The sequence below is a fragment of the Spinacia oleracea genome, chromosome 1 (assembly GCF_020520425.1).
Source record: "Spinacia oleracea cultivar Varoflay chromosome 1, BTI_SOV_V1, whole genome shotgun sequence".
Taxonomy (NCBI): domain Eukaryota; kingdom Viridiplantae; phylum Streptophyta; class Magnoliopsida; order Caryophyllales; family Amaranthaceae; genus Spinacia; species Spinacia oleracea.
This window is the reverse complement of record NC_079487.1, coordinates 27,957,922-28,025,247: the sequence shown is the minus strand read 5'-3', so window position 1 is coordinate 28,025,247 and position 67,326 is coordinate 27,957,922. Positions and strand designations below refer to the sequence as shown.

General features: G+C 40.4%; 1 protein-coding gene across 6 annotated transcripts; it reads right to left on the bottom strand.

Moving 5' to 3' along the window:
• Window positions 1–19,731: 19,731 nt before the first annotated feature.
• On the bottom strand, window positions 19,732–57,647 carry LOC130466322 (uncharacterized). Of its 6 annotated transcripts, XR_008926435.1 has the most exons (5): window positions 57,248–57,647; window positions 53,100–55,513; window positions 52,160–52,471; window positions 51,876–52,063; window positions 45,215–51,785 (listed from the first exon to the last, which is right to left on the bottom strand). XR_008926435.1 is itself a non-coding variant. In XM_056835200.1 (2 exons), exon 2 carries the CDS (start codon window positions 54,335–54,337, stop codon window positions 53,783–53,785), a length of 555 nt encoding a protein of 184 aa, XP_056691178.1. In that variant the 5' UTR covers window positions 54,338–55,513; window positions 57,248–57,647; the 3' UTR covers window positions 52,502–53,782. The 6 variants fall into 6 exon arrangements, 1 of the variants encoding a protein (XP_056691178.1); XR_008926433.1 differs by having other exon boundaries at window positions 51,876–52,471; XR_008926436.1 differs by lacking the exons at window positions 45,215–51,785; window positions 51,876–52,063; window positions 52,160–52,471; window positions 53,100–55,513 and adding an exon at window positions 19,732–19,940.
• Window positions 57,648–67,326: the final 9,679 nt, after the last annotated feature.

The following is a 67,326-nucleotide window of genomic DNA, read 5'->3' as shown; positions in this document are numbered from 1 at the left end:
GAGCATTGGTGAGACCAAAGGGCATCACAAGGAATTCATAGTGCCCTTCGTGAGTCCGGAACGCTATTTTCGGAGTGTCTTCTGTTCGCACCAAGATTTGATGGTACCCTGCCTTCAAGTCTAATTTGGAGAAAACTTGTGCACCATGTAACTCATCTAATAATTCATCGATCACCGGGATGGGGTATTTATCCGGCACCGTTTCCTTGTTTAAGGCCCGATAATCCACACAGAAACGCCACGACCCGTCCTTCTTCTTTACTAGGAGGACCGGGCTATAATACGGGCTGGTTGAGGGTCGCGCGTATGATACCGGCATCCAAAATCTCACAAATTAGTTTTTTGATTTAGTCTTTCTCAATTTGGGGGTAACGGTAAGGTCTTACCCCTACTGGGTTACTTCCTTCCTTCATTACCATAGCGTGTTCATGTCCCCTTTGTGGTGGCAGTCCCTTTGTTGGTTTAAAAATTACCTTGAATTCTTCCAGTAACTCTTGCAAGAACACTGGTTGTTCGGGCTCTGTCTGCTCCTCTCCTTCAATTCGGTTAAACTCTACTAAAAACCCTCCTCCTTCCTCCCTCAACAACTTTATCATGGCCTTTAAAGAAATTTTCGACCGGGCTAATGACGGATCCCCATGAAGAGTTATCAGCTTCCCCCCCTCCTTATAATTCATAACTTGAGTTTTCCAGTTGGTTGTCATTGAGCCTAATTTTTCCAGCCACTGTATGCCGAGTATGACGTCTGAATTTCCCAACTCTAGGTGCAGAAAATCCTCTACCACTATCACAGTTTCCCCCTCTAACTGCAACCTCACTGCCTTATAAATCCCAATACCCCTTACTACTTCTCCGTTTCCCAGAGAAACCCCAAATCCGCCGGACTTAGTTACCGGAATCTCCAATTGTTCCACGGCCTTGAGCGATATGAAATTATGGGTTGCTCCGGGATCCACCATGACTACTACCTCCCTTTTCCCGATCTTCCCAATTAATTTCATTGTTTTAGGATTAGTGAGACCAACAATCGAATTAATACTTACAGTTGCTGGAATTTCTTCCTCTTCTAGAAACTCGAGGGCCTGCAATTCCCTTTCGTCTTCATCATTCTCGAAATCATCTTCATCCACCAGAAGAACGCTCACCTCCTTCCGCCTACACTGGTGACCGGCGCCCCATCTCCCATCACACCTAAAACAGAGACCTTTAACCTTCTTCTCCTGTAATTCCCGCTCAGTCAAACTTTTTGTTTCCCCCCCAAATCTCGAGGACATCTCTGCCGTTGGCCGTGAAGGAGCAACCGAGTTCGACCCATAAGAGGTTGTGGATGAGCCATATGGTTTAAAAGAACCGTTTCTGTTTACTGGGTTAGGTTGTTTGAAGTAAATGACTGGGATTGGGTTGTTGATACATTGTGGTTATTTGCAGCTGCTATTGGACTCTTACTAAAATAAGATAAATCCCCATTCCTCACTGGGCCTGGCCCACTTCTTCTCAGCCCTTGCACCCTATTTCTTTCCTTAACCCTAACTTCTAGATCCATTGCATCGTCAAGGGTAAACGGGTTTAAGAGTCGGATCTCAGACTTAATATCCTCCTTTAACCCGTTTATAAATTGGCCCATCATAATGCTCTCTGGTACATCATTCAATGGTGACGCTAGCTCAATGAACATCCTCTGGTACTCTGCCACTGTGGTTGTTTGGGTGGTTGCCAGCCACTGCTCATGGAGGGTCCCTGCGCTGGTCGGCCGGAATTTTGCCAGCACGTTTGCTTTCAGCTCAAGCCAGGTACGTGTCGGGTGGCGGCGGGATTCGAAGGTGTACCACCTCAGTGCGTCACCTTCCATGGAGACCACTGCTACATCAAGTTTCTCGCCCTCTGTCAGTTTATAAATATCAAAGTGCTTCTCCCCTCTGAGAATCCACCCATCCGGATCCTTGCCTTCAAACAATGACATATCCAACTTCCTATATTTCCAGTGGCCTCCCCTCTCAAAATTTCTTCTATGGTTGGAGTCCCCTTCCACATCTTCAAACTGAGTTTCGGGCTTTTTGAGGGCAGCCATGAGAGTTTTCATTTCTTCTTGGAATCGTTCTTGGTCACGTTTCATGAGTAACATCTGTGCACTTTGTTCTTCTCTGTACCGATCAATCCTTTCTTCCAAGCGCGTGGTGGCTGCTTCCACCGCTTCTTGGTTCTTTTGAGTGTCCTCAGTGCTTTTGGCCCCAAAATTCATGGCCACGGTTTTCTGGAATGCTGCCATTCCATCAGCAAAAATCTGCTGCACCGTGCCTTCTAAACCCCCCATTCTCTTCCTGACTTCTGAAAGCTCCTCTTCTAGGGCTTTAAATCTCTGAGAATTCTAGTTAACCATGGTTGTTCTTTCCTTGAGATCGTGGCTGCTCTGATACCAAGTGCAAAGAACCTGTTATCTCAACCTGAATATGCAAGAAGATACACACCACAAGTAGACCAAAAGAGAAAACTTTGATTTTTGGGTTTAACCACAATACGGAGAAATTACAAAACAATAGCTTGAGGCTACTAATCTCAAGGGAGTGACTTTGGGTCACAATTCTCTCTTTTGTTAATACAAAACACACAATGCTTTGTTTCTCTCTCTTTTTCTCTACTACTTAAGCACTAGAATCTGCTAACTAGTACACTTCATTTAATGAGGATGGTGCTGCCTTTTATCTATTAGTAGTAGTGGCAACAACCTTCTTTTCCTTCCATCTTTTAATTATTTTCTTGGTCTTCTCTTCTCAGTTCCTGATTGGTGCTGTTGTTGTTTGTCCTTGCAGCTTTTTCCTACTGCTATACTCCAAGGGCACACGTGGCAAGTCAGGATTATAGTTCATTACATACCTGCACAAGACAAGCGTTAGGAAAAAGGATAGAGTCTACCTCCGTGCGGTTGTGACGACTCTGATTTGTACTTGTACTGCTTTTTCGCCTTTGGTTTAGGACGGAGCTTGGCATCGAAAATTTTGAACCTTGAATTTTTGAATTTTGAATTTTGAATTTTTAATACCCGGAGTTTATCCGCTGGGGATATGCTCACTGGGGAGAAGAGCTTTTTATTGACTCTTAAAATCTTGAAATTACGGCTGACTTTCCTTGAGCTTGGGTCCGTTTGGAGTCGAACGCCTGAATTCTTGTATTTTTCAGACTTTGCATTATTGAAATATTTATCTGTTGATGTTTGGAGAAACAGATATACATACTAGTAATTTCGGAAGGTAGCATGATTTGATGTTTGATGCCTGGTGCAGAAAACCGTAGCAACAAAGAACGTGCAATCAGCACGGAGGACCGCGCGGAGAAGATTCCGCGCATGCAACAGCGCGGCGCCCGGTGCAGGGTTCGGCGTTTGGCGCAGGGGTTGGCTATAAGTGCCCCCCTTGCCGTGCCATTTAAAGAGCAACCTCACTCATATTTCTTGGTTTTCTCTCTCAAAGGTCGACTACTCTCCCCTTGATCTTGTTCTTCTTGCCTTGTCCATGCAAGTATTTCATGTTTTGTTTATGAAATAACCTCTACGATTGCATGTACTTTCGATTTTTATACTTTTAAATGCTTGTTGATATGATTCTTGTATGATACTAGGCTTATTGAATCTTGTAGAAAATTGTTTGGTAGCCACTTGAACTTGAACTGTTGGAACTTGTAGAATTTGGTACTGTTGAAACTTGTAGAATTTCAAACTGTTGGAACTTGTAGAATTTGAAATTTTCCTTGAATCTTGTACTTGGTATTTGATCCCACTGGTGACCTTGTTGGGTCTTGTAGGAGAGTAGGCTAGGATGGCCTAGACGTTGTTTGTAGAAATTTGAATATTGGCTTCGGCACGGATAGCCTAGGCGTTGATGTAGAACTTGTATACCTGCTTCGGCATGGATAGCCTAGGCGTTGGTGTAGAACTTGTATTTGTGCTTCGACATGGATAGCCTAGGCGTTGGGGGTAGAATTCTCTGTTGAAGTAGAGGTCCCTGGCTAAACTTGATTGTCACTGGGGATTTTTGAACCTTGATTTTTGTACGGGCTAGTATAAGATAGACCCCAATCTTGAATGTTGATTCTTTTTGTATTTCAAATGCTTTTGTATACCTCGTCATACCAGGACGAAGCTCGCCGAACGTTCGGCAGTTCGAGCTGCTATGGAGGATGCTTCGGATCACGAAGCAACGACAACGAATGTGCTGGGGCCAGGCATAGTACCGCGGAGAGTCCCTACCTTCGTCGACACTGGCTGGCGGCTTTCAGATCTTGCATTTCGACCAGAGTTTCATCTGTCCCAGCGTCCACGCGCTAGCTTGGTGAGTCTTGAACTCTGCTTTGAATTTGTCTCTTGAATTTGTATAGATCTTGAACTGATCCACCCATTTGTAGCCTGACGGGGAGCCGATGCGCACATTTTGGTCTTTGAAGGATTTTTATAATGTTTTCCCGACTGTGTATGCCGGTGTGGAGGCTTGAGCGATCTGGATGCAGACGGGTCTGGTTGATTTCTGCCATGCTTTGGGAGACGCTCAAGGGAGGACGGGCATGAAAGCCCGACTTCAGGCCCTGCTGGAGCGGTGGTGGGATACCACCAACACTTTTCATATGGTCTGGGGGTAGATCACCATTACCCCTTTCGAGTTTGCTTTGATTACAGGCCTCCCCTTTTCTGAGAGGGAGGTGACTTTCAACTCCAAGTTGACATGGCATTCGAACGTCGTCAGGGAATTGATTGGCCCTGTTGTTAGTTTGATGACGGATGACACCCGTGCTCCTGTAACGTTGATCATGGCTGGGATTCGCAGTACGGACATATCTGCGGAGCAGAGGGTTCGGCTCTTCCTCCTGGCCCTTGTGAGTAGAGTGATCGCCCCGAGCAGGAGTAGCCGGCTGCTGGTTGGCTTCCTGGGGGCTTTCAGTGACTTGAGGGCTATTTCAGGCCTCAACTAGGGTGGTCTGGAATACAACCACCTTTTGTATGAAATGAAGAACGCCTCCAAGACTTCACTGGAGAGCAAGGCGAGTGTAGCTGCTTTGTGTAGCGTGCTGGAGGTATTTTTTATTTGTATGTTTGTATCTTGAATCTTGTACGCATAGGATTTAACCGATGCTTTTGCTTATTTTTTTGAAGATCTGGGCGTACGAGCATTTTACAGACCTTGGCGCCAGCTCGTACAGGGGTTGCGGCTTACCCGTATGCTGCCTCTTGGGTAGGAGCGGTGCGCAGCAATGTGTCTTTGGCGACCTTGCGCAGATCTTTGCGGGTTTTGCCTGTTGAACAGGTATGCCTTTGTACTGTTCTGGACTTTTGTATCTGTTGCACTTGTATACTTGTCTGAGCTGTCTGTTTTGTAGGTGGTTTGACGTCCTTTTGCTGGTGCGCCTACACCTGCTTCGGCCATGTAGGCCCACTTCTTGTCTGGACGGCGAGTCTTGCTCCCGAGGGTGTATCGCCATATGTGTTATCTGGGGGAGCGAGTGTCTCTTCAACATAGTACGAGAGGCAGGCTCGTCCCTAAGGACCCACCGGAGACCATGTTGGCAACGATTGAAGATGTTGCCCAGTTCTATTTGGATGCCATGGAGGCTGGGGACGAGTCCATTTTTCTCCCTTGGGAGAATTTTGTAGATAGGAGAGGCTGTCATTATGGCCTTTTGGCCAGGCTTGCTCCACCCGTACGCTTCGTACTGCCGGCGAGCCTTTGAATTTGTATCTTGTACTCTTGTATTCTTGTATTCTTGTATTCTTTTATTCTTGTATTCTTGTATTCTTGAATTCTCTGATCATTGTATGAATGTTTGTAGGAAGAGGAGATCGACCACGAGGATATTCCCTATGCTGACAGGGTTATCCGTTATGTTGACTCGAACGGAGAGCAGGTGGAGGTGACTGTTCCGGTGGCTTCTCCTCCACATCGGAATTCGTACGATGCTGTACCGGAGCATTATGCAGCTGTAAGTATCGTTGTATTTTCTTGAAATTCATTGTAATCTTGTATCTGGAAGTTAATTTTGAATGTTGTATGCAGGCGCCTCGGGTGAGAGTGCGTCGCTGGATGCTTGCGATTGATTCCCTGAAGAGGCATTGCGTCAAGCTAACCAAGAAGCTTACTGGGCGGGACAGAAAGGTGCATTCATTGACTATGGAATTTTGTATTCTTGAAACTTGTATATGGATGTCTGATTCTTGAATTTTGAATATTGTATAGGAGCGCCGTAGAGGTCGCAGAGATTCTTTGGATAGGGAGCCCCCGGTGGATACTTCGAGAGAGCAGGACGGACCTAGCTTAGGCCTGGGCCTAGGTTCTGGTACTAGTACTTGTCAGAAGCATTCTGATGTTGATAGGAGAGCTGTTCCCTTTACATATGCTGAGCCTACCAGGCATTCTTATGGAGGTACGGGCAGCCAAATGCCTTTTACGTCTCCCCCTGGTACTTATTTCGGAGTGAGTAGCTCCCAACCTTAGGGTGCAGGATCTTGGGCTTACTGGTATGAGGTGGAACGGATGCGCCAGGCCTGTGCTTTTGAGATGCAGCGCTAGTTTATGGCGATCTCGCAGCTTTATCAGTATCCTTCCCATCAGTAGGGAACTCATCGTCCTCCTGGTACCCTTCGTATTTTGGAGCAGGAGCCTGTTACCCCTGGGACGGAGCTAGAACAGGATCTGGAGCGCTATATGAGCTGAAACATGAACAAGGAGCCTGTTACCCATGCGATTGACATTGCGGGTGATGATGACTCAGATTTATCCTACATGGTAGCAAGTTCTAGCTTGCCTCGATTGGATTTTGTATGGATTTTTTTGTATGGATTTTTTGTAGCTTGTATTTTGATTTGTACGGTTTTGTACTTGAATTTTGTAATGTTTGGAATTTTTGGATTTGGTTTGGTCGGAAATTTGGATTTTGTATGGTTTGAATTTTTTAGGGTTTGAATTTCATATGCGTTGTGTGTGCTTTTGAAATTTATAGCTATATGTATGCATGCAAAATTGAAAAAAAATTCCCATTTTTTCAGGTGTACATGCCCACTATAAGCCCCCACTTTGATTGAGGTTTTTTGGTTAGAAAAAGCGCAAGTCAAAGTATATTCAACTTTTGCTCATGCACATGCAGACTCTTGAAAAAAATTTACCCATTTTTTCGGGTGTACATACCCACTATAAGCCCCCACTTTGACTGCGGTTTTTTGGTTCGAAAAAGCGCAAGTCAAAGTATATTCAACTTTTGCTTATGCATATGCAGACTCGACTTAGGACGCCGATCTAGGACTAGAATGTTTGAATTTTGAACAGATTGACCCGTAATCGGCCCGAAGCGCTAACTCGAGCTGCTTGAAATTGCGCGGCTTGCGGCTTTTGGAATCTTGAATAATTGAGGTTGCACTAGCTTTCCAAAGCTATAAAGAGTGCGTACTCGGAATCATAAAGGGGATGTTGGGCTCGTCCTTGTTGCAGGCCCCTGCGCCTAGCGCAGGCCTCGGCGCCCGGCGCCGGCGTACTACCATAAATGCCGGTTTTTGTATAAATAGGGAGCTTTCCGGATCATATTTTTACACCAACCCTTCCCTGCTCTTCTTTGCATACTGTTTATTCACGAAAAAGAAAGAAAATAGCCATGTATTTTGAAAACGCCTTTAACTCTTGGCTTGGTTCGTTAGGAAAAAGGGAGAAAATGGAGCTTGACGGCATGCATCTTTGGGTACTCGCCTCTTTTCGGTTTGTAAAATTTGATGTGCACTTCATTCTTGCTGCTTTGGAGGCTTGGGATCCAAATCACCATGTTTTCCGCTTTGAGAACAACGAGGTATGTGTCCCCTCCCTGAAGAGTTCAGTGCTATATTGGGGTGGCCCTTTATGATGGAGCCATGCATGCCTAGTGTTGAAGAACACTTTTTCTTGGCCTTTGAAAGGTATTTGGGCTTGAAGCCCCCACTTTTGAGTGCTGTTGTATATGGCCGAGGGGTGGATTTGTCCCTCCTTGTTACTTACTTCGCTGGGCTTGATGTCCCCAAGGTTTTCCGCTTGAGGGCCTTGAGTTTTTGTATCTTTTCTCCTTCCTCTTTCCTAAACAGGGGTTTGGCAATGGCAATGCCTCCCTAATAGAGATTGTGGAGCAGTTTTCTAGTGGCAGGGACCCAATGCCGCTCGTGATTGGCGAAACATTGATGGGCCTTGATATGCTGAAGTCGGACCCCTCTTCTTTGCCGTTGGGAAGTCCGATATTACTCCAAGTAAGGATCTGGAGCTTTCTGGTATATTGAAAATGTACTTGTATTCTGAATGTTGAATGTTGAATTGCTTTTCTTGTATTGTTCTCAAGGTATGGCTTATGGAGAGGCTCATGCTGGTGGCACCACCGGAGAACATGGAAAGCTATAATAGGAAAGGGTTCACTGTGTGGCCTATGGTCTATGGCCGGCTTTCATTGGATGAGTGGCGATGCGCACTCTCGGGGGTTGAATCTTGTATTAGGTGGGTAGTTCCTTGGTGGGGAATTGCTGCTATAAGACATGCACCTGACTCTACTGCTTTGAGGGTGCCTAGCCTCACAATGTTAGTCTTCTACTCTCCTGCTCGAGTGATGAGACAATATGGCTTAAGGCAAGAAATCCCGAATTGTGTTGAGGAGCATCTGAAACCTATTGTACTGAATGTTGATCAACTTGAAGTTTGGAGGCGGTATTGGGTTACCAAACCATTCTTGAATATTCAGTTCCCTCCTGAGCCTACCACTTTGTCTGCGGGGTATATTGTATGGATGAAAGGGCCAAGCCAAAGGGACATTTCTCTCTCCGGACCAGCGACAGTCCGAGGTTCTAAAGTTATACGCCCTGCATCAACTGATTATGAGGAAGGTGACGGGAGTGTGGCCCGTCCGGTGCTTGATCGTTCTGGGTCCAAAGGAGGTTCGTCATCCTCCCGTCTTGGAAGACTAGCAAGTTCCTTCTCCCGCCGCTTGGGCAAGGGGAAGATTGATGAATGATTGCGGGAAGAGCCAGAGGATAGTACTCAAGGTGCTAAGACTCAAGAGCATAGTCGCCCGACTCCAGGTCTTTGTTGGCTCAATGTGTTTGAAGTTGTATTAGCAAGAAGTGTGTTTAAGAGTGTGTTTAGAAGATGTGTTTAGTGGAAGTGAAAAGGCTTTGAACTTTCCTTCACTTGATTCCAACCTTGTACTTTAATTAGCTTTGATGGCTTTAGAGCCAAATAAAAGTCATGGTGTTAAATTCCGCTTGAACATGCTTTGCTTTTAAATTTGCACATCTAGAACTTAGACATAGAACTTCTTGAGCTGATCGAGGTTTGTCAAGGAACGGAACTCTGTCCCATCGACATCTGTTAATTCGACTGCTCCCCTGGAGAGGATTTCCTTGACAATGTATGGTCCTTCCCAGTTGGGTTTGAATTTTCCCCTTGGGTCCATGACGCTTTTGCGAAAGGCTTTCAGGACAAGCTTGCCTTCCTTGATGTTTCGGTTCTGACTCTCTTGTTCAAATGTCTAGCCACTCGGCGCTGATAGACTTTTACATGGTGAACGGCTTGAAGCCGACGCTCATCGAGCATGATTAGCTCGTCATATCTTGCTTGTACCCATGCAGCTTCTGGGATTTTGCTTTCGAGGATTATCCTTATAGAAGGTATCTCTAGCTCAATAGGTTGTACTGCTTCCATTCTATAAATCAATGAAAATGGGATTGCACCCGTTGAGGTGCGGACTGAAGTTCGATACCCCCACAATGCAAAGTGCATCTTCTGGGGCCACTCTTTGTAATTGGTTGTCATTTTCATGATGATGGTTTTAACATTCTTGTTGGTTGCGTCGACTCCCCCATTAGTTTGCGGGCGATAAGGCGAAGAACGATGATGCTGAATTTTGTACTTGTTTAATAAGTCTTCACACTCTCCTTGGAAATGGGTTCCCTGGTCACTAATGAACTCGTGAGAAACTCCGCATCTGCATATGTGTTAGGTTATGACAAATATAAAACATATATTTCATGCGAAAAAACCATAAAGCCAGGAATCCAAATTTATTGCCACATAACAATTAGCATAATTTAGGATGCATACATTTGTAGCGTGCCCTCCCTAGCTGCTACCGAACCAAACAAGAACAAGTTTAGGACTCCAAGTGTAGTCCCTCCGTCGATAGTCCACAGCACGTTCGGATCCGCCTTAGATTCAATTAACTAGAATTTAGCCTAAGGTATTATTTTATTCGGTTATAATTATGTGGCAAATTATTAACTTTACTTTTTAACTTAAAACTATATGAATACTTGAATTGATGTATTATAAATTGTGAATGCCATCACCTATTTATAGGGTAGGATTATCGGAACTAGAAACCTACTAGGATTCAATTTATCTAATTATATTAGAATTAGATACTAATTAAATCTATTAATTTAGTGTTTAATTCAACAACTAATTCTAGTAGTTTTATGAAAATAATCTTTAATAGAACTAATCCTAAATGCTTAAGGATTCGAGGCATGCATGAACTCAACGCACACACACGCACAACCCACGAAGGGCGCTGGGCGCGCGTGTGGAGCTCGGCCCAACAGCGCTGGCTTGCAGACCATGCTTGGGCGCGCCAGCCTGCTGGCCTTGCCTTGTTAGCTGTGCCTGGCCTTGCGTGCTGCTTGGCTGGGCCTTGCTTGCCTTGGCGGGCTGCAGGCTGGCCTTGCTGTGCGCGGGCTTCGCTAGGCGCAGGCCTGGCTTCTTGCCGGGCCTTGCGTCTAGCAAGCTCGTCCGTTGTTTATTTCGTCCGACGCGCTTCTGATTAATTTTTCGATTCCGGAATTCATTTTCGATACCGGAATTAATTACCTTTTCGAACAAATATTTAATATTTCCGATTCCGAATTTTTTTTTCCGATTCCGACAATATTTCCGTTTCCGGCAATATTTCTATTTCCAATAATATTTCCCGATACGTACCATGTTTCCGTTTCCGGCAACATCTACGACTTGGATAATATTTATATTCCAGATACGACCATATTTCCGTTTCCAGCAATATCATCGTTTCCGGAGTATTCATAATTTGCCTTTTGACGATTTCAGCTCCTACTGGAACCGAGATCAGTCGATTCCGAATATTCATAAATGGAGTATTTAATTCACTTAAATACTTGATCCGTTCACGTACTATTTGTGTGACCCTACGGTTTCAGTCAAGAGTAAGCTGTGGGATAATATTATTAATTCCACTTGAACTGGAGCGGCCTCTAGCTAGACATACAGTTCACTTGATCTCACTGAATTATTAACTTGTATAATTAATTAATACTGAACCGCATTTATTAGACTTATCATTGAATGCATACTTGGACCAAGGGCATTATTTCCTTCAATATGATGTTTTCTTGTATGAACCGGGCCACTTGCTTGGAACCCAACACTTTGAATGACCTGGCTTCGACCCACTTAGTGAGATAGTAGATTGCGACCAGTATGAATTGATGACCCCCGGTGCCTGTTGGAGTGACTTTAGCGATGACGTCGATACCCCAAGCTGAGAATGACCATGGTGATGATTGAGAATATAGCAAGGATGGGGGGAATGTGCTTCAGATTCTCACACTTTTCGCAGGTAGGACATTTCTTGACAAAGAAGTAACAATCCCGTTCGAGGGTGGTCCAGTAATATCGAGCCCTGATGACTTTCAGGGCCAACATCTTCCCATTCATGTGGGTACCACAAACTCCGGCATGTACGGTGTCCATGATTCTTTGTGCTTCGTTTTTTTCGACACATCGAAGATTGGGGCCGCTAGGGGACCTCTTGTATTGAACGCCGTCTTCTATGACAAAATTGGATAATTGTAGGCGTAAAGCTCTTTGACTCTTGCTTGAAAAGTGCGGGGGATACTCAGAGTTTTGCAGATACCTTTTAATGTCTGTAAACCAAGGCTCGTCTGTGTCAGGCTCAACTTCGTCAATAGCATAGACATATGATGCTTCTTGACGCGTTTCAATTGTAAGTGGCATTTCAGCCATGCCATTTGGAATGTTGATCATTGATGCCAGTTTTGCCAGTGCTTCGGCGAATTGATTCTCCTCTCTTGGGAGGTATGTGTAGCGAAACCCTTCTACTTGGTCACACAACTTCTCAAGATAGGATTGGTATGGGGCCAACCTTCGCTCCTTACTTTCCACTTGCCAGAAATTTGATTGATGATTAGGGAAGAATCCCCGTACACTCGAAGTTTCTGGACACCCAATGCTAAGGCGGCTTCCAGGCCCATAATGCATGCTTCATATTCTGCCGCATTGTTTGTGACGTTGAATTGCAATTTTGCTGACATTGGAATGTGAGTGTCGTCCGGGGCTACTAGAATTACTCCAACACCACATTCGTTCGGATTTGAGGCACCGTCAAAGTGCAGCGACCAACTGTCATCGCTTGTCATTAGAATTTGCTCATCGGGTAGGTCATAATCCTCCTCTTCTGCCTCAATGGGACAGTCGGCTAGGAAGTCTGAGACTGCCGAACCCTTGATAGATTTTTGAGGAATGTACTTAAGATTGAAATCCGCTAACATGACCAACCATCTGGACAACCGTCCGTTGAGAGCTGGTTTTTCAAATAGGTACTTGAGAGGATCAGCTTTGCTAGTTACAGACATTGTAAGGGAGAGCATGTAGTGTCGTAGTTTCTTTGTGGCCCAAACCAAGGCGATACTAAGACTCTCGAGTTGCGTATATCTGGTTTCGTACTTGATCAGCTTTTTTCTTATGTAGTATACAACATTCTCTTTGCCTTCAATCGCCTGGGCAAGCATGGCCCCTACTGCTGAATCTTCTGTTGTAAGGTAAAGCCTGAGGGGAATCCCCGGTATTGCCGGCTTTAACACTGGCTGGTTCGAAAGGTAGCATTTGATGGTGTCAAACGCATGTTGACAGTCTTCGTCCCATACCTTGGGCTCACTTTTGCGGAGCTTTTGAAATACTTGTTCACATATCATAGTGAGCTTTGAGATGAACCTACTGATGTATTGTAATTTGCCGAGGAACCCCCGAATTTCTTTCTCATTCAATTCGCTGGCGGTTTCATATCTAGAATGGCCTTGATTTTTAAAGGATCGGCCTCGAAGCCCCGAGAACTGATGACATATCCGAGCAACTTGCCTGACGTTACCCCGAATGCACATTTTTGAGGATTGAGTCTCATATTGTATTGCCTGAGCCTATTGAAGAATTTTCGATGTACTGTGTTATGCTCATGTCACTCTTTGGATTTGACGATTGTGTTGTCGACATATACCTAAATTTCCCTGTGAATCATGTTGCTCATAATGGTTGTGGCTGTTCTTTTAAACGTAGCCCCTGCGTTCTTCAGTATGAACGACATTACTGTGTAGCAATATGTACCCCACTGAGTGATGAAGGTTTTCTTCTCCATATCTTCCTCTGCCATGGGAATCTGATTGTAGCCCGCATACCCGTCCATAAAAGAGAGTAAGGCATGATTTGCGGTGTTGTCGACCAAGATGTGGATGTGAGGCAATAAAAAATCGTCTTTAGGGCTAGCCTTGTTAAGATATCTGTAATCAACACACATTCATACTTTGCCGTCTTTCTTTGGAACCGGGACGACATTTGCAATCCATGCTGGAAACTTGGCTTCTCGAATAAACCCAGCCTCTAGCTGCTTAGAGACGTCTTCTTGAATTTGAGGGAAACATCCGGTTCCATGCGACGGAGTTTCTGCTTGATGGGCTTTGAACCTGGGATGAGATGAATTGTATGTTGACCGATGCTTGGATTAACCCCTGGCATATCATGATAGGACCACGCAAAGACGTCTATATACTCTGAAAGTAGCTTGATAAGATCATCCCGCTTTGCTTGAGATAGAGTCAAACCAATCTGAACTAGTTTTGGATCACTGCTGTTAGAAAGGTTAACTTTTTCTGTTTCCTCAATTATGGGAGTCCTGTTTTCATGATTTTCAATAGCTTTTAATATTTCCAGGTCAGTTTCTTGTGAAGCAAAGGTGTTTGGATTAGGAGTGTGTTTTGAACTTGGACTTGAAGAGTAGGAGGAAATTGAAGTATTATTGAAATTAGCAATCATTACATCGAGCTTTATCTTGAAGTTCGGCCTTTAGAGGCTCTTGATTGATTCAAGACTCTAGCCCTAGGCTCTTAGACTCATCACTAGACTCAAAAATTGAAAGACAAACTCTGGACTTGAACATAAGACACTAATCATATAGATAATTCTCGGGGTACTCCCAAAGGTCTTCATCATCATCATCATCGTCGAGAAGGCTACATCCACAGATCTGTAAGCCTTGGTGCCAGACTTGATTCTAGGTGCTGTAGGGAAATGCAGCGAAGCGGCTCTTGCACGAAGTATTGAGGCCTAGGAGAAACGTTTTCACCATCTTCCCTTCTGGTAGCTTAGGTTGGACCACGCGAGCAGAGGCATTCCATTTGTGGTAGTATTCTTGGACACATTCATTCCTCTCTTGGCGCAAGGCCGGTGTATGCTTGATAAAAGTATCATGGAAGCTACAACCCTTGGGTGTGAGACAGGCAGGGCCATCCTATATCTCCTCGAACCAAGGTTCTCCAAATAGTAGATCGAAGTCGGCAGGCATATCGATGACCAGGAATTCAATATTGTTATAGTAAGTCTCAAAAGAAAAAACCAGTTCGAGGACCCCCAGGATTTTGTATGCAATGCCCTGGAACTTGATGGTCTGCTTGGTGGTTAGCATTAGATCGTACTCGTAGAAGCCCAAAGCCTTCGGGGTTGCAAGGGGACAAATGTTTTCTTGAATGTCAGTGGTTACCATGGGTTCGGGGATCACCTAGTTTTGAGTATGTGGAATGAGATGGTAAAAGCTTGGAACCATCATCTCGAACCCGGCTTGTACATTGTAGAGATTAAGTTGCATGGAAAATCCTCCTCTTCACCTTCACAGTCATAGGAGATAGCTTGCACCAAAGGAGACTGCTTGGCTCTTGGAGGTAGGGGCAAGGTCTTGTTGTCGACCATATTCTGGATTAGATGCTTGAGCTTGAAGCAGTTTTCAATGTCATGGCCGTTCCCCTGGTGGAACTTGCAATATCCCTTGGGGTCCCAGGTTTTGGATCTTTTGTCGGTTGGAGGATCTGGTGTGGGACCAATGGGAGTGATGACTTGCTTCTCGGCCAATCGCTCAAAGGCGTCAGTATATGACATTCCGAGGTTGGTAAAGACCCTTTGAGGCCTATTTTGGAAATTACGCTGATTGGTGTTACTCTTGAAGTTGCTTGTCTTTGGACATTGAGGAGCTTCTAGGGCGTTGACCTCGTGGACCTTGTGTGTTGTTTCAGTTTTCTTGCCCTTCCACTTTTCAACTTGCGGAGCTGGTGCTACTGGTGCTTTCATCAGATCATCTTCTATATCGACCCCGATGTCATATGTTCTCTTGAAACTTTCCAGCCCTAGGTACTTCATATGAGTATTGTACTTTGGAAGGAGCCCATCAATAAAAATCTTGACCAATTCTCTCTCGGAGGGTCGAGTCACCATTTGGGATGCCAATTTCTCTCCACCGGTGGAGGTAGTTAGTAAAACCTTCTTTGGGCTCTTGCCTGAGAACCTCCAATTCTCGAAGAGTGGTTTGAAGTTGAATGTTGGGTTGATACTGATCCATAAATGCTTGAGCGACCGCTTTCCAAGTACTGGTTTGATGCTCTTTGAGGGAGTATTACCACTTATGGCAGACTGGTTATAGGGACATAGGGAATACCACGGGGTACAACTCAAGTTCAACCCCCTTAATGGCCATTGTGGCTCTGAAGTTCATGAGATGATATTTGGGATTATCAATTGACTTGAATTTCGGAATATTATTGGCAGAGAATTTGTCTGGCAAGTTTTCCTTCCCCTTGAGATTGTCCTCCATTGAAGTGTCGAAATAGTTCTCTTGATTGGTAACCTTGTTAACCAGGCTTTTGATATTTTTGGTAAGGTCCTCTGTTGGTGCGGCCTGCTCCACCACACCCAAACGGTTGCTTACGTTCTCCAGGTTGATGTTGAGGTTGGCTACGGCGGCCATGAGCTGAGTGATTTCATCGACAGTGGCCATTTGAACTGATTCTTGAAAGGGACTAGAAGCTTGATTTGTAGAAGGTGAACTGGTTGCTCGTTCGATGTGGTCTAATGGAGCTGTCTTCAACCTTTCTCCTCTTCGGCGAACCCACATGATCTTTGGACTCCTAGTTAGGAACATGACATGATTTTTAGAACTTGGACTTCCCAACACATGATATGATATGCATGCAATGAATGAGACCTAGACTTGACTCTAAGTTTCACTCAGAAGATTCGGGATTTTTGATTTTGTATTTGTATTCGGGATTTGAAACCCGTTGGAAATATTTGAAAGGAGATTCATTCTTTTGTGGAGGCTTCCTCCTTGTACTAGAACTTGGAATATTGAAAGGGGATTTCGACCCATTGGATTTTGTACATCATGAGGGAGTTTTGACCCAACATAGAGCATGGAATATTTTAGGGGAATTTCAACCCGATAGAATTTGGATGAGGTTGGATTATTTCAAGAGATTTTCAACCCGTCAATGGAACTTGGAATATTTTAGGGGACTTTCAACCCATTGGAATTTGGACTATTTTAGGGGAATTTCAACCCATTGGATTTTGAAGTATTTTAGGGGAATTTCAACCCATCGGAGAATTTGGAAATTGGACTTGTATTATTTAAAAGGGACTTTCAACCCATTGGAAATATTTTAGGAGGTCGGATTTTTATTATTTCAGGGGAGTTTCAACCCGTCGGTAGGAGAATTGGATTTTGTATTTTTTCAAGGGGATCTCAACCCGTCAATGGAATTTGGACCATTTTAGGGGAATTTCAACCCATTGGAATTTGGAGTATTTCAAGGGAATTTCAACCCATTGGAATTGTTTTGCCAAATCGAATTTGTATTTTTTTAGTGGAGTTTCAACCCGTTGATAGGACTTGGAATATTTTAAGGGGATTTCAACCAATTGGATCTCGAAGTATTTTATGGGAATTTCAACCCATTGGACTTTTTACTATTTCTAAGGATTTTAAACCCATTGGATTTTTTTTGGGGGATCGAATTTGTAATATTTTAGGGGAGTTTCAACCCGTTGGATTTTTTTTTGGGGGATCGAATTTGTATTATTTTAGGGGAGTTTCAACCCGTTAGAAGTGTTTTTGAATTTTGAATTCGGGGGAAATGGAATGTAAGAGTTTTTGTAATTTAAAGATAAATTTGAAATTCGAATTTGATTCGGAATTTGAGCTTAGAAATGGAAAAGATGCATTTTCGTATTGAATATGAGGCTTTGAATTTGAAAATTCCGGCATTACGCCGCCATGGATTTGAGACATTGGATTTAGAACTTTCGATTTTTTGACAAGGGGATTTGAATAGGAACTTGAAAGTTGAAAGTCCAGCACTATGCCGCAGTGGACTTAGGATTTTGAAGTTCTTGCGTATAGGACTTGAAATTTGAAAGATTGAATTTAGGAATTCGGTCTTGAAGTTTGAAAGGTTGAATGAAAAGTCGGCATTATGCCGGCATGAGTTTGGACATTTGAACTTGAAGTTTTGAGATTGAAATTGGTAATTTGAATTTGAGGTTTGAAAGATGGAATTGAAAAGTCAGCATTACGCCATCATGAGTTTAGACATTTGAACTTGAGGTTTTGAGGTTTGAATGGTCGAATGAATGATTATGGATTTAGGAATTTGAACTTGAGGCTTTGAACATGTAATTGGAGGTTTGAATGCTTGAACTAGAAAATCCGGCATTATGATGCCGTTGGATTGAATTTTGAATTTGGAACTTGAAATTTGGACTAGAAAATCCGGCATTATGACGCCGTTGGATTGAATTTGAATTTCGAATTTGAAATTTGGACTAGAAAATCCGGCATTATGACGCTGTTGGATTGAATTTGAATTTGGAATCTGAAATTTGGACTAGAAAATCCGGCATTATGACGCCGTTGGATTGAATTTTGAATTTGGAATTTGAAATTAGGACTAGAAAATCCGGCATTATGACGCCGTTGGATTGAATTTTGAATTTGGAATTTGAAATTCGAACTAGAAAATCCGGAATTATGACGCTGTTGGATTGAACTTGAATTTGGCATTTGTGCATGAGGCGTGTTTAAGGGTTTTGAATCAAATGAGTGGCACTCCTAAAAGACTTTAAATCGGCAATTTTGGATGCATGAATTTTGAATTATGCTCCTAGGGGTTTGGTTTCCTAGTTGGAGGCTAATGGATTTGGCAAATCTAGAACTCGAGGTTAGTCATTCACGCGTGCAAAGACGCCCACACAATGCATAAATAGCACGTTGTCACACTAACATGGATATGAAATGCGACATGAAAAGTTATCAACCTAAGGTCGGTCTAAGTTTTGTATGATGTAAGTGGTCGGCTTTAGGTGTCAAAAGGGTACTTGACTAAGAAGCGGCTCCGGCAACAACTTGCACATCCACCTAAGGGACGTGTGTGTCGGCAGACGACCTCCATGCTTGACATCGGGAATGTCAAGAAAATGCCAAGTTTCGGTAGGCGCGGAAATGGTCATACACTTTGGTCAAGAACCGTATGGAGAGTCACCATTTCGTTGCCCCCGGGGCTAGCCCGAATGTAGAACACATCCGTATTGGGCAAGGTAAAAGTTCGTTTTGCACAAATATGGTTTTTGAAATATGCATGAAATGCCTGGAAATTGAAAATTGAAAATCGCATTCGAATAATGTATTTGAAAGGCTTGTTTTTCGACATTCGTTCTCAACGTTTGGGAGTGTCCTTCGAAATTCAAAAACAGAACTGACTCCCACTCGAAAACTTGAGCAGCATGGGCAACCAACCACTGGAAGCCACTGTGCTGGATGCAGGCAGTGGCGTCTAGCGCAGGGGCCAGCGCCTGGCGCCAGAGCTGGCATCCAGAACTTGTGCATGGCAGTGGCTTGTTGCTCAAAGCATGCTCGTATTATCGAATTTGAAATCAGAACTCCCCAGTGGAGTCGCCAGAATTGTAGGGGGTTTTTTCGTTCTCTTGATTTCCCCCTACGGAAAATAGGCTTCGAGTTTTGTATGTTTTTGGATTTCGAAGGAGTTGCCACTAAACAATTTTAAGGGTCCCGTTTCGAAAGACCAAAGTTGACTCTTTAGTGGATAAGACATTGAATTTTAGAAACGGATGGGTGAGATCCGGGCAAGGGAACGAGATGCTTATTCCGCGAGCCTTAAAAATTGTATCCGAATGCATGGCATAGAAAATTTTCGAATAACCCTAGTCATGACACTATGTGGGTTGAACTTAGAATATTAGCACATAGAATTTCTACTTGTATTGTGACCACTTCGCTTTAAAGTTAATTTAAGGGAACCTAAGACCGGTTTGTCCAAGAAATTATCTTTGTTAAGCGTGGTGTAACTTTGCATTTTGTTGTATTTAGCATGTGAGGTGATGAAAGCAATAAACAAGTAAAGCAACATCACAATAGAAAATAAATGCGTAATTAGTAAAGATACATCACCACCTAGAAAAGGACTAGGTGGAAACCACATTTGTAACACCCTAATAATTCCTTGCTTTTATAAAACCATTTTTCCAACTTAAAATAAAGGAATTACTAAAGTATTACCGCCACCGTGATAACGGCTAAGGCTAGTACCAGAATTACGCAGCGGAATTTAATGTCAACTAACTTTTAAAAACATAATAAATGAAATATCGAGGCCTTCTACAATTTGGAACCATGACAGCCCAAAAACCAAAGTATAAAAAGTTCAACAATTTCAAACATAATTAAAGTATAATTAAATAGTTCAAAATACAAAAACATGCAACTCTCTCGATCATCCCAAGCCACATGATTCCGATCAACCAACCTGCTATATTACTCTACTCCCCATCAATGCAAGTGCAAATGATAGATCATCATAGGGTCATTAAGACAAAGGCCATGACCAAAACACACAAAGCACGTAGTCAACAAAAGCTGAGTACTTACAAGAATAGAGTGAAATAAAACTAAAACATGCATCACTCACTAAGAACTAATCAACATACTAAAGCCATATAATAATTAACAACCAATCATGAATACAAGACTCGACTCATGACTCGATTTTTGACTCACAATTTAATTAGAATAAGTTTCGAACGGGCCAAAAGAATGTTCCATAAAGGAAAGGTGATGGGAGCCAACTATACACCAAATAATAAATAATAATATCGGGCCATACCGACGGAATTCCTGCGCATAATATAAATGAAACAACGTCTTGTATCATTAGTAGGAGTACGAGCTTTCCAGCAAGACTCCCCCCATTGTTCATACTCAAGGTATATACGTTCCAAGAGTTTTGAAGCTTGTTCAGGTTGCACTTTACGTTTATTAATATTTTATTAAAGGTGAACTCAAGACTCAACAATGTACACAATTAATAAACAACAACCAAACCAATCTTATTTTAATTCTTTAAGACTTGTGATCAACCAAGCAAGACTCTTTTGAAATTACTACCATGTTCCTCCTCACCAAAGTGAGATTCCACATCATGCCCATTAACATGAGGGTTGTGCTCTTGCACGACAAATCCTAATCATTTCATACAAAATATTCCCAACTGAACCATACATGTGCGGTGGCTTACGTGAGCTAACCCTTCACATGTGGTAAAATAAATAGTACAACGAAGTACGAATAATTGGCTCAAAGTATGCTAGACATCCCGTACAATAGCATACAAATAAATAATCCACCCCTTGCATGTGAAACAAACCATACATGCATAATTATTGAACAACATGATTGAAAATGAAATTCATGCGCAAGTGTGGCTCGCTGGGCCTAACGCATTGGTGCGTTGTTGCTTGGGCTTTGCGGTACGATCAATCGAGTGACAAGGGGTTTGTTGCTTGTTGGACTTGACGAGGTACGTATGGGAGCAAGCCCATGGCCTTGTCTTGACCCGATTGGTTCGTCTTAATTTTAATTTGAAATTTTCAGTTCGGAAATAATTTTAATTAATTTTAAAGTTAATAATTTAAATTGTTTTCTTGGGATTTAATTTTGAATATTATAATTATTATAAATTTAAATTTATCTAATTATTTTACTAAAATTAAACCTCGAATAATTTAAATTCATTTAATTCAACTGAAAAATAAATTAAATAAATGGATTCGATTATAATTTTATATGAGCTTTAAATTTTAATTATACTTATATGTTTCCGGTTAGACTAGAAATATATTTTTATGTTTAAAATTAGTAAAGCATATAAAGTTATTGGTTTAAGTGGGAGAAATTTTACTCATAAACTCTTGATTAGGTCTACGAATCCTTTAAGGTTAAACAACTTGATTAGAATTAATAAGGACTGAATAATTGGTAGATTATTGGTGCCCTTGATTAATTGCTGCAAATATTTAAGTGATGCATAAACGTGTTTTCCTAACCAGCTATGTGGGCCATTCATGATAATGAATGGGTGAATGGTATATATTGTATATGTGCTGTTTTGCAGGTTATGAAGTGACTAGTATAGCCCAAATAGGATAGAAAATATGGTCTGCGTACCATTAATTTGAATATAATTGGTCTAATGCACCAAATTTGTTTTTCAATTCAAATATGGTCTGCGTACCATCAAATAGTTGTAATTAGTTTAATTATAGCTGATCCTATTTGAAGAAAATGGCGCCTCCCACGGTGAAATTCAAGACGGAGTTTCCAATCCATTTTCAAGACGGACTTTGAAGTTGAAGCTTCAAGATGAAGTCGGGCCATACTAGATCACATTTATCTTATGCAGGCTTTAAGTTATTTATTGCTTTGAATATGTCTTAATTATGTATAAGATTATGGCTTGATTATGTTGCATGATTAAGGATTTTAGTTCACTTAAAATCTAACCAATATAGTAAGAGCCTTAAGTTCCAAACTTAAAAATTGAGTTAAAAGGTGCCATGCCAAAATAACACTTACTTGGATAACCTTTACATCAATCTAGTAATAGTTTTACGCTCAGCGAGGTGTTACTTATTGATCCTAAAGGGGTGAGGTACACAAACAATTGTGAGTACATGTTAGTTTTGGTGAAACTCAACGATATAAGTAAGGAGTCCTTTTATGTCGTGGCAAAATCGATAGGTTTACCTAATAATATCTTAGACGTACCTATCAACCAAGAGTAGTTTCTAGACTATTAGCAAAAGTCTTTTGCTTACCTAAAAGATTTTAGAATTTAGTCTATATACATAATGTGCTTAATTCTTCAATGGTTTTAGGGTCTTGGAATTATTTTATTCACACCTGCCGGAACAATAAAATCGAATAAAATGCCAATAACTTGTTTAAATTGTATGATTGCTTTAATTTCAAGTTATTACTCATGATAAATGTTTAGACTTTGCATGCTTCAATGTATGTTTTAATTATTGTTTATAATTAAATATCCTGCACTGCAATAAATCCTTTTAGAAAGGTAACAGTAAATTTCCTCGATTGGTAGTGAATCCAAGAACGATTCACGGAAATGAGAGAAAATGAGCAATTTAAAATGTACGTTTCTTTTAGCGACTTTTATGGTTGTTTTCGAGTATCAAAATCGAATGGCAAACCGATTGGTGCTTATGAATTCAAAATACAATGTAGTTTTGAGATCATAAAGCATTGAGTTTAAACGCTCAGCTTTACCAATGGTTAACAACCTAATATCTTTGTCCATTTAATTCTCTAATGAGTCTAGTCCTTAGACATTCAAATAGATCGATGCTTAGAGAACTTTAGAAGCTTCTGGTAAGATCATCTAGTTGAAACAGAATATTCAACATAAATGGTAAGAACTTTGTTGGAGTGACATTGGACATGTCTAAACAAAGTATAAAAGTCAACACTAGAGAATTCAATTCTTAAGGCTATTAGAAAGGGTACAAGGAATAGGAAAACAAAGGAACAAATGAAAGGAATTTACAATTCCATTTCTACCTATAAGTTTATGTTTAAAGAGAAGTGACCTAGAAATCAAACTTCCTTGGTATCATATACCGCTTGAGGTTCTTACTCCAGTAATAAGTCAAATAATGGAAGCTAGGCTACACTAATGGCCTACAAGTGGGAAATGAAGCATGGTAGTGCTACATTAGTTGTAGGGTCATCTAGTTTGTTTTAAGACCTTTCAAGGCTGGAACTCAATGGCTATTTTATTCCACAATCAGCATACCTAAATTTATGTTTTCAAACACAAAAAGACTCACATTCAAGAAAAACAAAAACAATGTTTGTTTGTTTATTTGAATGAAATGGTCAATTACGGGTTGAGTCAATATGCTTGATTAAAACAAACAACTCTTTAATAATAAAAACTTTACTGGGTTCAAATCAATCTCTTGATTTGAGTTCCACTAATCTTTGGCATTGTTGCTTAGACCATATCAACAAGTTAACATTTAAAGGATCTATTTTGATGGACTTTTGAAAGTTGATTGATTTCTAGATCATTCAAGACAAGCTAGTCTTACATGTTGAAAGTAACAAAAGATATGAACTATTGTTAGAACGCCTAGACAATAGAGTTCACAGCTAAAGAAAGATTTTATGACTTTATTATTTCACATGGACTTCAGTGAATATAGGTTTATTTACTCAAAGTGATATAAACCTGAATCTATTTGGCTAGTTCAAAGATTCAGAAGTATAAAATCCACTTGGCAAGGAATCATAAAGATCTAGGTCAGATCATGTTGATGATTACTTAAGTCAAGAATGATCATCAATGATTGTGTGTTCTAATTTTCACGATCTAGCTCCATACGATATGGCATATCTAATTCGGAAAGATCGAAGTCAATTGGTGCTTGATTCGATGAATGATGAATCATAAAGACTTTTCCTATAATTTCTAAAACAAAATGCTCAACTACCACCAAACTAAACCAAATTCGTCAAAACTATTGAAAAGTAATTTCAAGATATCTTTTCGATAATATATATCTAGAGAGTTGCCAAACTCAGTGGGAGCTTAGTGTTTGTTATTCGACAAAATAAGGCCCAAGTATATATATATGTTTCATTGTGATTTATTCAAATGAGACACAAAGGTATTGTTTATACCACAAATTTTTGAGAACATAATGTTTGTTTGCTCGAAATAATGTCCTTTTGGAGATTCGTTTCAAAAATGACAAGTGGGAGAAAATAGACCTCGAAAGTCTTCGAGGCGAACAACAAACATAAAACGGACATTCCGGAGGCTTTTTGAAGTTCTTTAGAAAATACGAACACGTATTATTTAAGGACTTTAGGAGTCGCTTTTAAAGATTAGACATCTCTTAGAAGACTTTACAAGTGCTTCAAGGAGAACAGAATATTCAAAGGACTTTCAAGTGGCTATTAATATTGTATTGTTTGATGTTCCATACCCAAGTAGGCATAGAGTTCAAGTCACTGAAACTATGAGATTCTTCTATTAGATAGTGAAGAAACATGGAGTTCAGGTCACTGAAGCTATGCGATTCTTCTATTAGTTAGCGAAAAAACCTACAACTTGCAGTCAAACTATTATCATGTAGGTTAATGAGTTTATGACTTGTAAGAGAGCAATGACTCAAATGTTTTAAATGGTTAGAGGCCATAAAACATATGATGACAAACTTGAAATTTTGTTGATTTGCAAGAATAGTTTCACACCTATTGGTTGCAAGTTTGTTTTAAGGATAAAAACCATCAAACATGAAATTGCGTTCACACACAAAGCTAGATTAGTTGCTAAAGGTTACAAGCAAATTCACGGTGTGGATTGTGTTGAAACCTCATGCAAAATCGTAATGCTTAAGTCTATAATTCAAGCAATGATTGCATATTGGTACATATGGCAATTGGATGACGAAACATCTTCCTCAATCAAATGTTGGAAGAAACTATGTACATGGAATGTCATAGGATTTGTGGATCCAAATAAAAACTTGAAAAGGAAAGCTAACTTATGAAATCTAAGTACAGATATAAGCAAGCAATTGGGAATTAGAATTGTATTTTAGTGAAGCTAATAAGTATTTTAGTTTCATAAAATAAACATGATTCTTATAGATATATAAGAAGTTTAGTGGGAGTACGTAAAACGTAATTGGTCCTATGTGTATCACACACATATCTCTCTATTGTGAAATAACATTCAAATGCTAATGACTTAGATTTGAAACTATTAATCAATGACGGACCAAGGCGAAACTTAGTGCATACTGGGTATTAAGATCCATTCACAAAGATCTTATAATATTGTTCTGGATTAAGTAATGGCATTTACTAAATCAAACACGAAAGACTCCATTGGAGATATTCGACCCATATGAATAAATATAAGTAAAAGATGTTTGAACTATGTATAAGCGTTTACTAAGTTAAACATCAAAGGATCTAAGTAAGATTCATAACCTATATTATATGTCAAAGAATTTAGCTGGATTTAGTATCTTCTGAAACTAGATCAGCTAAAGTTACATGAATAGAATTCAATTGGGAATTATTCTGCAAAAGAATTTATCATGTATGATATAATATAAGGATCGCCAAAAACGTATCGTATGACTTTAGGCATGACGAACCCATACCAATCTCTATTGATCTAAGTAAAGATCAACTAGATTGAGATCAAGAAAAACTTATGGTACTTGAAAAGGTACATAGGAATACTTCTTGACTCAAGGAAATAAAGATATGCTAAATATTGATGCTACACGCATAAACACTGGCAAAGGATCAAGCAAGATTCCTTTGGAGTTAACCATTGGCAAGGACGAGCTATAGAGCATCGTGTTTTGAAAATGGCAACATGGATTGGAGACCATGAGTTGTTGCGTGGGAAATTAAATATTAATTTCTATGTTCTAAGATACAGCTGGAAAGTCTTCCACATATCTGTGAACTGCTTGAATAAGTAAATCCAAACAAAGCATCACTAGCAACCTAAACAGTTAAAGTAAAAGTACTTATTGCCTAAGAAGCAATAAAACAGAGTTGTTTATATTAATGAGTTCTTCATTGAACTTGGGATGATCACATGTCTGTTGACTTAATGGTTCTTCATTGCAAAATGCGTAGAACCACTAATGTAGCAAGAAAGACTAGATCACAAAATAAACATACTCAAAAGATCTTATCATCATATCTTGAAGAACATTCGATGAAAAGGATATTAAGATTGGCAACGCATGATAACTAAACCTATGCAACAAGTGAGAAGCAACACTCACATTGTAGTACTGGAAATCAAGCATAGCTTTGAATTCCATGAACTGTTATAAAGATGGGTTTTAGGCCCATAGTTGTAAAACATAAGGGTTGAACATTTATCATATATGAAATGTATATTCATATTCTATTTAATCTTGGTTTAGTATTAAATGATGAGTCCCTTCAATTTGACAATATATTCAAGATAGACTGTCAGGACCAGTCCTGTGACTAAGAAATGTCTATCAAGTGAACTTGAATGTCAAAAGTTGAAAATGGTCCCTGGTTGGAGTTTTCTATAAAGATAGACGCATAGAAAACGTTAGACGACTAGAATGCAAGATGACTAGTAGTTCTGTTTCTTGAACTATGTGGACATGGCAATGTCATAATCATTTGCATAGATACTTACTTTGGGAAGACTAGTATCGGACAGACCTATGAAACTTTACTGTAAGAGATGAAAATCTGTCATAAGTAAATTTCATTAAAATTATTAGACACTAAATCCTCAATACATGAGTGATTTGAGATTACTTGTTTGAGAACTGCTTACTTTGACGTTGACCAACCGTCGCACCGTAAAAGGAGGCTATAAAGGCAACGCTCAGGTAATCACCTATCAAACGAAGTCTAGTCTCAAGATCGCTAGATTGGGATTGTCCTCATCGGGATGAGATGCTTAAAAGATGTACAAGGCCGCTCGGAGAGCTAGAAACTGTAAAATGCATGGCCGTGCTAGGATGAATCGTATTCTATGATTATCTGTTTATTTGATAAGTTGAACTCTGAAAGCGAGAAACACCTCTGGACGTAATAAGGATGACAACTCTTACCTTATGTTCAAGAGCAAGCATCGAGCTACAAAGGAATTAGGAAATGCACACTTGTCCTTAAGGACAAGTGGGAGACTGAAGGAAATAATGCCCTTGGTCCAAGTATGCATATAATGTTAAGTCTAATAAATGCGGTTCAGTATTAATTAACAAGTTAATAATTCAGTGAGATCAAGTGAGCTGAATGCCTAGCTAGAGGCCGCTTCAGTTCAAGTGGAATGAATATTATTAATCCACAACTTACTCTTGACTGAACCCGTAGGGTCACACAAATAGTACGTAAACGGATCAAGTATTTAATGGCATTAAATACTCCATCTATGGATATTCGGAATGGACGGGTCTTGGTTTCAGTGGGAGCTGAGATCGTCAAAGGCAAGTCAATGAATACTCCGGAAACGATGATATTGCCTGAAACGGAAATATGGATCGTATCGGAAATATAAATATTATTCAAGTCGTAGATGTTGCCGGAAATGGAAACATGGTACGTATCGGAAAATATTATCGGAAATGGAAATATTGCCGGAATCGAAAATATTACCGGAAACAGAAATATTGTCAGAATCGGAAATATTATCGGAATCTGAAAATAATTCCGGAAACGGAAACAGAATTATTAAATATTTGTTCGAAACGGAAATTTATTCCGGAATCGGAAATATTAAATATTGTTCGTATCGGAAATAAATTCCGGAATCGGGAATTTAATCGGAAGCGTATCGTACGAATTAGCATCGGACGAGGCCTGCCAGACGAAGGTCCAGCACGAAGCCGGGCCATCGCCCAGCAAACCACACGCATCAATTACACACAGCCAAGCCCTGCCAGGCCGAGCGCAAGGCCAGGCCCAGCAAGGCCTTGGCGCGCGCAGAGCAATATGGGCTGCGACATTTGGGCTGCAAGCGAGTGCAGCTCGCGTGTGCCGCAAGGCTTGCGCGGGTGGTGCTCGTGTTCGTGCTCGTGTACGGTTGTGTGCAATAAAAATCCTAAAGCTATTAGAATTTGTTCTATGATTAAATCCTAATCCTAGTAGATAGATTTTATTTAATAAGAGTCCTAACAGGATTCTAATTAAACTAAATTGGTATTCTAATAGGATTCTAAGTCCTTTTCCATAACTCTATAAATATGTGCCTAGGGTCACAAATTTATTGACGTAAGATTCAAGTATTCAAAGGTAAGATTTTCAAGCAAAAATCAGCCACAAACACTTGTCCTATTAGCCGAAATTTATAGAACCTTAAGGGCGATTCTAGTTGGTCAAGCTTAAGGCGGATCCGGACGTGCTGTGGACTATCTATGGAGGGACGACACTTGGAGTCCTAAAGACTTGTTCTTGTTCGGTTCGGGCGCAGCTAGGGAGGGCACGCTACAAAGTGTATGCATCTGAATTATGCTATATGATTATGTGTAAATAATATGTTTCCTGGCTTTATGGTTTTTTCCGCATAATTTATGTTTGTTCATATGTATCATAACCTAACATGGGGTTCATTACGAAATCATGTTGAACTTAAAAAAGCCGGATAGGCTGGTGCCTATAGGAATTCCTTCTGACGACCCATTGGCGGCAGAACGGGTCCACTTGCTAAGAGACTACGAAGATATATATTTGCATTCACTGTGGAAGAAATGCCAGGTATTGATCCAGTTGTTGCTGTTCACAAACTAAATGTGAACCCAAATGTTAAACCGGTTCGTCTGAAGAAAATAAATCATGGGGAAGCCAGAAATCAGGCGACAGCAGCAGTAGAAGTCAAGAAATTAATGGATGCGGGCTTTGTTCGGCAGAGCCAAAATCCAGATTGGGTAGCAAATGTAGTCCTCGTCCCTAAACCTACCGGCACTTGAAGAATGTGCGTCGATTACACAAATATAAATAGGGCATACCCCAAAGACAGTTTTCCGCTACCAAAAATTGGCCGCCTTGTTTATTCCACGGCAGGGCATGCTATGTTGAACTTTATGGATGCATACTCTGGCTTTCATCAGATACCACATTTGCCGAAAGACCAAGAGAAAACGTCGTATATCACTCAACAAGGATTGTATTTCTACAAGGTGATGTCGTTTGGACAAAAGAATGCACCGGCCATGTTTCAGCGACTAATTAACATTTTTTTCAGCAAACAGCTCGGCAAAAATATTGAGGCTTACATTGATGATATGATTTGTAAAAAGAAAAGAACGGGCGGCGCACCTGGCCTATCTAAGGGAAACATTTGAGACGATCCGACTTACAATATAAGGCTAAATATTAAAAAATGTGTTTTTGGAGTAACTACAGGGAAATTTCTGGGATTCTTGATCGATGAACGAGGAATAGAAGCAAACCTAGATAAAATACAGGCAGTAATAGACACGAGCTCGACAAAGACTGTCAAAGAGGTCCAACGGTTAACAGGGTGTTTGGCAGCATTAGGCAGATTCCTATCCAGGGCTGGAGATAAATGCCATTAATTTTTAAGATCAATCAAGAAGAAATCCAAGTTTGAATGGTCGACTGAGGCTGAGGCGACCTTTGTAAGGCTAAAAGACCACTTGCATACTATACCCCGTCTCGTCAGCCCTGTATAGGGAGAAGTCCTATACATGTACCTGGTAGTGTCAGAACACTCACTGAGTGCAATTCTCCTCACAGAAAGAGAAGGGGTTCAGATTCCCTTCTATTCTGTGAGTCATGTCTTATAGAATGCTAAGTTAAGGTATCTCACGGTAGAAAATTTTGGCTTGGCCTTGTTCCCGGCAAGCAAACAGCTACGTCCTTATTTTCTGTCCCACAGACTACTACTCTATACTGACCAGCCATTGGAACTGACGTTCACATAGCTAGAAGCAGCCGGGCGCATGCTGAATTGGGGTATTGAACTTAATGCATTCGATATCACTTATGAGCCAAGGGAAGCTATTAAAGGGTAGGCATTCGCTGGTTTTATTGTGGAAATGGAAAGGCCCACTTTCTCAAAAAATATGAAGACTTTATGGACGGTTTATGTGGACGGTTTGTCTACACATAATGGGTATGGGGCAGGAATAATCTGTCAGTCACCTGAGGGTGATACGTTCGAGTATGTTATGCGCTTTAATTTTCAAGCGTCCAACAATGAGGCTGAGTATGAAGCACTACTATATGGCATTAAAATGTGAAAAGCGGCAGGAGCTGAGGAGATTTTGGCGCTATCCGACTCTCAAGTGATTGTCAACCAAGTCAATAGAGACTATGAGGCAAGAGACCGTACAATGATTAAGTATATGAAGGCTGTTCACCAAGAAGTAGAGCACTTGAAGAGTTTCGAAGTAAGAAAGGTCCCTCGATCAGAGAACAGTCGGGATGGTGCCTTATCTAAGCTAGCCAGTTCAGCCTTCTGTGACACCCTACGTCACGTATTCTTGGAAGTGAAGGACTAGGAGAGAATTGAGCAGAATGAGGCGGCGGTTCTGGACAGAACGTCCACATGGATGGATGATATCATTAACTTCAAAATGAATGGTGTCCTGCCAGACGACCAAAAACAGGCGGCAAAACTCAAAAAGAAATGTTCTTGGTTCGAAATATGGTATGGTACACTATACAAAAAGTCTTACACCCGACCTCTTCTGCGGAGTGTGGCGCTTGAGAAGGGGCAAGAAATCCTAGAAGATCTTCACCAAGGACTGTGCAGTACACATATTGGGGGAAGGTCCTTGGATGAGAAAGCACTAAGAACCGACTACTATTGGTCTACCTTTAGAGAGGATGCACTTTCCTTGGTCCAAAGGTGTGACAAGTGCCAGCGCTTCGCTCATCTCATCCACCGGCCGATGCAAATTTTGACTACCACAATTAGTCCAGTTCCCTTTGCTAAATGGGCGTGGACCTGTTGGGCCCGTATACCGCGGAATCACGAAGGAGAGGTTATGTTATTGTTGCTGTTGATTACTTCACCAAGTGGGTAGAAGCGAAAGGGCTAAAAAACATCAAGACTTACGATGTGAAGGCATTCATCTGGAGAAACATCATCACTCGTTTTGGCGTACACCAGTCCATTATTTTTGACAATGGCCCTCAGTTTGAATCACCCAAATTTACAGAATGGTTAGCAGAGCATGGTATTGCTGGTCACTTTTCTTTAGTGGGACGTCCGCAGGCAAACGGGCAAGTGGAAGCCTCTAGCAAAATCATTTCTAAAGGAACGAAGAAGAAGATGGATGAAGCTAAAGGTTTATGGGCGGATGAGTTGCCAAATACTTTAGGGTCTATTCGCACAACAACTAAAAACTCTACTGGAGAGACTCCATTCTTACTAGCCTACGGGGTCGAAGATGTTCTCCCCATATAGATGGGTGAACCAACTCTCCGAGTCATGTTAGTATGAAGAAGACGCTAACTGGGAGATGATGAAAGCAGCTCTGGACCTTCTACCTGAAGTAAAAGGAAATGATGCCTTGAGGCAACAGTTATACAAGCTGCGCATGGCGCAAGAGTATAACAAATGAAGGAAATATGTCCTTCACCCAAGGTGCATTAAGTCTAATACCAAGGTTCAGATTAATTGCGAACAATTAATTCAGTGAGATCAAGTGATCGGAATAGCTAGCTGGAGCAATGCTTCCGATCAGTGAGTTCTAATGGATATTGAACTCACAACTTACTCTTGACTGAACCTACAAGGTCACACCAATGACACGTAACAGATCACCGGATTAAATGAATCGGAAGTTCATTTAATAGCTTTTTGGGATTTAAGTTGGAAACGTATTATACGATACGACCTTGCATCGGAATCGTATATCGTATCGCGAATATTCGTAAGCTAGACGAAACGAATAAATCGTATCGTACGACGGTGATTCGTCGTATACGAAACGATAAATAAATATATCGGAAATATATTTAATCGCGAATACAAGGAGTGGCCCACGAGCCGAGTGCACGAAGCACTCGAGGCCCATGGGCGCGCGCATAGGCGAGCAAGCAAAGCAACGCAGCAGCAGCAAGGCCCTTGTGGCGCAGAGCTGTGCGCGTGCATGCGGGCCGAGACCACGACACAGCAGCAGCGCGGCCCACGGCCCACTGGCTGTGCGTGTCCGTGTGTTTTGGCTTGCGGGCTTACTAGCCGGCCTTGCCTCTTGGCTTGGTCGGTTAGTAAGGTTATGTAAATAACCTTACAACCTAATTTCCAACTTAGTAGAATCACAATTCAGATTACACACAACCCTAGGAGAAAACAGAGAACCCTAATTCTCTCTGTGCCTCCATAGTGTGTTCATCCCAAAAGCAAATCTCTTGATAAATTGTCTAAGCTACGATTATCAAGACGGATCTGATCGTGTCGGTGAACCAAGTAGAGGAACGACAAGTGGAGTTCTTTGTTCGTGTTCGTTGACAGATTATTGTGGAAAACACGCTTCGAATGTAAGTTTGCTTAATCTGTGCTTTATACATGTTTCCTGGCTTTGGGGATTGTTCCGCACATGTTATTATGTTTAACTGTATTCCCCTACAGTGGTATCATGAGCCTTATGTATTCAAACATGAATTAGCATGATTATTATTGTTTTTGCATTGTCGAAATTTTTGGAATTTTTGTTGATTTTTCGGAATTTTTTTTCGAATTATGGGATTAATTGCGAAATTGGCAGTTCCGAAATCAAAAATATTCTCTTTTTCGATTTTTAAAACCCTAATCTGATAGAAAACAATTTTCTAAGGTCAACTCATGAGAATAGAATTGCGAAAACAGGCCTCGAAGTATCGTTATTTGGGCGTTTTTGTTAATTTTTCATTAAAAATTAAAAGTGTCGGACAGTAATTCAATTAAAAGGTCGACCTATACTACTCGGAATTGCTTGAAATTTTGACACAATGTTGCTGGGTACATGCTTGATCTATGGTAATAATTCTTCCTTTCCCCAATTCGTAAAATTTACAACCCTAATTTAATTTTAATAAATTTTGGTTTAATAATTCGGTTAATTGGGGAAGGGGGTATAATTTCATGGGTCAGTGGCTAATTTTAATAATTATTGGATTCAAATTTTGAATGGTTTCGTTAATTTTAATCGCACTTAAACCAAATTATTAATAATCTGAAATTTAATTGTTTATGAACAATATAAAGTCTCGGATTTTATTAATTAAAAGTTCAAACTTTAAAGTTGATTCGATCGTTCTTGAAAGTTTGAATATTGTTAGCCCTTGATTTATTAATTTTACGAAATTGGATTGTCGTTAAAGTTTATTAAATCGTTAAAAATCGTTCTTTTTCGAAAATTAAATCGTAACCTTTTTTGAAAAATAAAATTAATGCAAGTTCGTGAATTAAATTTAATTTTAATTAAGTTGGTCCATATTACGAACCAAAAACACGAACATGAGCATGGTGGAAGTATGACTCGTCGAGCCATACAAGGCCATTGTGCTCGCCGAGCCATGCGACACGGGCAGCAGCAGGAAGACTGCGTGCCTCGTGCGCGCTAGGCAAGGAAGGGGCAGGCGAGGAAGCTTGCGGGGCTGCGACGAAGCAAGGGCAAGCCTTGCGACGTCCAGCACACTCGATGCACAACACACGCAACGCAGGGGCAGCATGGCTGCGGGTACGCGGTGCGCATGCGGTGCTATGGGCCTGGGGCGCGCGGGCAATGCTCGTGTGCTCTTGGGCTTCACGCAAGGCGGGGCTGGGCGCAAGCCTAGCCCGATTTAGCAATTGGATTTTTTTTAAATCGTTTAATTCGTTGGGCTTCATATATTTGCATTAATTTGGGCTAACGGGATATTTAATTTAATATTTTATATGCTTGGACCGGGCCGCGAGTTTTAATTTAATATTTCATAATTAATTATCCGGAATAATTATTGGTTTGAGTGGGAGCCACTAAATGAAATTAAAATGAAATAATTACTTTAATTATTTCGTAGGTCGCATTATTTTAATTAAATTCATTTTAATTAGAATAAAGTCTAAGGATTAATAATTTGGAAATTGATTAATCTTATAAGACGCGTTTATGTGAACGTGAATTTTAATTAATTCACGTAAATACTTGCATATTAACATGGGCCATTCGTTTTAGCATACGAATGGGTGAATGCGTAGAATATATATTTTATAAAATGCAGGTACTCCAAGTGACTAGTATGGCCAATTTAGGATAGTTAAATACGGTCTGCGCACCGTTCTATCTTTGAATGTAAAGTTTTAAATATGGTCTGCGTACCATGGAAATTTTGATGTAATTTATTATTTTCAAGTATTTCTAAGTTTAGAACTTTAAGTTAGCATTTGAACGAAGATTCAAGACGATGCCAAGCTAACAAGGAGGTGATGAAGATTGGATGCTTCAAGACAAGAAGTTTTGGGCCATACTAGATCACCAATTATTTATGCAATTTAATATATATATTATGCGTGAATGTATGAATGTATGTATGCTTTGCATGAACAGGGTGTTTCCTATGAATCGATTAGTTTTAAGTTCACTAAATAATCGAACCAACATAGAAACAACTAGGTCCAAGTAATATTGAGTTTTAAAAATTTGCCTTCCAAATCAACACTTACAAAAATCTAGGGATCTAAGACAGTAGGTTTACGCTAAAGCGAGGTGCTATTTTAGTTGACTTAGGTGGTAAGGCGTCCTAAAGGAGCACGTTGATTGTGGTTACAACTCAAACAACAATGGCATTAAGTTGTGGCAATGGGATAAATTATGGCATTAATTTATTAACCAAGAGTAATTTGGAGATTACTAGCAATAGGTTTTGCTTACCTAAAATCTTAAACTACTTAAGACATGCTAAAGCTGCTTAAGGATTTAGGACTTTTGGGGTCTTGGAATCGTTTCATTCATTTTTGGACCATGTTTTTGCTTTTTGCATGAATGAAATGTTTTAATAGCTTTAATGATTGCATGTTTATTTGATTTTATTTCAAAGTTATTGAATTGTATGAATGGTTATTTATTGCAAATTCTTTTAGATTGTAGTAATCAATATGGCCGCGATCAAAACAAAACTCGAAGTAACTGAAATTCTGGATGTAAAATTGAACCTATCAAACTTTCTTGATTGGGAGAGGAAGCTTCGGCAAGTCCTCAGGTGGAACAACATTGAATATGTAGTTGACCATCCCATCCCCAGCTATTACTCAAAGGATATGACTCCAGAAAAGCACTGTACGTGGGCAAGCCACGTGTCGCTAGTGATGGATCTTATTCTTGGCTCTATCCCCAATGATTGGAGTGCAAGGTTCGTTGCATACGAGCCATGGGCACTCCTAAGGCATCTTAGGGATATATGTCGTGGTAGATTCCAACATGGTGGACAACATGTCGACCAAAGTGTTTTTGAATTGGTAGATTCATTTGAGGATCTAAAGCTTAACGCTCCACTGGGTTGTTGCTTTGACGTCGAAAGACAAAAAGCAAGGGAAAGGGTCATTGATCTTGAAATGACAGAACGGACGCCAATTAGAACTCATACAAAGAAAATGGTTGGGCTTCTCAACCGGCTTGAGTTACTTGGTGATCCATTCCCAGATTCTGCACTTGCAGGAATACTTTTGAATTCTCTTCACCCTGGTTATAAGAAATTCAAACTACTCTATTTCTCCAAGAAAAGGGAGAATACTCTTAGTGAACTAATTTACTTGCTTCATCAGTACGAATTTGACTTTGTAAGTGATAAGCAAGCATGGCTAAAAGTAAAGAGTAAGAAAATCATGAAAAAGGTTCCGAAGAAGATCCAACGCAAGGGTGCATCTCCATCTACTTCAGGAAGGCAAGTGGCGCCATCCAAGAAGAAGATGAAGAAGGATCGTTTTCCATCTACATCGCAATGCTTCAATTGTAATGAAATTGGTCATTACAAGCGAGATTGGCCCAAACTAAAGGAAGAGAAGAAGGACGGAAACGTTGCTTCTCCTTCAGGTATGTATGTATACATTGTAATATTGCTAATTCTACTTCTTGGGTATTAGATACTGGTTGTGGCTCACACTTATGTTCCAATTCACAGGGACTAAGGAGAAGTAGAAAGCTTGATAAAGGCGAGATGGATCTACGCGTGGGAAATGGAGCACGGATTGCTGCATTAGCCGTAGGATCTTATTTTATTTCTTTGCCTAGTGGGTGTGTTTTGGAACTAGAAAACTGGTACTATGTTACTAGTATCACCAGAAACATAATTTCCGTTTCAAGTTTGGATTCTAAAGGTTTTATTTTCAATTTAAAGACAATAGTGGTTCTTTTTCTTTGAATGGAATGTGTTATGGTTCAACACAACAAGAAAACGGTCTTTATGTGCTAGATACGAGCAAACACATTTATAACATAAATACCAAAAAGGCTAAAACTGGTGATTCGGATCTCACATTTCTGTGGCATTGTCGATTAGGCCATATAAACATAAAGCGCATGGAATTACTTCAACGGAAAGGAATTCTAGAATCATTCGACTTAGAGAAGATTGATCAATGCGAATCTTTTTTACTTGGCAAAATGACAAAGCAACCTTTCTCAAAGGTAGGAGAAAGAGCAAGCGAACTACTAGGGCTAATACATACGGACGTATGTGGGCCTATGAGTACGAAAGCTAGAGGTGAGTTCAGCTATTTCATAACGTTTACGGACGACTTCAGTAGATATGGCTATATTTACTTAATGAAGCACAAGTCTGAATCGTTTGAGAAATTCCGAGAATTTCAAAATGAAGTAGAGAATCAACATGACAAGAAAATCAAAGCTCTAAGATCGGATCGAGGAGGTCAATATCTTAGCCACGAGTTTGATGACCATCTAAAAGAATGCGGTATTCTTTCTGAATTGACTGCTCCGGGGACACCTCAATGGAATGGAGTGTCGGAACGGAGAAATAGGACCTTACTCGATATGGTCAGGTCAATGATGGGTCAGGCCGAACTTCCTTTACAGTTCTGGGGACATGCGTTGCAAACTGCAGCACTCACACTGAATCGTGCTCCGTCAAAAGCTGTTGAAAAGACTCCGTACGAATTATGGACTGGGAAACTTCCAAAGTTGTCTTTTCTGAAGATTTGGGGTTGCGAAGCATATGTCAAGCGATTATTTTCGGACAAGCTACAACCTAAATCTGACAAATGTTTCTTCGTTGGGTATCCAAAAGAAACTATGGGTATTATTCCTACAACAAGTCAGACAACAAGGTATTCGTTGCTCGTGACGGTGTTTTTTTGGAAAGAATTCATATTTCCAAATTGACAAGTGGGAGAATAATAGACCTCGAAGAGATTCGAGACGAACAACGAACTCAGAACTCTTTAGAAGTAGTTCAAGTTGATGAACCTCCAAGGTCTTTAGAAGAGCTATACGGACGCAAGCTTTCAAACCGACAGAGATGATTTCAGATCACAGTCTGGGTTTGTGTTCTGCCTCAACGGCGGAGCAGTAAGCTGGAAAAGTGCTAAGTAAAGCACTATTGCGGATTCTACAACTGAAGCCGAGTACATTGCTGCCTCAGAAGCAGCAAAGGAAGATGTTTGGATTCGGAAGTTCATCGAAGAACTTGGTGTTGTCCCCTCCATTAAAGGACCAGTGGCTTTGTATTGCGACAATAGCGGAGCCATTGCCCAGGCAAAGGAGCCTAGGAGCCACCAGAAGTCCAAGCACGTACTGCGGCGATTTCATATACTTCGAGAGATCGTTGAAAGAAAGGAAATCGAGATTTGCAAGGTTGGAACTGACGACAACGTCGCGGATCCATTGACTAAACCGTTGCCACAAGTGAAACACAACGCACATGTAGCAACCATGGGAATCAAGCATGTTGGAGAATGACTTTGATTTTCTAAGTATTGTTTTAGAACATCTGTTAGATCTATGTTTAAAACAATTGGTTTAACCATTTCATATTTATGAAATTTATTTATTTCATATTCATTTAATTGTGGTTTAGAATTAAATGATAAGTCCATGTGATTCAAATCATTCAAATGGGATGTCAAGATGGATTCTTTGACAAAGAAACACCCATAAGTGAACTTGAATATTGAAGTCACAAAGGATCCCTAATCCAGGTCATTGAAAGGTGGACGACCAATGACTAATGAAGATTAGATTACAAGTAGATTACTTAGTTCTGTTTCTTGAACTAGAGTGACTGGATGTCTGAATCTTTTGCATAGATACTTATTGGATCTTGTATCGGATTGACCATGAGAACGCTTTAAGAGATTAAAGTCATGTCATAGGTAGTTCTCATTAATGGTGATTAGAAACCGTTCCTCAGAACATGAGCGATTATGTCTGCTCGTTTGAGAATTAGTTCGCTTTGATACTAGCTAAACGTCGCACCGTAAAAGGAGGCTATTAAAGCAGTTATTGGGCGTACTATGAATCAAAGTGAGTGTTCATAGATTGCAAGAATGGATTGTCCTCCTATCTTTGATAGGATATGGTGTTGTTGTGTAACAAGGCCTCTCGGAGAGTTAGATACTGTAAAATGCATGGCCCTGCTCAGAATGGTTAGGCTTAACCTTCTGCAAAAGTTTGACAGTTGAACTCTGTAATCCGAGAAACACTTCTGGACCTAATAAGGATGGCTTGGATCTTACCTTATGTTCAGTAAGTAACACTAAGCGACAAAGGAATGTGGATGCACACTTGTCTGAATGACAAGTGGGAGATTGAAGGAAATATGTCCTTCACCCAAGGTGCATTAAGTCTAATACCAAGGTTCAGATTAATTGCGAACAATTAATTTAGTGAGATCAAGTGATCGGAACAGCTAGCTGGAGCAATGCTTCCGATCAGTGAGTTCTAATGGATATTGAACTCACTGAAGGAAATAATGCCCTTGGTCCAAGTATGCATTCTATGTTAAGTCTAATAAATGCGGTTCAGTATTAATTAACATGTTAATAATTCAGTGAGATCAAGTGAGCTGAATGCCTAGCTAGAGGCCGCTTCAGTTCAAGTGGAATTAATGACATTAATCCACAGCTTACTCTTGACTGAACCCGTAGGGTCACACAAATAGTACGTAAACGGTTCAAGTATTTAATGGCATTAAATACTCTATCTATGGATATTCGGAATCGACGGATCTTGGTTTCAGTGGGAGCTAAGATCGTCACAAGCAAGAAATGAATACTCCGGAAACGATGATATTGCCGGAAACGGAAATATGGATCGTATCGGAAATATAAATATTATCCAAGTCGTAGATGTTGCCGGAAACGGAAACATGGTACGTATCGGAAAATATTATCGGAAATGGAAATATTGCCGAAATCGGAAATATTGCCGGAAACGGAAATATTGTCAGAATCGGAAATATTATCGGAATCGGAAAATAATTCCGGAAACGGAAATATTAAATATTTGTTCGAAACGGAAATTAATTCCGGAATCGGAAATATTAAATATTGTTCGTATCGGAAATGAATTCCGGAATCGGGAATTTAATCGGAAGCGTATCGTACGAATTAGCATCGGATGAAGCCCGCTAGACGAAGGCCCAGCACGAAGTCAGGCCATCGCCCAACGAGCCGCACGCACCAACGCACGCCTCGACCAGGCCCAGCGCAACGCCAGGCCCAGCCAAGGGCGCACGCGCGCGAGAGCACATCAGCGTGGGCTGTGCGACTGTCGTGGGCCGCAAGGCTTGCGCGGGTGCACGGCTTGTGCAATGCTTGTGCGGGAAATCCTAATCCTATTAGAATTTGTGCAAAGATTAAAATCCTAATCCTATTAGATTTGTTTTGTTATTTAGAGTCCTAATAAAGTTCTAACTAGCAAATCCACATCCTAGTAGGATTACAAATCCTTTTCCATACTCCTATAAATAGGTGCCTAGGGTCACAATTTATGGGTACGATTGAAGTATTCAAAGGGTAAGTTTTTGAAATAAAATCAGCCATACACTTGCAATAATAACCGAAATTCCTAAGCACCTTAAGGGCGATTCTAGTTGGTCTAACTTGAGGCGGATCTGGACGTACTGTGGACTATCTACGGAGGGACGACATTTGGAGTCCTAAAGACTTGTTCTTGTTCGGTTCGGGCGCAGCTAGGGTAGGCACGCTACAACATGTATGCATCCATTCTATGCTAAATGATTATGTGTAAATAATATGCTTTCCTGGCTTTATGGTTTTTCCGCATGATTTATGAATTGTCATATGTATCATAACCTAACAGTGGTATCACGAGCCTCTTATTATTTTCATAATCTAAATTGCATAAACATGGTTAAATATTACAAATTTGCAAGAATTAAAAGAGGTGATTAATTTTCGTAATTGTTAATTAATTGCAAATTGCGTTTATTTAATTATACGTACGCAGTTTTTTCGGCAGTTTCTTCGTTACTCATCCAAATCGAGTGATTTTTGTGTCAATTCCGCATGTAAAAGGCATTCTAAATTTTTGACTATGACTTTTCGGAGGTTTTAGTTTTTCGAACGCAAAATTTCGTACATTTAAGATGTTAAGTTAAATATTTGCGATTCTTGTTGTTAAATCTTGAATTTTTGATTGACCTACTGTACATGTTTAACAAGTTTGAATGCCTAGCCTTGTTAATTATTCAATCTGATTTGTAATTATGATTAATTTGTTGAAAATTGGAATAATTTAGAATTAATTTGATTTTCATAATTAGTTATAATTTAATTAGATACCTATGATTAAAAACCACCATAAAAATTGTAAATTTAAGATAAATTTTAAATTTTTATGACCTAGATTTGAATCCATGTTAATCGGAAATCAATAAATTAATAAATTTTTGATTTTTCGCCCTAAAATTATGAAATTAATACGATTTATTAATTTGTCATTAATTTTGAAAATAAAATTTTTAATTTTTATGCGATTCGCTCATATAACTTGCACGCACAAAGCAATGGACGCTACGTGTTACCCTTAAGGGGTGTTGTATAATGCGGGCATGCTACGACGAGCAAGGGAGCTCGTCGCCCATGCGGTACGAATGCAGCGAGCAAGGGCATGGTGCACGAGCACAAGGCAGCAGCCCTGCCTTGTGTCATGAGCTGTGTGCGATGGGCGCATGGGCAAGGGCGAGAGCGAGGCACGAGTAGTCGCGTGTGGGAAGCAAGCGAGCTGCGCCACAGCGCGCACTGCCTCGCGCAAGCGTGCGGAGCCTCGCGCGCAGCGAGCGCAAGCTCGCGTGCCACGAGAGCTACGCCCAGCATCGATCGCTCGCATGCTACTGCCTCGTGCGATGAGCGCAAGCTCGCGTGCGACGAGGGCAGGCGCGCAGCGAGCCAGAGGCCAAGAGTGCCTCGGATGCCTTGCGATGGAATGCAGCAGCGATGCGACGCAGCGCATGGGCTGCGCGCACATGGCCAGCGATGGCTGTGTTCGTGTGGCCCATGGCTGTGCGTTGCGTGGGGTTGTTGCGTTACGATTAGATCGTTTCAAAAATTTTAATTTGAAATTTTCAGTTTACAGAATTTTAATTAATTTTAAAATTAATAATTTAAATTGTTTTCTTGGATTTTAATTTTGAATATTATAATTATAATAAATTTCATTTATTCTAATTATTTTACTAAAATTAAAATCATGAATTAATTTAAATACGACTGAAAAATAAATTAAATAAGCGGATTCAATTATAAATTTATATGAGCTTTAAATTTTAATTAAATTTGTATGTTTCCGGTTAGATTAGAAATACATTTTTATGTTTAAAATTAGTAAAGCATATGAATTTATTGGTTTAAGCGGGAGCCCTTTTAGTCATAAACTCTTGATTAGGTCTACAAATCCTTAAGGTTAAAACAACTTGATTAGAATTAATAAGGACTGAATAATTTGTAGATTATTGGTGCCCTTGATTAATTGCTGCAAATGTTTATGTGATGCATAATGTGTTTTACTAACCAGCTATGTGGGCCATTCATGATAATGAATGGGTGAATGGTATATATTGTATATGTACTGTTTTGCAGGTTATGAAGTGACTAGTATGGCCCAAATAGGATAGAAAATATGGTCTGCGTACCATTAATTTGAATGTAATTGGTCTAAAGTACCAAAATTGTTTTTCAATTCAAATATGGTCTGCGTACCATCAAATAGTTGTAATTAGTTTTAATTATAGCTTATCCTATTTGAAGAAAATGGTGCCTCCCACGGAGATTTTCAAGACGGACTTTGAAGTTGAAGCTTCAAGATGAAGTCGGACCATTCTAGATCACATTTATCTTATGCATGTTTTAAGTTATTTATTGCTTTTAAATATGTCTTAAATATGCATGAGATCAAAGCTTAATTATGTTGCATGATTAAGGATTTTAGTTCACTTAAAATTTAACCAACATAATAAGAGCCTTAAGTTCCAAACTTAAAAATTTAGTTAAAAGTTGCCATGCCAAAATATACACTTGCTTGGATATCCTTTACATCAATCTAGTAATAGTTTTTGCTTAGCGAGGTGTTACTTATTGGTCCTAAAGGGGCAAGGTACACAAATAATTGTGGGTACATGTTAGTTTTGGTGAAACTCAACGATATAAGTAAGGAGTCCTTTTATGTCGTGGCGAAATCGATAGGTTTACCTAATAAGTTCTTAGACGTACCTATCAATCAAGAATAGTTTCTAGACTATTAGCAAAAGGTTTTTGCTTACCTAAGATGTTTTAGGATTGAGTCGACAAACTGTGCTTAATTCTTCAATGATTTTAGGGTCTTGGAATCATTTTATTCACACCTGCCGGAACAATAAATTCGAATAAAATGCTAATAACTTGTTTGAATTGCATGATTGCTTTAATTTTGAAGTTATTACTCATGATAAATGTTTAGACTTATAATTAAATATCTTGCACTGCAATAAATCCTTTTAGAAAGGTAACAGTAAATTTCCTTGGTTGGTAATGAATCTAAGAACGATTCACAGAAATGAGATAAAATGAGCAATTTAAATGTACGTTTCTTTTAATGACTTTTATGGTTGTTTTCGAGTATCAAAATCGAATGGCAAACCAATTGGTGCTTGTGAATTCAAAATACACTGTAGTTTTGAGATCATAAAGCATTGAGTTTAAAACGCTTAGCTTTACCGATGGTTAACAACCTAATATCTTTGTCCATTTAATTCTCGAATGAGTCTAGTCCTTAGACATTCGAATAGATCGATGCTTAGAGAACTTTAGAAGCTTCTGGTAAGATCGTCTAGTTGAAACAGAATATTCAACATAAATAGTAAGAACCTTGTTGGATTGACATTGGACATGTCTAACAAAGTATAAAAGGCAACACTAAAGAAATCAATTCTTAAGACTATAAGAAAGGGTACAAGAAATAGGAAAACGAGGAACAAATGAAAGGAATTTACGATTCCGTTTCTACCTATAAGTTTATGTTTAAAGAGAAGTGACCTGGCAATCAAACTTCCTTGGTATCATATACCGCTTGAGGTTCTTACTTCGGTAATAATTCAAACAATGGAAGCTAGGATACACTAATGACCTACAAGTGGGAAATGAAGCATGGGAATGCTACATTAGTTGTAGGGTCATCTAGTTTGTTTTAAGTCCTTTCAAAGGCTGGAACTTAATGGCTATTTTGTTCCATAATCAACATACCTAAATTTCTGTTTTCAAACACAGAAAGACACACATTCAAGAAAAACAAAAATAATGTTTGTTTGTTTATTTGAATGAAATGGTCAATTACAGGTTGAGTCAATATGCTTGATTAAAACAAACAACTCTTTAAAGAACTTTACTAGGTTCAAATCAACCCCTTGATTTGAGTTCCACAAATCTTTGGCATTGTTGCTTAGACCATATCAACAAGTTAACATTCAAAAGCTCTATTTTGATGGACTTTTGAAAGTTCATTGATTTCTAGATCAATTTAAGACGACTAGTCTTACTTGTTGAAAGTAACAAAAGATATGAACTATTGTTAGAACGCCTAGACAATAGAGTTCAAAGCTAAAGAAAGATTTTATGACTTTATTATTTCACATGGATTTGAGTGAATATAGGTTTATTTACTCAAATGTGATATAAGTTGAATCTGTTTGGCCAGTTCAAAGATTCAGAAGTATAAAATCCACTTGGCAAGAAATCATAAAGATCTAGGTTAGATCATGTTGATGATTACTTGAGACCAAATATGATTATCAATGATTGTGTGTTGTAATTTCACAATCTAGGTCCATAAGATATGGCATATCTTAGTTGGAATAATCGAAGTCAATTAGTACTTGATTCGATTAATGATGAATCATAAAGACTTTTCCTATAATTTCTAAAACAAAATGCTCAACTACCACCAAACTAAACCAAATTCGTCGAAGCTATTGAAAAGTAATTTCAGAATAACTTTTCATAAAATATATCTAGAGAGTTGCAAAACTCAGTGGGAGCTTAGTGTTTTTCATTCGACAAACTAAGGCCCAAGTATAGATATATGTTTCATTGTGATTTATTCAAATGAGACACAAGGGTATTGTTTCTACCACGAATTTTTGAGAACATAATGTTTGTTTGCTCGAAATAATGTCCTTTTGGAGATTCGTTTCCAAAATGACAAGTGGGAGAAAATAGACCTCGAAAGTCTTCGAGGCGAACAACAAACATAAACGGACATTCCGGAGGCTTTTCGAAGTGCTTCAGAAAATCCGAACTTATTCTTTAAGGACTTTTAGAAGTGGCTTTAAAGAATAGACATCTCTTAGAAGACTTTATAGTGCTTCAAAGAGAACAGAATATTCAAAGGACTTTCAAGTGGCTATTGATATTCTATTGTTTGATGTTCTATACCCAAGTAGGCATAGAGTTCAAATCACTGAAACTATGAGATTCTTCTATTAGATAGTGAAGAAACATGGAGTTCAGGTCACTGAAACTATGCAATTCTTCTATTAGATAGTGAAGAAACCTACAACTTGCAGTCAAACTATTATCATGTAGATTAATGAGTTTGTGACCTGTAAGAAAGCTATGATGAAACCCAGATTCCCTAAAATGGTTAGAGGCCATATATAGACTCAAATGTTTTAAATTGTTAGAGGCCATAAAACATACTCAATGTTTTGATGACAAAATTGAAATTTTGTTGATTTGCAAGAATAGTTTCACACCTATTGGTTGCAAGTTTGTTTTAAGGATAAAAACCATCAAACATGAAATTGTGTTCACACACAAAGCTAGATTAGATGCTAAAGATTACAAGCAAATTCACGGCGTGGATTGTGTTGAAACCTCATGCATAATCATAATGCTCAAGTCTATAAATCAAGCAATGATTGCATATTGGTACATATGGCAATTGGATGACAAAACAATTCCTCAATAAAATGTTGGAATAAACTATGTACATGGTATGTCATAGGATTTGTGGATCCAAATAAATGCTTGAAAAAGAAAGCTAGCTTATGAAATCTAAGTACAGATTTAAGCAAGCAATTGGGAATTAGAAATGTATTTTAATGAAGCTAATAATTATTTTAGTTTCATAAAATGTACATGATTCTTATAGATATATAAGAAGTTTAGTGGGAGTACATAAAAACTTAATTGGTCCTATGTGTATCACACACATATCTCTCTATTGTGAAATAACATTCAAATGCTAACGACTTAGATTTGAAATTATTAATCAATGACGGACCAAGGCGAAACTTAGTGCATACTGGGTATTAAGATCTATCTTATCATAATGTTTTGGATTAAGTAATGGCATTTACTAAATCAAATACGAAAGACTCCATTGGAGATATTCGACCCATGTGAATAAATCTAAGTAAAGAATGTTTGAACTATGTATAAGCATTTACTAAGTTAAACATCAAAGGATCTAAGTAAAATTCTTAACCTATATTATATGTCAAAGAATTTAGCTGGATTTAGTATCTACTGAAACTAGATGAGCTAAAGTTACATGAATAGAATTCAATTGGGAATTATTCTGAAAAAGAATTTATCATGTATGATATAATATGAGGATCGCCAAAAACGTATTGTATGACTTTAGGCATGACGAACATATACCAATCTCTATTGATCTAAGTGAAGATCAAGAATACTTATGGTACTTGAAAAGGTACATAGGAATAGTTCTTGATTCAAGGAAATAAAGATATGCTAAATATTGATGCTACACGCATAAACACTGGCAAAGGATCAAGCAAGATTCCTTTGGAGTTAACCATTGATAAGGACGAGCTATAGAGCATCGTGTTTTGAAATGGCAACAAGGATTGGAGACCATGAGTTGTTGCGTGGGAAATTAAATATTAATTTCTATGTTCTAAGATACAGCTGGAAAGTCTTTCACATATCTGTGAACTTCTTGGATAAGTAAATCCAACCAAAGCATCACTAGCAACCTAAACAATTGAAGTAGAAGTACTTATTGCCTAAGAAGCAATAAAACAGAGTTGTTTGTATTAATGAGTTCTTCATTAAACTTAGGTAGATCACATGTCTACTGACTTGATGATTCTTCATTGAAAAATGTGTAGAACCACACTTGAAGCAAGAAAAGACTAGATCACAAAATAAACATACTCAAAAGATCTTATCATCTATCTCGAAGAACATTCGATGAAAAGGATATTAAGATTGGCAAAGCATGATAACTAAACTTATGCAACAAGTGAGAAACAACACTCACATTGTGGCACTGGAAATCAAGCATAGCTTTGAATTCCATGAACTGTTTTAAAGATGGGTTTGAGACCCATGGTTATAAAACGTTGGGGTTGAACATTTATCATATATGAAATGTATTTTTCATATTCCATTTAATCTTGGTTTAGTATTAAATGATGAGTCCCTTCAATTTGACGATGTATTCAAGATAGACTGTCAGGACCAGTCCTGTGACTAAGAAATGTCTATCAAGTGAACTTGAATGTCAAAAGTTGAAAAAGGTCCCTGGTCGGAGTTTTCTATAAAATTGGTCGCATAGAAAACGTTAGACGACTAGAATGCAAGATGACTAGTAGTTCTGTTTCTTGAACTATGTGGACATGGCAATGTCATAATCATTTGCATAGATACTTACTTTGGGAAGACTAGTATCGGACAGACCTATGAAACTTTAGTGTAAGAGATGAAAATATGTCATAAGTAAATTTCATTAAAATTATTAGACACTAAATCCTCAATACCTGAGTGATTTGAGATTACTTGTTTGAGAACTGGTTACTTTGACGTTGACCAACCGTCGCACCGTAAAAGGAGGTTATCAAGGCAACGCTCATGTAATCACCTATCAAACGAAGTCTAATCTCAAGATCGCAAGATTGGGATTGTCCTCCCATAAATCGGGATGAGATGCTTAAAAGTTGTACAAGGCCACTCGGAGAGCTAGAAACTGTGAAATGCATGGTCGTGCTCGGATGAATCATAGGCTATGATTATCTGTTTATTTGATCAGTTGAACTCTGAAACCGAGAAACACCTCTGGACATAATAAGGATGACAACTCTTACCTTATGTTCAAGAGCAAGCATCAAGCGACAAAGGAATTAAGTAATGCCCACTTGTCCCTAAGGACAAGTGGGAGACTAAAGGAAATAATGCCCTTGGTCCAAGTATGCATTCTATGTTAAGTCTAGCTAGAGGCCGCTTCAGTTCAAGTGGAATTAATGACATTAATCCACAGCTTACTCTTGACTGAACCCGTAGGGTCACACAAATAGTACGTAAACAGATCAAGTATTTAATGGCATTAAATACTCTATCTATGGATATTCGGAATCGACGGATCTTGGTTTCAGTGGGAGCTGAGATCGTCACAAGCAAGAAATGAATACCCCGGAAATGATGATATTGCCGGAAACGGAAATATGGATCGTATCGGAAATATAAATATTATCCAAGCCGTAGATGTTGCCGGAAACGGAAACATGGTACGTATCGGAAAATATTATCGGAAATGGAAATATTGCCGAAATCGGAAATATTGCCGGAAACGGAAATATTGTCAGACTCGGAAATATTATCGGAATCGGAAAATAATTCCGAAAACGGAAATATTAAATATTTGTTTGAAACGGAAATTAATTCTGGAATCGGAAATATTAAATATTGTTCGTATCGGAAATGAATTCCGGAATCGGGAATTTAATCGGAAGCGTATCGTACGAATTAGCATCGGACGAAGCCCGCTAGACGAAGGCCCAGCACGAAGCCAGGCCATCGCCCAGCGAGCAGCACCCACCAACGCACGCCTTGACCAGGCCCAGCGCAAGGCCAGGCCCATCCAAGGGCGCGCGCGCGCGAGAGCACAGCAGCGTGGGCTGTGCGACTGTCGTGGGCCGCAAGGCTTGCGCGGGTGCACGGCTTGTGCAATGCTTGTGCGGGAAATCCTAATCCTATTAGGATTTGTGCAAAGATTAAAATCCTAATCCTATTAGATTTGTTTTGTTATTTAGAGTCCTAATAAAGTTCTAACTAGCAAATCCACATCCTAGTAGGATTACAATTCCTTTTCCATACTCCTATAAATAGGTGCCTAGGGTCACAATTTATGGGTACGATTGAAGTATTCAAAGGGTAAGTTCTTGAAATAAAATCAGCCATACACTTGCACCTTAAGGGCGATTCTAGTTGGTCTAACTTGAGGCGGATCCGGACGTACTGTGGACTATCTACGGAGGGACGACATTTGGAGTCCTAAAGACTTGTTCTTGTTCGGTTCGGGCGCAGCTAGGGAAGGCACGCTACAACATGTATGCATCCATTCTATGCTAAATGATTATGTGTAAATAATATGCTTTCCTGGCTTTATGGTTTTTCCGCATGATTAATGAATTGTCATATGTATCATAACCTAACACTCACAACTTACTCTTGACTGAACCTACAAGGTCACACCAATGACACGTAACAGATCACCGGATTAAATGAATCGGAAGTTCATTTAATAGCTTTTCGGGATTTAAGTTGGAAACGTATTATACGATACGACCTTGCATCGGAATCGTATATCGTATCGCGAATATTCGTAAGCTAGACGAAACAAATAAATCGTATCGTGCGACGGTGATTCGTCTTATACGAAATGATAAATAAATATATCAGAAATATATTTAATCGCGAATACAAGGAGCGGCCCACGAGCCGAGTGCACGAAGCACACGAGGCCCATGGGCGCGCGCATAGGCGAGCAAGCAAAGCAACGCAGCAGCAGCGAGGCCCTTGTGGCGCGGAGCTGTGCGCGTGCATGCGGGCTGAGACCACGACACAGCAGCAGCGCGGCCCACGGCCCACTGGCTGTGCGTGTCCGTGTGTTTTGGCTTGCGGGCTTGCTAGCCGGCCTTGCCTCTTGGCTTGGTCGGTTAGTAAGGTTATGTAAATAACCTTACAACCTAATTTCCAACTTAGTACAATCACAATTCAGATTACACACAACCCTAGGAGAAAACAGAGAACCTTAATTCTCTCAGTGCCTCCATAGTGTGTTCATCCCAAAAGCAAATCTCTTGATCAATTGTCTAAGCTACGATTATGAAGACGGATCTGATCGTGTCGGTGAACCAAGTAGAGGAACGACAAGTGGAGTTCTTTGTTCGTGTTCGTTGACAGATTATTGTGGAAAACACGCTTCGAATGTAAGTTTGCTTAATCTGCGCTTTATACATGTTTCCCGGCTTTGGGGATTGTTCCGCACATGTTATTATGTTTAACTGTATTCCCCTACAACAAAAAGGTCTCAAAGCGAGCGCTGAAGGTTGGGGATTTCGTCCTCAGTAAAATGCAGTCTGTAGGACGAGCCAAGGAACATGACAAGCTGACTCCCACTTGGGGAGATCCATATGAGATATATGATGATGTTAGAGATGGAACCTATCGAATTTAGGACATGCATGGACGTCCCATCCTCTGCACCCCGTATGCAGATAACCTCAAGAAATACTTCTTTTGAATACGCGACCTCTGACGGTCCTGTATAAAAATGTCCTACCTGTATTTCGGTTTACTAACGGCCTAAACGTTCCTGGTAGAGAATTAGACTCTTTGTACTTGGCTAAATTTTTCTTGCAAATATTATAAACAATACTACTCTACTAACTACTAGTCTTCTTTTTAATTATTACGTGCTCATATGTACAAAAGCCTAATTGATTAAAGGCCTAAGAAGTGGCCCAGATTAGCAACCATACCACTTCGCAAACGAAGAGAAAAGTCTAATTGATTAAAGCCTATGAAGTGGCCGAGGTTAGCACCAACATAGGCTGATAACATATAGAAATCAAAACGGCTTAGAAGTTCCAGATAAACCGACTAAGAAAAACTAAGGGGAAAATCCCGCGGCATCTAGATATGCCTAGCGGTGTAAGTAATCCTTGAAATCAACGAATGCCTGCTATAGGGCGCCATAGCATTATGTTGTGCCGCCCGTGTTCTCGTCGTCCATCATTTCTTGACGAGCATGTCTAGCGGCAATCAAACCTATTGATTGACTAGCGTTAATCAATTCTACTATAGACACGCCCGTCAGTAAATGTGAAGGGCCCATTTGTGATTAGCCCGCGGCACCTAGATATGCCTAGCGGCATAAGTACTTCTTGAAAACAAGGATTGCTTGCTATAGGGCACCACGGCATTATTATGTGTCGCCTGAGTTCTTGTTGTCCATCATTTCCTAACGAGCATGTCTAGCGGCAATCATACCTATTGATTGACTTGCATCAATCAATCCTACTATAGACACGCCCGTCAGTAAATGTGGCGAGCCCATTTGTGAATTCATGCTGAATTGACAGGAAAATCAAAACTGCTTTCCTTCAAACATTTCGGTGGTCAGGAGTACCGCGTGTATCCCAATCAACGATCGACCACCAACAGCCGAGCCGTGATTTTCGGTTACAAATACACAAATGCGTAAAATATGAAAACTCACATCAAAGTAAAACATTTCCCAGGCAACAGAAAATATTAAATAAAAGTGCACGGCGACGCCAAGTCATCCAAAACGCCTAAGCGGCGTAAAGATAACACAAAAACAAAAAAAAAAAGATTGTTAACTGCTCAGCTGGCACAAAGATACATATGCCGGTGGCGCAAAATATTAAAAATTTCTTAAAATACGCCAACAGGCGTAAAAACAACATAAATATAAAGATCAAGAGTCAGGGGAGTCGTCTTCATCATTGGAGATCCCAAATTTTGGGGCAGGACGATCAAGTCGCTCCGCGGCAAGAACGTAAGAACTATGATCGAAGCTTCGTTAGAACCAAGAAAAGTCTGACCCATCCATGTGCGTCTCCCAAGCAAGACGAGCAGTGTTTCGAACAACCATCTCTCCCTGGCCATACGACTCCTAAAGTCGTTTGCGGAATTCCTAGATTTGTGACAACACCGCGTTCAACTCCCCTTAAAGTTGTTCTGCTTGCTCCTCTCGCTCCTTAATCTGAGGAAGCTCCTCAAGTTGGTCCCGAAACTCCGCCACCTCTTCCTCGGCATTCTTGCCCTCCGCGGTCAGCTTTGATAAAGACGCGTTCTGCGCAAGGATCTTCTTGAGCAGTCTGGCCCTGTTCGATTTAAGAGCAGCTATTTCCTTTGCCTAGAGGTAAATGGTAGTATGCATCTCCGTCCGAATGATCTCCGTCTTGGAAAAGGAATAGGGTCCATGGTTGACGGCGTTGGAGACAGGGGTCTTAAGCTCCTTGCTAACCCTCTTCTTCCAATTCTTGCAGAACTCGACACGGAGAAAGAGCTACCAAAGCCCAAGGAGAAAAAAATTGAATTAGAACAAGTTTCATACACTAAATAAAAAGAAAAAAGAAGTATGAAAAATTGAACTTACATCAGCTAGAGTGGCCTGGATGACGCCGAGTTCAGCTTCAGACTGACCAAGGAGGGAAGCAATGTAATCCGTCATAACAACTTTATACATGGCACGACAAACAGGCACCTGATCCCTGGCCTAGAAGTTAAGAGTATCAGGAATTTGTCGGGTCTCCTCTTTGGCCTCCTTTTGCTCATCAAGTTGAGCTATAGGAAAAACAATGACCTTAGGATGACGAGGGGAGAAAGAAGAACAACTAGATGAAGAACAATACATCCTTACGACGTTTGTATAAAACTCACCACCATACTCCTTCGCCCGACGGGCAATAGCCTTGGGGATTTGGGAGCGAAAGGTTGTAGATATGCCGGCCAACGGGTCCGGCTTGGCCACTCGATCTTCAGCAGACTTAGACTCCAAGTCCATCACCTTGGCCGGCTTATCCACAACCACATCACATTTGTCCTCCTCTGGAAACAGGGCCTCACTCTTCTTGGCAAAGCAGCGGGGTTGAGGTCTCGCCTTCTTCAAAACACTAGCCAACCCCTTCGGTAGGGGCGGACCTCTTTGTAGTTGGGCAAGGCCAGTACCTTTGTCCTTCGCAGCTGATTTTGCTGATACCGTAACAAAAGAGCCAAGTTAGAACTCATATAAGCCAACCGACCGAAAGACGAGGTGCACTTTTGTGATCACCAGTCACTCACTAATCAGTGACTCGTCATCAGCATAAGCCACCCTTCCAAAAGACGAGGCGTACTTTAGTGATCACAAGTCACTCACTAAGTAGTGAATCGTCATCAACATAAGCCGCCAGTCCAAAAGACGAGGCGCACTTCAGTGATTACAAGTCACTCACTATGTAGTGACTCGTCATCAGCATAAGCCGTTCGTCCAAAAGACGAGGCGTACTTTAGTGATCCCAAGTCACTCACTTAGTAGTGACTCGTCTTCAGCATAAATCGCCCGTCCAAAATATGAGGCACACTTCAGTGATTACAAGTCACTCACTTAGTAGTCACTCGTCATCAGTATAAGCCTCCCATCCAAAAGATGAGGCACACTTCAGTGATCACAAGTCACTCACTATGTAGTGACTCGCCATCAGCATAAGCTTCCCGTCCAAAAGACGGGGCACACTTTAGTGATCATAAGTCGCTACTTAGTAGTGACTCGTCCTTTAACTAATCACTCGTCTAAGTTTTGAACGGTAGAAGGGGCATTTAACTTAATATAATTACTCACCTTCTCCTCTAGCTCGGCGGTGGCTTTCTTCATCTTGGCATCATAAATCTCCGCCATCCAATCTGATACGTCTCCCTCACCAATGTCGGTGTCCTTCAGCTTACTCATGCCTTCTTTAGTAAAATATAGAAGTAGATGATGGTTAAGTACATAACTACTAGGTAAAATTTAAAGATTCATAAAGGCACAATCACAAAATCACTCGCTACCTCTAGACATTTAATATCCTAAACCGACGGCCGCTAGGAACGCCTCATTCTCAAACTAATTAACGTGAGGCAACCAATTTGCCGGCATATAAAAGGACTTGTCAGCCGAGAGGTGGTGGAAGGTTAACTTGAAAATAACATTTACCTGATCCCATTCAGCCCCCGTCAAAGGTGGAAGCACTTCCTCATGGTCCATATAGTTAGCCACAGTACTCCAGCGGCTCATCCTATAATACACCTCTTCGTCCTCGGTGTGAAAGACGACCCATCTCTTTCTCCACTTAAGCCACTTAGAGGCCTTGCCCATGAAATTTGATAAGCGCCTCGGCTTCTCAAAGTGAACCACCCCTCGGCGACGTTTGGGGATCTGGAAATTGACACTAAGTGAAGAAAGGCTGAGAAAGACGGTTGAACTCCCTTCAGCGCACATTTGGCAATATAGCCAAAGACGTTGGCCCAATAATTCGGAGTCAACTAGGCCACCCCAATGTTAAAACCGTCTAGAACATCCACAAGGACAAGGTGAGGAGGGAACCTCATGCCCAGTTTGATGGCGGCGGCATACACTGGGAATTCGCCGTCCGCCAGAAGACTAACGGTAGACTCCATATCCGTCGGCACCCTCAGCTCATAACCCTCTCCTATGCATAGGCCATCTCGATAGTCAGCGTCGTGCTTATCCAACCACCTCATACATCCCTGATCTGGATGAATTTTCGAGGGAAGAAGGTTTGCTTCTTCTTGAACACCTCGCCTAATTTGGGCCAGAGGAGGAGCCAACACCTCCTCCGGATTAGCGCAAACTCCTTGGCGTGCCTCATCCCCCAGGGTTCGCTCAGAAGAACTAGCCGCCCTTTCTTCTCCATGGTCGGCATAATCATCAATCTCTCGAAAGATGTCGGCAAAGCTACTATCCTGTGTCGGCTCACTAGACGAATTACCTTCGAAAGGAGGCATTAAAGCCCTGTCCCGCGGATGTAAGCGAGTAGAGTAAGTCGTCTTCTTTATTCTTGCCATAACCGTCTGCATAGTATAACAGAATAAGACTTAAGGAGGGCTCGGAAAGACGAAACAAGAAGGACGAGTATATATACAAGAAATGAACCGACGGGGCACTCCAATACATAGCCTCTACGACACCTAACGCTCACCTCTCGCCGGCTAGTTCCTAAAAGTCTAGGCATGCCAGAATTGCCAAAAGCAAAAAACACAAATAGAAAGAAAACATTAAAAGAGGGTAAAGCAGCCTACCTCAAAGATTTGAAGTCGAAAATAGGATGAGTTTGATGAAGAATATGTTGAGTTTCGCGAGGAACAGGATCAGTTTTGCGAAGAACAGGTTGAGATTAGTGAAGAACAAGTTGAGTATCACGGTGGCCGAAAATCACCTCCTAGTGTTTCTCTCTTGCCGGATATCGCCTATCTCAGAGGTTAGTAAAATCAAGAAAAGTGAAAGTAAAAAAATGAAGAAGTTACCCTCATATTTATAGAGGGGCAGAATTGAGATTTGTGACACTTGTCACCATCCCCCTAAATGGCCTAAAGCACCTTAAGAATACCAAGGGTCAAGAAGGGATACCTGGAAGATCGTTTCCAAAAATACCCTCATTAAGGGGAAAATATTGTAGGCAAAATTACCGTGACACTTGTACCAATCGGAAGGTGACACGGGTCCCAACTTATGCCCAGTAAGCTATCCCACATGGACTGCCACCTATTACTTGTCATTGCATCTATTCTTGCATGGAATGAGGTAACGTGTCCAAATTCAGGTATGACACGTGGCTCAATGTTCAAACCACCTATGTCAACATGATTGGGGGAAGCTTAGTAAACTTTCCATTATGCACAAAGGCCCAAAAGCCCATTTATGTCTTCCCATCACTATGGTTGCACAAAGCAGAGGACACATGTCCTCTCCTCCAAGCTCAGCCAATCATGTGGTAGGGATTCTAGGTCACTCCTTGGAAAATCTAATACTACATAAAGCTCCAAATCCCAAGGTACGAGGATCATTCAGTCACACAACAACCACCTAAAATTATTATGCTCTACCTTCTCTCTACTTTATCTCTCTAGATACCCTTACTTACTTAGGCATCGGATGGAACATTCCGAGAGGAATATTCTTGTTTTGCAGGTCGGACCAGAGATCGTGCAGTATTGGACCGGATACCTCCTTGTCATCAGCTCATCGAAAAAACCCTACAACAACATGATATTTAGTTCCTATAAAATCTTTGGGCTTTCATTGTTCACAATTGTCTAAAGTTTCTTATCCCAAATAACCTATAGTACGTATACAAAATGATATCAGATGATAGGGGAAAGAAAGCTACAATACCAATATATTATCTGTAGGCAATACAAACACTAGATGTAATCAGTGGAAGAGGAATTCTCGGGAAATTAACAGGGATGACATGGGCAAAGAGCTCATTTTCATTGATTGTCCTTTATCTGTTCAGTTTATGCAAAATAACGATCAGGATTAACACTTTGATGATTTCAGACAAGTTTGCTGAACAAACACAAAATAGTCTATCAAAAAACAAAATATGATCAAAATTAGCATTCCATTCTTATTACATTCTAATTCTGACAGATTTACCTCTTTTGTCAGTTACCATGATCAGTAGTAATATGAAACGAGCCGGATCATCAATAAAACCATTGATCAGACTTTCAGAGTTTTTTATACAACTATTTCGGGATCTTGCAATTCGGTATGTTAAACCTAGGGATCCTAAGCAATCATAAAGGGTATTGCAGCTCCAAAAGGCTCATTCTCTGGTCAAACTAAGATCATCATTTCATAGAACCACGTCTTAAGACAAAATTTGGATATCAAACAGACTACATAATCTCTGCACCATCGGTATACTACTCCGTGTGCGTCTAAGCTTAGACAATAAAGAAGCCTACTGTATTAGTCTGTAGTAAATAGTAATTGCAAACATCGGCAGTAGTAGAACAGAGGTTTGCATCTCATTTCTAGTAAAAGTTACAAACCCTGTTTCACACAAGGTAGCATATGAAATCGAAAGAATAATTCTTAACAATGTGATTGTCAGTATCCAGTACAAAAAGAAGCAAATTATTAAGCAACTTGCATTATGAAAATTAATCTTCAAGAAAAAAAATTATACACATAGGCTTCACTATTACTCATCCAATCTAAGATCAAACCAGACATACAAACAAGTTATATCAATTGCACACATTAAGGATCACGGATCACGGATCACTAACGAGCAATGACACTAAACAAATCAGTAAGTAGAGCCGAAATATTCACATATTTAAGTGTCAGGCACTCGTTGAAACACGGTTCATCGCAAAACACATATATACTCAATAACTGAAGTTTAGAAATGATATTATTAATTTTATAATCATGACTCGCCACCCCCTTGGTCAGTGGCTGTCAAAAGAAAGAAATGGGAGGAAGGACAAAGAGTAAGTGAATAAGGAGGATACAAAAGTCCATTTAGATTCATGCAACTTCAAGCTAATTAAAATTTGCAAGGCAAGAGAAAGAGTACAGGAGAAGAAATACATGGATTCGCAAATAAGAACCATTAATCCTATAAGAAAAGTCATACCAAAAGTTACTGGTATTAGGAATAAACCTAATAGGATAATAACTCATCACACAAATTCGTGAACAACTGAAATTCGGTTAGACATCATATGATACAAGCTCCACCAAATTAAAGTTTCTTAGAAGTTAGAACAGATTCATAAATCATGATCGTCTCCCAAATGTTGGATACCCAAGATTTGATATAATCAATAGCAAACGACATGCATCTGAAATCAAAATCCTAAATTCAAAAATCGAACAATTGAACAATATAACAATATACTGGAGTTCATATGAAAAAAATAGATAAAACTTAATTGAACATGGAAATCAAGATAGGAGAGAGAAGATACCTAAGCCTCAAGGTAGCCAAGGACGGTGGCGAGTTAAACCAGAGCTCCACCACCAACACTTCGTGATCGGTAGTACGGTGTGTTTCCCAGCCTTCGTAAACGAAGCAATATGACCCGCCGGAATATCCAAACCATCCTTTCTGCTTTAGGATGTCACCTTTTTCCCTACGCCGAAACCTAGGGTTTTTCCCTTCTTCCCATTCACGCAGAACATTAATTTTTAGATTGAATAGAGAGGGACAACCTGGTGAGAGAAGATTTCGAACGGATAAGGGTGATTATGAACTTGTGGAGGTGAGATGGGGAGTAGTTGGAGTTCCAGCAACGGAGATTTGAAGAGGAGGATGGGAGAGAAGAGAGATGAGGTGAAAAGTTCGTAGAGGGTTCTAGATCCAACTGAGAAAAGATAAATGAAAAAATATGAAAATTATCACTTTCGTGGCACAATTAACTAATTAACTAATCTCCGACAAAATTATTAAATTAACTTGCATGAGGTCCATTTACGTCACAGGTTAGTAAATCACTGACGCAAATGACATTTACAAGCCCAAAAAAGTATGTGTGTAACTCATTAAAACAAAGACATAATTGTACCGATACAAACGATTACTTTTGTACTAGATATTCATTCTCTTGAGGATTATGCAAGAAAACATCACAATATTATGGCATACATGTAGAAATATTGCAGCAATAGCAGGACAAGACCTGTGTTAACTTTCGGGTGGCTTCTGAGAACATTCAATGTTCTGATTTGTGAGCATTGCACATATTAGAGAAGCCATTCAACCCAGCATTTTCTTGCATTAATTTCAGTGAAGTTGTCCAATAAAAGAGCTTAAAAATGCCTTATATAGGCGGAACAATCAACCTCAAAGTTGGTGCCCTAAAAGCATCTCAACAATCCCTAGACATGTGACTTAGAAAAGGAAAAAATAGAGGATATGCTACTAATAAACAAACAGCAACAATATACTACTACAGCTGGGATGGGCTTCACTTTGTGACCCAAGAATGGTCAATGTTCTCAACACTCACCCTCAAGCTGAGAGTGAGGAGGAAGAACACACTCCCAGCTTGGAAAGAAGGTAGTTATGTTTCTTAGTAGACAACATCTTAGTAAACACATCAGCAAGTTGATTTGTTGTGTGAACATAGGTTGGATTGATGACTCCATTAACTTCCTTGTCTCTGATGAAGTGGCAATCAATGTCAACATGCTTTGTTTTTTCATGATGCACTAGGTTAGCAGCTATAGCTAAAGCAGCTTGATTGTCACACATGATTGGAGTTTTCAACAAATTTTTCAACCCCAACTCTTTTAGAAGTTTCTTCAGCCATAGGACTTCACACACTGTAAAAGCCATTGATTTGTACTCAGCTTTTGTAGAGGATCTGGACACTACAAATTGCCTTTTTGATTTCCAAGAGATGGGAGAGTGGCCAAGGAGAATACAAAAACCAGAGGTGGACCTTCTTGTAGATGGACATCCAGCCCAATCATTGTCACAGTAAGTAGTGAGTTTGGCTGCAAAGTTGCTAGCAAGGAGAATGCCTTGATCAGGAGAGCCAACAAGGTACCTTCGTACTCTTTTTGCTGCTTGATAGTGCACAGTTGTTGGCTTGTGCATGAACTTACTGAGTATATGGACAGTGAAGGAGATGTCAGGTCTTGTAATGGTGAGGTAGATAAGCTTACCAACCAGCTTCTGATAGTGTTCAGGTTGAGCAAGAACATCACCTGTGTCTGGAGTGAGTTTCAGATGACTATCCATGGGTAGTTTGAGAGGTTTGCAGTCTATGAGGCCATATTCAGTGAGCAGGTCCAAGATGTATTTTTTCTGAGACAAAAAAATGCCTTCTTGAGTTCTGTCAACTTCCAATCCCAAAAAATACCTCAATTCCCTAGATCCTTCATGTGAAACTGAGATGAGAGGAATGCTTTTGCTGGAGTGATGGACTCCATGTTGTTTCCAGTGATGACAAAGTCATCAACATATACCAGAATAGCTGTGAATGAGTCACCTTTTTGTTTTGTAAACAGAGAGTAATCAACCTTGGATTGAGAGAAATGATGAGTTTTGAGGACAGTACTCTGCTTGGCAAACCACTGTCTAGGAGCTTGCTTAAGACCATATAGAGATTTTCTCAGTTTGCACACTTTGCCAAAAACATCTTTGGGGTGAGTTTCACCTTCCTTGCATACATGAAGTCTAGACCCTATGCCTGTGTAACCTGGTGGCATGTTCATGTACACATTTTCCTGTAGACCACCATACAAAAAAGCATTTTTAACATCCATTTGATGTAAAAACCAGTTCTCAATGGCAGCTACAGCCAAGAGAGATCTAATAGTAGCTAGTTTTGCCACTGGGGCAAGGGTTTGATCATAGTCAATCCCATATTTTTGTGTATTTCCCAACACAACCAATCTGGATTTATGTATATCAAGGTTACCATCCCTGTCAAATTTGGTCTTGTATAGCCACTTCTTTCCAATGGCCTTCTTACCTGGGGGCAATTCAGTGATATCCCAAGTGTGATTTTCTTCAAGAGCATCAAGCTCTTCATTCATTGCTTGGACCCATTTTGGGTCTTGAATTGCCTTTTTTAATTGAATGGGTTCACCTGCCTTTGCCTTTGAGGCCATCTTAGTTAGGTGTGTCATGAAACAGGAGAATTGGGGGGTGATTTTTGTGTGAGTTATAGGTTTGGCTTTGGTTGCAGTATTGTGAGTGACAAGATTGAGAGAGTAGTCTCCCATCCAGGATGGTTTTTTAAGAGGTCTGGTGGATCTCCTTAGGTCAGGAGGAGTCATAGGAGTAGTATTTTCATCAGGTGTTTGTTGTTCGGGTTCAGTTGGGTTATTTGTGGTTTCATGAGGAAGAGGGGTCTCATTTGTGGTGTCAGTATCAATCCATGGGTTTACATGAATGGGGTCATGATTGTTTTTTGAGTTGGTTTTAGAGTTATGAAAGAGTTGATAAGGAAGAATATGCTCATAGAATTTTACACCTCTAGAGATAAAGGTGGTGTTAGTAACTAAATTTAGCAGTTTGTAACCTTTCTTGAAAAAGGATACCCTAAGAACACACATGGAACACCTCTGTATGAGAATTTATCCCTAACTATGCTAGGATTAGATGTAAGAGCTAAGCAACCAAACACTTTTAAATGATCATACACAGGGATAGTTTTATAAAGTACCTCATGGGGTGACTTGTTGTTCAGCAAGGGAATGGGAAGCTTGTTGGTGATGTGCACTGCAATTTGCACACAATCTCCCCAGAATTGAAGTGGCAACCCAGCCTGGAACTTGAGAGCTCTTCCCATCTCAAGAATATTTCTGTGTTTTCTCTCCACTCTCCCATTTTGCTGTGGTCTTCCTACACATGATGTTTGATGAGTTATTCCCAATTCAGAGAAAAAGGACCTACATTGTTTATCATTAAACTCAAGTGCATTGTCATACCTCACTTTGTTCACAACCTTTTGAAACTGAGTTTTCCCCATTTTTACTAAATCTCTGAGGGCTTCATATGCATATGATTTCACCTTTAAAAGATGAATCCATGTTGTTCTAGAGTGGTCATCCACTACAGTCAGGAAATACTTGTGACCACTTCTGGTGCTTACTTTATAGGGGCCCCATGTGTCAATATGAATCAGTTCAAATGCTTCTGCAGCTTTTGACTTGCTAGGATTGTATGGCAATTTGGTGAACTTGGCTAGGGGACATGTAACACACACATCAGTGCACTCTGTATTTAACTATTTCAGACCCTGGATTTTGTTGATTTTTGACAGTGGAGCATGTCCAAGCCTGTGGTGCCACGGTGTGGTTGCATTCATAGGTTTGGTATTTCTCATTGTTGTAGGAACAATCAAGTCTCCTGAGGCTGTCATAGCTGTTTTTCTGCATTCTTTAGTAGCAGTGTGAGTCACATTCTTGGCAATCTTTCTCATGGCTTGATTTATAGGCTCATTGATCAGGTAGTACAACCCATTTACAATTGTACCGACTGCAATCACCTTAGATGTGAGTTGATCTTGAATCGTGCAGTAATCAGAGTGAAATATCACTTTGCATTTCCCATCTTGAGCAAGTTTCTTTACAGACAAGAGGTTGTGCTTGAAAGCTGGAACACACAACACATTTTTGAGTTCAAGATGATTGTGTAGTTTTACAATCCCAGTATGACTGATATCTGAGGTTTGACGTGTGGGCAAGTTTATTTGAGGGTTATCTTCACATCTTTTAGGATTGAGCATCACGTTCAGATTTCCAGTCATATGGTGAGAAGCTCCAGTATCAATAATCCACTCTTGACATGTTGCATCAACATAGTAGCAGCTTACCATTCCTGCAAAGCTTATGTCCATTGTGAGGGGGTCGAAAAAGCACGAGGCTAATGAGTGACCTCGTCCCTCGTGGGCGTGACGTTTCTTTTTGTCAAATAAAGTGTAATTGGATTTCCTGTGAGTTTACACCCAATTGACTAGTAATATAGGAGTCGCCATTCAGTTTTTAACGACAATGAGAAAAACTGACAAAACCCGGTTATCGTGACATAAAGGGAGTGCAATTATGTTTGACCACGATGGCCATAGGTTCCCTTGTGATCCCTGGTGTGGGGATCGCTCAACGTACACCCGCAGGGCAGAGATTGAGGGTTCGGGGGACTGTAACTACCGAGAGGAGTACTCGCTCTTCGATAACTCCAGAGGCAGGATATCCTTACTAGCTCAGCATAAATAATTGAAGGGACATGCGTTAATTATTAAACTAATCTAAATTGATTTTAGCAATATGCAACACATAATACTAGATCGATCGTGATTATCTTGTTTAGACTGATTTAAGGGACCTAGCATGATAGTTCAATTGTCCAAGATATTATCTTTATTAGGCGTGATAGAACAATCAGATTTAATAGTTTAACAGTTTTATAAAAGGGCGAGGAAAGCGATTAAATCATGCGAAGGGACATATTACGACGCACCCTTGAGAGGTGCGTCACGGTTCTTAGAAAACTAACCACTTTGGCTTTGCTATTTCTCCTTTTATTTAACAAATCTCAAGTTTCCGGGCTTAATTCTTCAGCTACAAGGGACAGGATACGTTCTGTTCGATTTTTGGATCGATTGCGACAGAACGCGGGATCAATTTCGCAGCATGAGGCTTAGGCTTAGGGGTTGGAGTCAATACTCAGAATATGAATTGTGTGTTGCTTTCACGTTGAATTTGGGGCTGTATTTATAGGGAAGAGTTCGTGGAAAGATAGAATTTTTAGAGCACTAATCCAAGAAGAATTAGGAGAGAACACGTACCCAGGTAATTTCAGCGCCCAGGGCTGGGCGCCGAAGATTTCGGCGCCCAGAGCCAGGCGTTGGAAATAGGGTCTGGGCCGGATTTCCTTGTCAGATTTGGACTCGTGGAATACGGAGTCTTTGAGACTTATCCGAGTCTTTTAGTGCGCATTAACTTTATGACGGAATGCGTCTGGGCCCGTTACGAACTCTAGGCTCGTTAGGATTTTAATTAATACGTAACTCTTATTTTCGAATCATATTAGGAACATGATTCTTCTTGTAATTTCTATCTCATTTAGGATTTATGTTGGAGTGCAACACCTAATTCTGACAGGTTTCTATCTTTTTTGACTTGCCACTTTTAACAACTACCCATTATGGCAGTTACTATTTTAACAGGTTTCCATAAATAGCAGGTTTCGGGTGAAATGAAAAGGGTGATTGAGATTCGTTATTTTATAGGAGATGCGTTGCCAAGTGGAGATTTATGTTCTCATCATCGAACCTTCCCTTTCGGGAATGGGGACAAAAGTAGGTGTCTACAGTTAGCCCCCACTTTGACTGAGTCTCGGGATGAGACGATGGTCAAAGTACTGGATGGAGTGCGTCACACAAGCCATAGTGTATGTGACTTGTTTTGCGAGGGTCTCACGAGCCCCCGAGTGATAAGATTTGACTTAAGGGTCATCACGTGAAGTGTCGACATATCCCTCACGTGTCATTGGGATTTGTCAACGGATAGTATAGAAACTCCCTCACTTTGTCATTGGAAGTATCTAAAGATGTGTAGGAACTCCCTCACTTTGTCATTGGAAGTAGCTACAGATGTTTTCGAAATCAAAGCTATAAAGTGTAATTGGGCCTGGCCAAGCCCAATCACGAGGTAAATTTTTTTTTAAAGATTCTCATTTTCAGGGTTTAGCTAAACGAGAAAACCCCCTTGTTTTTATGGGACGTAAAACGAAGGAAAATCCGGCACATCGTTCTTTTTTGGAAAAACGCAAAACCAATCCTTTAATTTTTGGAAAAAAGGGAACACCGATCCTTTAATTTTTGGAAAAAGGGAAAACCGAAAAAGTTATCGCTACGGCGACTAAGGACCTGCGCGGTTAGTGGCGCAGACCCCGCCGGCTAAAGATGGCAAGCCTGTCCGCTGAGGGTGGACGCCCCGTCCGATAAAAGTGGACGAATCTGTTTCGAAATCTGTTTGTGGTTTTTTTGAAAATAAGGACCTACGTGGTTCGTGACGTAGACCCCGCCGGCTGAAGATTGCGAGCCTGTTTGTGTTTTTGAAGATTTCATTTTCGAAAACTGAGGACCTGCGCGGTTAGTGGCGCAGACCCCGCCGGCTGAAGACGGCGAGCCTGTTTTTGTTTTTTTGAAGATTTTATTTTCGAAAACTGAGGACCTGCGGGGTTAGTGACGCAGACCCCGCCGGCTGAAGATGGCGAGCCTGTTTTTTGATTTTAAGAAGAATTTCTTTTCTTTCGAGGGATGCTCGGATTCAGTTGCAACCTGAATGTGGGTTGACAACGTGCTTAGACGGACCATTGTTTCGTGGTCATCATCTTTCATGGTTTTGAGCTAGTCTTTACGGCTCAATTTTGCCACTACCTGGGTCTTTGATTAGGGGACTATGTATAAGTATCAACGGCGACCTTTGTCTTGAGGTCGTAATCTGGTTTTATCTTTTGAGATTATCCAAACACGGAACTTCGTACAGCGTAGTATGGGAATATTGTTTTAACTTTGCATACTTTCTTTTAAGATATACTTTTTTTTTCGAGCCCTCAAGCACTCGTGCTTGACGGTCACTTCTTGTCAAAGAGGTTCCTTGGGGATAGGCATTTTGTAATGTCCTTGATCATGTTTGGGATCGTGCTTGTAAGTGCGAGCGATCTTTGTAGTGGTGTGCTACTCTTAACAAAGCCGTGAGGTGCGACTTTCAGTAAAGAAATCGGCAATTTTCGAGTCGAATGGATACGGCAGGGCCCTATAGAAGTCAGGGCCTTTTTTGAGCCTGGGTTCATTTTCGGCGCCCAGGTTTGGGCGTTGAAATAATTCACGCCCTAGGTTGGGCGTTGAAAATGTTGTTTGGGTTGGTCAGTTGGCCTCTTTTTTACTTGGAAATTCTACGTATTCTCTTCTCTTTTGTTTTTCTTTATTTTTGGAACGTAGAATTTTAGAGATCAGAATGAGTTGAGCTGATTTTCAGCGCCCAGGGCTGGGCGTCGGAATATCTGGCGCCTGGTCCTAGGGGTTGAAAGTGCGTCCCAGACAGGACTTTCTCGTGATGATTTCTCGAGAAGCCGTAGCCGATTGGTGGACTACGGTGTTTGTCGCTTTGGGGCGATTATTTAAAGGAACTGTTGCTCTTAAGGCGTACAGTTATTGCAATAGTCGGGCGAGTCTATATGGCCCGAGGAACATACCTTGAGGCGTAAGACTTTGATCGCTCTTTGTTGTATATATTTTTTTCTTTCGAACGTGTTCGTGAATGTTCGATACTTAGGATGATACGTTTGTGCGAACGAGCGTTCATAGAATGGCCGTTGCGTGCGGTCCTTTAATCAGTTCGCTTGAATCATTTTTTTTTGAACAATGACTGATGTTGAATAGTTTGCTTAGAAGCTTGATAGGGTTCAGGCCCATTCATGAAGTGGGCTCAAGCATCGTGCCCTTTTTTATCGTTCAAACATTTGCTTTAAGACCCTTTTTTTATTTGGTATGGTCGTTTCGTAGCTTGGAGCCCCCAAGTATGCATGTCGGGATGCTTCCTTTTGGCGTACGATTTTTGTAGGTTCTTTCGAGAAAGATGCCTTGGGGTTCCGCTCGTGTAGGTGCGAGTTATCCCTTCCGTGGTAGGTAATATTTTTCTACCTTTAATCCTTAATGTAGCAATCATGTGGCTTGTATTTTGAATTTGGGCGATAAGTGGTCTTTGCCTCTTTTACACATGCTCTTGGTCGTGTCCGCATTAGTGCAATATGCCTTACTTTTTTTTTGTTAGACTTGTACCGTGGGACGGTTGAACTTATGGTGCGACATAGGCTTGTGTGGCCTAACGGCGTGTCTTAGAACATTCCTCCAGGTGTTGGGATATCATTATTATTTTTTGCATTGGAGTACTTCATCACGCCTCGTTCAGGTGCTCGAACAAGTGTAGCACCTTCTGCGTGGGTGTGCACGGCTCATTACTTCGTTCGATGCGAGGATTCATAGATGATTCTTTCTTTTTATTTTCTTATCCTTGATTTTTCTTTTGCTTTTGCTTTGGAACGACGTAGACTGTGTAACGGGCGCTTGTAGGGCGAGCGTTATGTGAAGTAGCTTGATCGGAGTTTTGGTGACTCGCGATTTTCAGTTACCCTTGTTAGTGGGGTGACTTTATATATTCTAAGTTGCGCTTAGAATTTGGGAGGGGTTGTAGCCATTCTAAGGTTCGTTTTACACGATCAAACCTTAGGATTGTGCCCCTATGACGTGTGTATAGCATTAGCGTCGAGAATTTGCGATAAAATCGTCATTTCTAGCATTTTTAGAGTGTTTTTCTCAAGCCCCCGATTGTAGCTACGGGATTGGCTTGGTGCTATAATGCTTGGCATACGTTTTTATGCGTTCATGGTGACATGGATCATGAATAGTTTGAACCAGACTCGTTTAGTGCGAGGCACGTTCGAGTAGTGATTTGCTACTTCTCTTGTAAATGTCGTATTGTGCGACATCGCCATTGTCAAGGTAGTCACATGTTGAAGTGTGCCTTGACCAAAATCTAGGTGCCTTTCTTTACCCATAATCATATTTAGAAATATCTTTGACTCATTTGCAACATCGAGATAAAGACATACTTAGATTAAACCATGACACTTTATTATGTTCGAAGAAGTCTTTGAAAATTATTTGAAATCCGAGTCCTACTGTGTACAATCCGAGGTGTCCTAGGTAAGTTGACTTATAGAAGGGTTCGTACAGGATTACATGAGTGAATACTGTTACGATTTTTGGAATGCTGTATAAGGATTTGCTGGAAGCCAGGGTGCGGGCGTCAAGATATTACTTGTGCCCGTGTGGCACATGTTTTGGGCTTTTAGGGCCATCTTTTCCAGAATTGCGGGAATATAAACCGTTTTCAAATTGACTTAGATTTACTTGGTGTATGTCTGAACGAAAGGTCAAGGTATACTTAGTTCTTTCCCTAGCTATTTCATTTCAATTTTTAGCCCCCAGTTGTTGTTATGTCTTCCCATTAATGATGCTTTCAGATTTCGATTTTAGATGCCCATGTCATATGTCTGAGTAGGGTGAGCGTTGGTTAAGTGCCAAGTCCTGTTGTCATTCGTTATTTTTTTTTTCAAGGGGATTCGCAAACATTTGAATTACCATGAACGGGTGCCCTGAGTTCGAAGGAACGACGGGGCGATGCCATAGAACAATCCTCTTTATTGCAAGCTTACTGCCTTTACTACTTGTTGGCGATTATGACTGTGTCTAGTGGTGAAAGAAGGTCTTTAAGTGAGTTACTTTTCATTAGGGAGGGTCAAGTCGAGTACTTTAGAGGTCATGGACGCTCGCGCTAGCCCCCATTCAATTGAGGCGAAGCGATCTTTTGAGTATTGGCTAAGTGCCTAGGAGTGTGAGTGCTCCTTCTGGCAAGGGTACGTACCCTTATTATTTTTCGATGTGTGCTCATTTTGGCATCTTGATGAATTGGATTCTTCCTTTGACTTAAATTTTTCTTTCGACTTGGAGTGCAAGTAATTTCA

Excerpts from the sequence above, each read along its gene's own strand:
- LOC130466322 (XM_056835200.1), bottom strand. The coding sequence starts at position 54,337 with ATGCAGACGGTTATGGCAAGAATAAAGAAGACGACTTACTCTACTCGC.